The 71543-nt window shown below is 37.2% G+C and overlaps 7 protein-coding genes across 11 annotated transcripts in view; 4 read left to right on the forward strand and 3 right to left on the reverse strand.

The window, feature by feature from the left end:
• The first annotated feature begins 7644 nt into the window (after positions 1–7644).
• On the forward strand, positions 7645–18298 carry LOC114316676 (uncharacterized). Its single transcript, XM_028263360.2, has 4 exons — positions 7645–8233; positions 15774–15914; positions 16250–16564; positions 17707–18298. The coding sequence occupies exons 1-4, from the start codon at positions 7778–7780 to the stop codon at positions 18112–18114; spliced, it is 1320 nt and encodes a 439-aa protein (XP_028119161.1). The 5' UTR covers positions 7645–7777; the 3' UTR covers positions 18115–18298.
• An 898-nt stretch (positions 18299–19196) lies between these two features.
• Positions 19197–25944, reverse strand: LOC114316675 (protein phosphatase 2C 16). The gene is made up of 4 exons (XM_028263359.2): positions 23725–25944; positions 22203–22562; positions 22013–22118; positions 19197–20137 (listed from the first exon to the last, which is right to left on the reverse strand). The coding sequence occupies exons 1-4, from the start codon at positions 24442–24444 to the stop codon at positions 19803–19805; spliced, it is 1521 nt and encodes a 506-aa protein (XP_028119160.1). The 5' UTR covers positions 24445–25944; the 3' UTR covers positions 19197–19802.
• Positions 25945–36505: 10561 nt separating this feature from the next.
• LOC145812801 (uncharacterized) lies at positions 36506–37477 on the reverse strand. Its single transcript, XM_082908029.1, has one exon. It carries the CDS (start codon positions 37475–37477, stop codon positions 36506–36508), a length of 972 nt encoding a protein of 323 aa, XP_082764155.1.
• A 9561-nt stretch (positions 37478–47038) lies between these two features.
• Positions 47039–57319, forward strand: LOC114275565 (U-box domain-containing protein 35). Of its 5 annotated transcripts, none has more exons than XM_028217637.2 (10): positions 47102–47546; positions 48209–48345; positions 48458–48549; positions 48863–48984; positions 49461–49661; positions 50245–50593; positions 51404–51505; positions 51612–52040; positions 55262–56032; positions 56770–57319. In XM_028217637.2, exons 3-10 carry the CDS (start codon positions 48502–48504, stop codon positions 56872–56874), a joined length of 2127 nt encoding a protein of 708 aa, XP_028073438.2. In that variant the 5' UTR covers positions 47102–47546; positions 48209–48345; positions 48458–48501; the 3' UTR covers positions 56875–57319. The 5 variants fall into 5 exon arrangements, with proteins under 5 accessions (XP_028073420.2, XP_028073438.2, XP_082765045.1 ...); XM_082908918.1 differs by having other exon boundaries at positions 47227–47546; positions 48436–48549; XM_028217619.2 differs by lacking the exon at positions 48209–48345 and having other exon boundaries at positions 47039–47546.
• A 581-nt stretch (positions 57320–57900) lies between these two features.
• Positions 57901–58964, forward strand: LOC145813471 (uncharacterized). The gene has a single exon (XM_082908920.1). It carries the CDS (start codon positions 58266–58268, stop codon positions 58899–58901), a length of 636 nt encoding a protein of 211 aa, XP_082765046.1. The 5' UTR covers positions 57901–58265; the 3' UTR covers positions 58902–58964.
• Positions 58965–66529: 7565 nt separating this feature from the next.
• Positions 66530–67461, forward strand: LOC114275385 (mitochondrial import inner membrane translocase subunit TIM23-1). Its single transcript, XM_028217410.2, has one exon. The coding sequence runs from the start codon at positions 66760–66762 to the stop codon at positions 67318–67320; it is 561 nt and encodes a 186-aa protein (XP_028073211.1). The 5' UTR covers positions 66530–66759; the 3' UTR covers positions 67321–67461.
• A 3900-nt stretch (positions 67462–71361) lies between these two features.
• Positions 71362–71543, reverse strand: part of LOC114275545 (dihydrolipoyllysine-residue acetyltransferase component 2 of pyruvate dehydrogenase complex, mitochondrial) — an 8143-nt gene continuing 7961 nt past the window's right edge. Inside the window, exon 19 of the mRNA XM_028217602.2 lies at positions 71362–71543. This exon is cut by the window's right edge and continues 355 nt beyond it. The gene's annotated coding sequence lies outside the window, so the exon portion shown is untranslated.

Genomic DNA, 71543 nt, shown 5'->3' on the forward strand with positions numbered 1-71543 from the left:
TCATCAGTAACCATTATAAGGGAATGATCATTCCATAGGGAAGTGTAAGGAATAACCATTTTATTTAATTTCATCTCATTTCAGTGTACCAAATAAAGCATAAATGAGATTGAAGCGTTTCAAATATGATTAGTGTTCTGATAAATGATTTGGGTCATTTTGATAATTGTGAATTGGATTTCCTTTTTTAAAATGATGATAAAGTAGTGTTCTGTGATCTTTTATTTTTATTTGATTGTTGAAAATTAGAATTATAGTGAGAAAGAAATAGCCTATTGTATTTAAATTATGGCACAATTAAGTAATCAAACAGTCATTGTACAGCCCATTGGTATTTAAACCCAATCTATTTATAGCACTATTAAATGAATTATTTCTTCACTACAGGTCTATGGTGTTTCAACCTCTTCAGCAACCTTGGAGTTCATTTTAATTCAAATCATGGACAACATTCATATTTTTGGTTATGTATATTTAGTTTATATTTTATGAATCGAGGCTTAATTTCTTACTTATTATTTATAATTTTTCTCATAATCAAATGCTTTTGTATTATTTTTTACAGGTGGATGATATGTTGGATGAAACAGTAATATTAGATCTCTATACTAATTTTTTATTTAATCTACATTTCTTAATATAATTTTTCTATATATATGCATAGGTTCAGTTTCTTCAACAATAGAAATGTCAGTGTTGTGATCCATAATGAACGGGACTTCAACATCCTCTGTGTTCATAGAGTAAGCCCACTAATCAAATTTATTTGCTTCTCATGTTTTTTTCTTAATAATTTTTGCTTATTTTTTGAAAGGCAAAGGCAAATAAGAAGCTTAAAGGAAAAGGAAAGGAAAACTACTCAAGAAAGGAAATAAAAAATACACAAGCGGTATGGTTCTTTTCAAGTTTGTTTTCGAGCATGGGGGAATGTGATATTTTGAAGCATGCATAATCTATGTGTAATTTTTTTTATTGTACAGTTTGTGAAGATGAGCACGGTGCTTTTAATCCTTAATATTAGTAATTTTCAATAAATTATGCATCCTTTAAAAAAACAAAAAAAAAAAACTTGAAAACATTATAAAGGATCTTTTACAAAGATATAAAATTTTCCAAATAGAAAAGAGAAGTAACTAAAGTTTAAAAAAGTACACAAATGATGAAATAATGAAATAAATTGAAAGTGTATTTTAATTAAAATTTTGTTTTAATTATGATCAAATCGAACTTTTGCAGGATTGGGCTGAAAAAGCTATGGAGCTCAAGAGGATAAATAAGACTACATTACTCCGATGGAATTGTAATAAGGTATCCTTAATCCATATTGTTTCAATATCTATTTTTCGCATTGTTTCAATATGCTAATGTTATTGTTTTTTTAAATATTAGATTGTTGTGCATGCTCCACACTTGAAAAAGTACACAAAAGTTGATACATGGACATTTCAGAATGTGATGAGAACAAGTTTAAAGGCATCCAAGTATTTTTTGTAAAACAACAAGTTTGAAGACATTATATGACAAATATTTTGGAAAGTATATACTTGATGTTAACTACTTTTGTAGAGCTTCCTACTGATATGTAGTTCAGTGGATTTCTAATATTTTTGTAAAGTCTCTATCAATGTAAAAGATTGGACCTTATGGGTTGTTATTCAGTGTGGACCGTAAAGTGCCTTGAAAATTTACTAAATTTAAGTGCAACGATTTAATTTAGTATCTTTGCATATTTTGGGAGAAGTTGTGACACTCGAATTTTCTTTTCTTTTTTTAATTTAAAATTTGCAATAAAAAGAACTCAAAAATAAAATAAATAAATAAATATAAAATAATAATAATAATAATTAATAAATAAATGCATAGTTTAGGAAATTGGAAATTTATCGATTAAATTGTTAAGGAAGTAAATTGTGAGACACCACACGTTAAATATTTTAGAAAGTGGTAAGTGATGTTTTATAGTTTGATAGTGAGGTTTTTAGATACGAACCTAACCTATAATCATACGAAATTTTTTGAGATCATTGTGGATTACCAAAGAGGGCGACAACTCTTAGAATTATGAGGAGCCAACCCTAATCTTTCTAGAGCCATTGAATTAGATAACGCCAACACTAATCTCTAGATGACCTTTGGTCAATTGGTGAGGTAAGAGTCAAGGGACAGGCCAGGTGGCGCCTTTTGAGAACACGAAATTAACTTAAGCTCCAAGAATTGATGCGTATAAATAGGGCATTATAGTAGAAGCAAGGAAGGCAATCAATGGAAAGAGTAGAAAAAGAAGTAACACGGGAGGTTCAGTAGTATGGGAAGAATAGGGATAGATTTATATTAGAGGTGAGTTTTATTATACCTTGAGTTACTATAATATGTTTTCTACATGTCTTGAGTTACCATAATATATTTTATGAATGTTTCGAGTTACCACAATTTGTTTTATATAATGATTAGGTTTATGCTTAAATTACGTGGATTATTTTATAAACTCTATTTGCTTAAATTAAAACTCATGGATGTGTTTGTTTAAATTTTAGAAATCATTTGACAACGATCTTGTAAACGATTATTCATGTAAGTACCATCACGGGAGTCCCATGCCTTGAGAGACTTAAATAACCATTAGCCCATGTTTGACCACTTTGTGGTCCCTTGTTTGTCATGGATCCATAAACCCCTGTTCTGATTGTCACTCCAGTGACCCTATTCTGTACCGTGGTTATAGTTATTTACATAATATTTATTTCAGTTTCTGCCACTTAAATAGTTTATTTATGCAACTTAAATGTTTAGCTTAAGAAATTATCCATGGCTATTTTTACTCACCGTATAATATTTCTCACTCTGCTATGTGCTTATAGTTGTTACCCCTTTCAAATGACAAGGTTTAGCTGGATCAAGATGGGAAAGGAATCGTTGTGTTGTTTTTTTTTTCTTCTTTTTTTCAAGATTTCTACCTCTTTCTTTTATCGGACTTTTGTAATAAAATAAAAGCCCAAACGACTATGTTTTGTTTCTTTTAAATAAACATTTGGTACACAATTTTTTTTATTTTAATTTATTAAATTTATCCGTTGCACTACGACTATAAAATTATTCGAATTATTTTGTTTTTATCTTGTTGCGACGCTGAGCCTTTGGATACCGGGTTTGGGTTGTGACAGAAGTCACATATGCTTGACATGGATTTTTGTGTAAATTTAGTGTCTATTGTGCTGGATGTCAGAATTTCACTGAAAATGAATAATTGATTGGTAGGTTGAAGGAGGAGGATGTTATAGTATTGTTGCCTCTTAATTTTTATATATTTGACTTTAGTTTCCCCCCTTTTATTTGATCATGGTTATGAATTTTATTTTTTTTATTAATAAAGACCAGTGTACTTTGATGCACTATTTTTGTGGTTTGTTTCTGAATTCATTTCTCTTTTTAGGACCTCTGACATTCCAACACAACTGGTTGTAAAAGTAGTTTGGGTTTGTTGTGTCATCCATGATATTCTGCTATCAACAATAAGATTAGTCTTCAAAATAGCTTGGGTTAGTTTTATTTAATTTATTTTATTTCCTATTGATATTTGATCTTTTATTAGACTGATTTTTTATTAAATTGATATAAACTATTCCTTAAACAGGGTTGATCTTGAAAATATGTTAGAGAATGAGGTGGAAACTCTTGAAGGTATCACCCCTGTTATGTCAAAATGAGGTGGGAAGCCTACATTCATGATAAATTCATTAAGAAATAAAAAATTTGAAATTTATTACTTATTTATTTTAGTTTTCTTTTATGTTTTGTTGTTCCTCTTTCTATGCTCTTCAATTAGGTTAAAGAAAACTAATCATATCTTTATTTGATTGAATTTGAATTTGAATTTGAATTTAAATTTGAATTTTTTTCAAGAAGGGTGTTACTTTTATATTAAGTTGATAATTTATTTTCATATAGAATTGGATTGTCTACGTATTAATCCATATTTAAATAATTGTTCATTACACAATTTTTGTAATTTTTTTGTATTGCAAAGCACGACTGTTGTGCTTTGTTTATTTGTTTTTTTTTTTTTCTATTGTGGAACATTGATTTATGTGCTTAATTTGTTGTTTGTTATTTTTTTTTATTGCATAATATCGGTTGATGTGCTTTATTTATTTATCATTTTCTTTGTATTGTAGAGCATTGGATGGTGTGCTTAATTTGTTATTCGACATTTTCTTTGTATTGCAAAATACTACCTGGTGTTGTTGTTTATTTTTTTCTATTGCAAAGCACTGGTAAATGTATTTCATCTAATTTTTTTTTAATGTTTCTGTGTTATGGGGTTTACACTTTGATGTTTGTTTAAAATCTTTTACTTTTGTTGTGATTGAATTTTGTGTAGCATTTATGTGTTTACTTTTCACTATTTCGTTTACTTATAAATTTTGAAAATCTATGTTTAATTTATTTATTTACCTATAGCATACAATTTATTTATTTTCATTTATTTAATTTTCTGTACGGTAAACTGACCACCAAGCCATAGAAATTGGTAGATTTCATCCATTAGATTAAAATTAATGCAAAACTATAGCCATTATCTCTCTCTTCTTTATTGCAACCAAAACTCACTCTCTAAAAAAAATATGATTTTTCGAGAAATGGGTAAAGCACCAAGTTTACACACAACTAAAGAACTATATGCAAATGTTTCGTCCACTCCGATGAATACATATTGCAAAAGTGATGAGTTTCATGATCCAAGTTGAAAGTGTGTCCAGCAAAAGAGGAAAACCAAAATGAAGAGGTAGGAAAGTACAGAGTCTTATATGACATTTAGCCAAAAAATCACTCCCCACCCCGCCAGCTCTGATCTGAAGCCTCCTCACTCAAACACCAAAGTAAAATATAGAAATTTAATTGGGTATTGTTGTTGGTCAGGGTAATAAAGTGATTATTTTTTGTTGCATATTGCAGGTGGGTTAAAAAAAAACAAAAAAAACTACAATAGTAAATATTTGATGATCTAGTCTTTGTTTGCATTTGTACGAGTATAAAAAAGTAATTGTATCATCACTATTTTCACATTTTCTTGATAAATTCCAATAATTTTCATCATATTACCTTCGCCATTATTACTAATCATGGACACCACCAATTTTTGCCACTTACATTTCTGTTTGACAAATAAAATGCAACTATTTTTGCATTGAGAATTTGAGTTCAAATACTACATTAATCACAATGATATCATTGAAACTTGCTTATTGTTAAAAATAAAATTTTCTAGCAAAATTTATTGTTAAATTTAATTGGACAATTTTTATATATTTATTGTTAAGTTTGCAAGACGGATAGGGAGGTCTAATTTTTTGATTAAATAACATCTCTCTATATTTAAAAAGTTCACTAAAAATAATAAAATACAATTTGAAAATTTAAAAACTGTTTTTGAAAACTCTAAAACCAAATAAATTTTGAATTATAAATTTGTAAAAATTATTTTTAAAATATGCAACCAAACAAAATTTTGAGTTTGACAAACTCTTTTCAAAATCTAATTATAAAATTCATTTGAAAATCCAAAACCAAACAGACCATCTATTTATAGTCAATTACATTTTAACTCTGATGATGTTGCTGATCCAAGGGAGGGCGAGTTTGGTCGACCCGCGCTTCCAATACCTCTCACCGATCTCGGAGCTCGCTGGTGGTGCCTGCAAAAAAATCTAACAGGGAATGGGAGTCCCCCAGCGGACCTTCCGACGATCAAATTAGAAAAAAAGGAGATTGACTGTGTAGAGAGAGAGAAAGAGAAAGAAGAAGAATGGAGAACTTAACCTTTGATGTGTCTTGGAAGCCTCCTTATATCCTTTGTCTATTATTTCCTTGTCCACTCCGACCTATCGTGTTGGCCGAAAGTCTATACTCTAGCTTGCATTGTTCACGGTGAGGCTGCCTGTTCCGACCTGAAGGAGTTATCGCATTTAATGTTGTAGGAGCCTCATTAATGGCTGATATGTAGTGCAATAACTCTGCAGGATCTTTGTCTGCTTACGTGGCTAGTTCCTTGCTTGACAAGTGTTTGGATGCCATTGGTTCCTGGTTCAACGTTGGGTTTTCAAAGGTGTTGGGTTTTAGTACTTGAACCGTGAATTAGGCTCTAAGTGGTGGGCCAAAACCTTTTGTGGGCCCACCGATGTCAAACTCAATAATTTTATAATCAATTATATTTTAATCCCAACCATATTTTCACTGTACTTTCAGGTACGGGTATACACTAGTTGTTTGATAGAACAAGGAATGTACTTTTTTTATTAATTTATATTTTTTTATAAATCATGTTAAGACATCTACAACGTTTATTGATTTATTTTATCAAATTTAAGTAAAATTTCATTTGATATTGCGCGTTTTAATAATTTTTTTTTTATTTTTCATCAAATCATTGGTCAATCGAAAGGATGATCAGGAGGACGTCTAATCAGTCAACCAGTTAGTGAAAATTACAAAGAAGTGGATGTCCGAAGAACAACCGGTCGATCGTCCAATACTCCAACACTAACAACTATCTACAATAATTTGATAAAAAGTTTTAGGCATATTCAATTTGATGAAAACTTTTAGACATTCTCAATTTAATATTAAACTAATGACAATGTTGGAGCAGGATTTTAATTAGTTTTTCATCAAATTTAAATTTGATAAAAGAAAAGGTAAAACATTAGAGATAGTCTTATAAGTTTGACGTTGACAAAATATCCATAAAATTAGGTAAATTATGCTTTGCCTTTTTTATGTTTGACCAGTTTCTCACTTTAGTTATTAAGGTTTATTTTTTCTCAATTTGGCCATTTATATTTCAAATTTTTCTCAATTTAGTCATAAAACTAAATTACCTTCAAAATTAGATAGAAAATGTCATAATAACTGTTACATCACATAAAAAATATATTATTATATTAAGATTTAAGTTTATGTCAAAAATGTGAGTTATATATAATAAAAAAAAATTATACCACGTGATTGTTAATATGTCATTTTTTATTTAATTTTTAATAGAAATTAACTTTATGAGTAAGCTGAGAAAATTTTGAAACATGAAAAATTAAAGTGAGAAAAAAATAAACTTTAATGGTAAAGTTAAATAATGACCAAACATAAAAAGAATAAAATATAATTTATCCTATAAAATTTGATAACTGAACCAACCCGTCTTATATGGTTTGAGTTAATCCAATTTTTTTAATATGTCGAATTTTAAGTTTTAGATGGTCTCCAATATTGAATCAAAAATTTTATAAAATTTAAATAAAAATAATGAGGATAGGACCCATGGTAATTTTCGTAAAATATGGGACCACAGTTGGTAATTAGGCCAAATTGGAAGATATTAAACATTTAAGAACTAAGGCCTCGTTTGGGAACCCTCAATTTTAATCAAAAAAATTATTAAATTAGCCAAAAAGTCAACAACTCATACCACAAAGTTAAAGATTCTTTTTTCTCTCTACTTTTTGCACATTTTTTCGTAAAAATTCAAAAACCATTCCAAATATACTAGTTTTTTTTAGCTCATATTTTAGCCAAATAGTCAAAAAGTTATTAAATTAGCCTGTTCCCAAATGAGGCCTAAATTATAAATAAATAAAATTTAATTGCCAGGTTAGAAATTCACTAAAACTTAGAGGACTAAAATGTAACATAATCATAAAAATGTATTTAGGGTTTCTCACCAGCACCATCTTCAATTCAAACCCCAAAAAACTGCTCACTCCACTGCAAGAGAGAGCGAGACACCATGGCAAAGACGAAGCTGTACAAAGCCGAAGAGTCTTCGGAAGAAGTTAAACCAGAGACAACAATCGAAGAAGATGAAGAAGAAGAAGAAGAGAACAAGAGGGAAAAGAAGAAGAAGAAGATGAAGAAGAAGAAAGAGAACATTCATGTGAAGAAGATCGAAACTTTCAGTGAACATCCCGACAAGATCGCCCCTCTCGTCGGTTACTTTCCTTCTGGATTCGATCCTCTCAAAGAAGAATCATCGACACAGGAGCAACCCAAGGTTAGGGTTTTCAGGCACGAGAATCGGACCAAGAGGTTGCAACTCGTCGTCAGCCCTAATGGGTCGCAAGTCAATTTCGTCGGTACGAACTATTCGGGTGAGGCCACGGCTCCTCAGCTTTGTAATTATGCTCTTGGGGTTCTTGATAAGGAGTCTCAGACACTGAAGATTGTCCCTATTGCCTCCAACAAGGTAATTTTGTTTCTCTCTCTCTCTCTCTCTCTCTCTCTCTCTCTAGGTTCATATAAGAGTGTCTCTAGGTAAGTTCGATGAATAGTTGATGAAAAGATTGGAGTTGTTCATCAAATTAGCGTTTGTCAAACTTTCCCAATTGGTTATTTTCCACATCTCTTATAATGATGTAGTTTCCATTCTGTTGCTCCCTGACATCTGTTGATAACCCTGTGTTCATGAAAAGCTATCAATCACCTAGCCTAGTAATGCCTGATAATAGGAAATACATTTTGCCACAACCCTTAAATGATAATAATAATTCTAAAATCTAATGTTCCGCAATAAAACCAGAGTTATACCAATGATGAACCATAATAATCAAGCCATTTCCAACACGTTAATTGTATGCCTAACAGAATCGTATTTCTTTTTACTCAGATGTTTTTTTGTCATATCCAAGTAATTCTTTAGAATGAGAGGAATAGGAAATCTTTTGACAGTAATGAGAGTTTGATTTTTAGTTTTAAATGATTTGTGCTTTTCTCCTTGTATTTGTGGCTTAGAGATATTTTTTCATTTTCCTTATGTGGTTTTCTCGACTTTTTGGGGCAGTTGTACATTCCTGTAGATATATACGGGAATAAACTTTTGTTTTTTCTATACATCTGGTGTACAATGTTACACCCCATTTTGTGGCACTTATTTTCTAATAAAAATTTTACTTTCCAAAAAAAGAAAAGAAAAAAGAAAAGGCAGGATAGGAGAATGATTGGCAGCTCACACAGGTATATATGGAAAATGAAAACTCAAGGTCAATTAGGTCATGTCATTTCACATCAATCGTTCATCAACAATGGCTACGAAGTATCTGTAAATTATTTTACTATAGTTACATACACAACTCCGACAGTAAAACGGCCAAGAATGATCAGAAAATGCTAAAACTAATAGTCAACAGTGCCAGAAAAAAAATCAGAAAATCATAGACCACTATGAATGGTTTTGATGGTGGGTGGACAAACTGTGCAGCCTTCTGGGAAGCTGCGATAAGCACTGGGCTGGTGTATGAACACCAAAGGTGGAGAGAGAGAGAGCGAGAGAGCAAAGCTACTAAACTTGTCTGTGAGAGGAAAGCATTCTGGGTAGATACACTAGTGTCACATGCTCGACTGAAGACAAAAGGTGACTATTGGCTTCTCCTTTTTGGCCCAACAATTTGGAGATAGCAGCCACCGCCGAAGGCGTCGAATACTCTGAGGCCTAGGGGCCTCAGCAGCTACAACAGTGGTTAGGTGAGCTCCTCAACTACTTGGACATAGTCTGGAATTGTCTTACTGTAGAAATTTCTCTCTAAAAGACCAGTAAAGGCCTTATTAAAAAATGGGATGGGCCATCTTGACAAAGATGAACCCTTAACCTTAGACACCAAGTCACAAGACTCCAGTGATCACACAACAGGGTCACAAATGTTCCATGACCGTGGCGCCAACCCCAAGGCCATGTTTGATTTCACAAAACTAATAGTGAGGTATTAATAATTCAATCAAATTAGTGTGGTATTTACAATCCCACCACTACCCCATTACTAATAATCTTACAAATTTGTTTGATTAATTATCCATTAGATTGATAATCCTAAAACAAAATGTCAAAACAAACATGGGATAATTGGGCCCGCGGATTAATAATCCCAATCCCATACTCTAATCTTTCCAATCAAACATGCCACAAGTTCTTATGTCCTGCACCCGACCTAGGTAGGCTTGATAGCATTAGGGTACCTTGTAAAACCAAGTATAGATCGTAGGAGATGTGCGTTCTGATGTAAAACCCTCGGCTGACCCGAGGAAAGACATGACAAGGAACATGATGAGATGCGCATGCTTAGTCAAAGAATGAGCGCGCTTGACACGTCTTGTGGATTAGTCTTGGGGGTGAGGGACGGAGGCATGAGAGGGACACACATGAGTGGAGAAGTGCTCAATCACATCAAGGGTGACACGCATGTCATCTTCAAGGCAAAGAAGGCAATTCGCTTGGCTCGGCCAAAGGGTGCCTCAAGCATGCCTAATCAAGCAAATTAGAATTTGCTTCTCGAGTGTCCTTCAGCTCCTAGGCATGATGCTATGTTAGCCTTAGTCAGCATAGCTCCACCATAGAGGGGAGCATGTGGAGGTACTTCATGGGTCCACATGTCATCTCGAAAGGCAGATACGTGGATCCAAGCCTTTGGAGATGATGAAACGGTGAATATGTGGCACATAGGAGAACCTACTACATGGACCCACAACCACAACAAATACAAAATGCTTTCCAACAACAACACAAAGCCCTAGGAAGAAACAAACATAAAGCACAAAACATGCTCGCAGTCCATTACCCCATGTTCGTACACCAATTCAAATAAATGTTAGTTTGAAACATGACAAACATATTGGTTTAATTAACTATATGCTAATCATAAAAGGGGGAGCTTAATTGCATTGGTTGTATTCCATAGGCATTTGAACGGGCAAACAACTTCCAATCAAGTTTATGTAAAATAAGAATGACAAAAGGCTTGTCAAAGAAAGAATGAGTAATTAGATTGAAATAGCTGCAAACGAAACAATTTCCTACAATTTTAAAACTAAATTTATTCCAATGTCATTGAGAACAAAAAACACACATTTGAAAATGTTATGCATAAAACGTATACATTTCAATAAAATAGTGAAAGTGTGAAACTCCCCAAATGAAACCCATCACTTATCAGAAAGATGATACTACAGCATTAGCCACCATAAACTACAAAAACAAGGTCCAATACAGCATCACTACAAATAAAACTAATCATAACAACAACACAGCAGCAGCATTAACTACACTCCTAGATTTACATTGAAGAGTCTACAAACATGCCAAAGACGAGCCAAACAAAAAATAAATAAAGAAAGAAAGACATGCCAAACACTCCAGATCCTAGTGTAAGTGTTCTGCAACCACTCATGCAGAACCACAGAATGTTGTGCTGCCATTGCAAACCATTCTAACGATTATTTTGATATAGATTCTTGAATATCACCCAAATTTCTATCAAAATGAAAATGTTGTGTCTATCACTACCCAGTCCATCTAGCAAGTTTGCATGCAACCCATTAGCCAGTATGAATTGGCTATGCCGATAAATAAATGTTTTAGGGTGCTCCTATAAGAAAATGCCATGCAACTATTAAGTTGAGGCAAACAGTAGGCTATAATGAAGGGTGCAATAAAAACCATATATCAAGGCAAGTTGAGTACTCTGATCCATGTATCCAAAGGTAAAGAATTAGGCAAATTGTGTCGCAAGCTCCTCCGATTCTTTTATAGCACCTGTTACATAAAATATAAACTAATTAAAGTAACTTTTGTAAAGATAATCGGTTATACTTATACTACGATGATATGAAGTTTCCAAGTCAATAAAACCTTGAACATAAGAATGAAAGCTCATTTAGACTATAACCTCCACATTATAATATAAGACTCTTGCAAAAAGATGACAAGGGTTATGAGAAGACACAAGTGCCCCATTAGAAAATAAAAGGAAAGGAAAAAAATATATATTTTTAACTTAAAAATAAAGCCAGAATTCACACTAACAACAGCATTGCATTACATAGGGATAGACCCTAATTGTTAATGATGGTAGTTTCATTTATAATGATATCTCTCCAAGGACTACCAGGTAAGCATGTAACACTAACAATTCTATCAAAACAAGAAATCCCAATTCATATCCCTTTCAATTAAAAGGAATGAATCCGGAAAACTTGTAAACAGCTTCCGAAATTCCCAAACCAAACATTCAAAACAAAAACCCATGATTTATGCAACCCCCCCCCCCCCCCCCCTCCTCAAAAAAAAAAAAACCCCTCATCCTTCATTAAAAATCCAAATTTAAAAATAATAATAATAAAAGAAGAAGAAGAAAAAGACTCCAACCAAAACCCACAAAAAGCTGAATCAAAATTACTTGAATCAGATATTCCAATCTTATACACCCAAACAAACAAAAAGATAATCAAGAAACAGAGAGAGAGAGAGAGAGAGAGAGATTGCCTGTGCAAGGTTTAGAAGAAAAGCAAGAGAGAGAAGGAAGGAAGGGCGATGAAGAAAAAGTAGCTCTAGGAGAGAAGTGCTTCTTCAGTCACCCACGAACTGAAAAGACACACCCCCCACCCGAGCAAGATCCTCTCCTTGAATTCTCTCATTGGCTTCCTACTTGGTGGGCCATTGAGTTCACTTTTTGAGTTCAATTTTGATGATCCGAACCGTTCACATTTTAAAATTTATCATATATATTATATTTGTAAAACATCAAGTCGATCGGATATCGAAAATCACGTGAATTAAAAGCTTTATTAAACAATAAAACTATTTATTAATTTTTTTTAATAAATGATTTTTAGTTCTTTCGATATCTGATCAACTTGATTTTTTACAGATATAATATACATGACAAATTCTAAGATGTGAACGGTGCGAATCATTGAAATTGGGTCCAAAAGTAAACCCAATGGCCCACCAAATAAGGAGCCAAGGAGAGGGAGGATGCTTGCTCCCCCAAATAGGGAGGATGAACTAAAAGTTTTATTAAACAATAAAACTATTTATTAAAATTTTTTTATTAAACGATTTTTAGTTCTTTTGATATTAGATCAACTTGATTTTTTACAGATATAATATACATGACAAATCCTAAAATATGACCGGTTTAAATCATCAAAATTGGGCCCAAAAGTGAACCCAATGGCCCACCAAATAAGGAGCCAAGGAGAGGGAGGATGCTTGCTTCCCCCTACCCCCACCAACCACACCACTGCACTAGAGCTCTCTCTTCTGCATGAGCAAGAAAGCTATCAGGTATGGTAAACGCCGTCATCATATGCGTTGTACTTTCCTAGCCCTGTTTGTGTAATCTGAAATAGACTGAGCTGCAATCGTTTTTTGGATTTTCTTAATTTTTTTTTTCTTTAATGGGTGGGACCAGGGCATCAATTGTTTGACAGAAAAAGGAATATGCTCTTTGTTATTGATTTATTTATTTTTTAAATCATGTTAGGACATCTACAACGTTTATTCATTTATTTTATTAAATTTGAGTAAAAATTTTATCTGATATCGCACGTTTTAACGAAAATTTTCGATCTTTTATCAAATTACCGGTTGATCGGGCAAACGATTGGGAGGATGGCTGGCTAGTCAATCGGATAGTGTAAATTGCAAAGAAGTGGATGTCTAGAAGTCGTCCAATACTCACTAACGACTATTTACAGTAATTTGATCAAAAGTTTTAAGCATCTGCAATTTGATGAAAACTTTTAGACATTCTCAATTTGATATCAAACTAATGACAGCGTTGTAGCAGGATTCTAATCAATTTTTCATCAAATTTAAATTTGATAAAAGAAAAGGTGAAACGTTGGAGATAATCTTATAAGTTTAAGATTGACAAAATACCTATAAAATTAGGTAAATTATGCTTTGCCCTTTTTATGTTTGGCCAGTTTCTCACTTTAGTTGTTAAGATTTATTTTTTCTCAATTTGGCCATATATATTTCAAATTTTTCTCAATTTACTCATAAACTAAATTATCTTCAAAATTAGATAGAAAATGTCATAATAACTGTTACATAACATAAAAAATATATTATTAAATTAGGATTTAAGTTTATTTCAAAGATGCGAGTTATATGTAATAAAATATTTTTATATTACGTGACTGTTAATATGTCATTTTTTATTTAATTTTTAATAGAAATTAACTTTATGAGTAAACTGAGAAAAATTTAAAACATAAAAGGTTAAAGTGAGAAAAAAACAAACTTTAAGGGTCAAAGTTAAAAAAGGGCTAAACATAAAAAAGACAAAATGTAATTTGCCCTATAAAATTTGATAACTGAACCAACTCGACTTATATGGTTTGAGTTAATTCAATTTTTTTAATATGTTAAATTTTAAGTCTTAGAGCATCTCCAATGTTGAATAAAAAATTTCATCAAATTTAAGTAAAAATAGTGAGAAGAGGACCCATGGTAATTTTCGTAAAAAATGGGACCACAGTTGGTAATTAGGCCAAATTGGAAGAAATAAACATTCAAGAACTAAACTATAAATAAATAAAATTTAAGTGCCAGATTAGGAATTCACTAAAACTTGAGGACTAAAATGTAAAATAATCATAATGCATGCACCATCTTCACTTCAAACCCCAAAAAACTACTCACTCCACTGCAAAAGATAGAGAGAGAGACACCATGGCAAAGACGAAGCTGTACAAAGCCGAAGAGTCTTCGGAAGAAGATAAACCAGAGACAACAATCGAAGAATACGAAGAAGAAGAAGAAGAAGAGAACAAGAGGAAAAAGAAGAAGAAGATGAAGAAGAAGAAAGAGAACATTCATGTGAAGATGCTCGGGACTTTCATTGAACATCCCGACAAAGATCACCCCTCTACGTCGGTTACTTTCCTTCTGGATTCAATCCTCTCAAAGAAGAATTATCGACATAGGCGCAACCCAAGGTAAGGGTTTTCAGGCACGAGAATCGAACCAAGAGGTTGCAACTCCTTGTCAGCCCTAATGGGTCGCAAGTCAATTTCGTCAGTACGAACTATTTGGGTGAGGCCATGGCTCCTCAGCTTTGTAATTATGCTCTTGGGGTTCTTGATAAGGAGTCCCAGACTTTGAACATTGCCCCTATTGTCTCCAACAAGGTAATTTTGTTTCTGCCTCTCTCTCTCACCAGGTTCATATAAGTGTGTCTCAACGCTTACTCGTTTTCTTTCATCAAATTTAAATTTGATGAAAAAAAGTTCAGTATTGGTGTTTCAATGTTAACATCAAACCAGTGATGTCTTAAACTTTTCATCAAATTGAGAATGTTTGAGAATATCTGGAGCCTTTCATCAAATTATGCCGTTAGCTTTGCAGGAATGCAGGAGCACGTCTGGCCGATTGTCCCCGGATATCCACTTCATTGCAATTTACTGTAGAAAGTCTGTTTCAAAATTCTCCGTTGGAACGCTCAATTAGATGAAGCTCTTATTCAACTTTTTACTCAAATTTGATGAAACTCTAAGATGCGTTCAGGTTATGTTGTTGGTGCTTTCTGCTAAATTTGATGAAAAAGTACCCAAAAAATCATTTTGAGTCATTTCATCAAATGTTCATTAAATCAAGAAACCTGTAATAATAGAAGAGTAAATTATATGTAATGATGACTAATTTTGGCTACTAACATCTTCACTAAAAGACATACTATAGGAGAAAACAAATGTTCAATCAACAAACATGATATCACCCAGCAAAAGGAAAATAAAAAAAATTAAGAAAAGGGGTGGGATAGAGAAGAGAAGAGTAGCTATTAAGAGGAAGGGTAAGGAAAAGATTGATCCTATATCTAAGGAGTAGCCTAGTGACAATAAATTAAAAGGTGAGTACATTATATATTAATTTTATGTGTCCGTGTGTATTGAATTATACGGTTTACAAAGAATTGAGAACATTGTTTTGGCTTGGTATGTTGCTGCAGATATTTAGATTGGAACCAATAGTTGCAGGGTCAGATTCATATGAAAAGGAACCTTCTAAGGAAGAACTCAGGGCAGAAGAGAGGGCAGATAAAATTAGAGAGCTGAAACGCATGTATTCAACAGCGAAGTCAGTAAAGCAGGTATAACCGTCTTTTAGCTTATTGAGAGTGAATATGTTTATGTACAAGTGCTAGGTCATCTCAATTTTCAACAAGAAATATTGCATGGTAGTTTTTGGAAATGAAACTTTCATTGATATATGTGTTTTGTGAAAAGTGTTTTAGATGAACAATTTTATGGCCATCTGAAGCTTTTACTGATTGGAATTCATTGGTGAAGTCTATCAGATGGTAGATCAGTATTGTCATGCATGTGTTCTATCAGTGATGCATGAACACAGTTGATATATTGTGGAGTTTATCTTTTGTTGTTCCATTGGAAAGATTTGCTCGTAAATATATATTTCATGTTGCAGGACAAGAAAAGGCGGACCTTATATCGAAAAGAAAATCCTGAAACTCAGGAGGAGTTGGATAGGAAAATAGAGGGAATCAAGATAAACAAGGAGGCTCTTGAAAGTGTTGGTAGTCACAATGCTCGTAATGTTCCACCCCATGACACTTCTGCTACTACACCCCAGATGGCTTATCCAGTGGACATGATTATTTTCGCAGGGGAGTGGGATTACCTTGGAGATATTCTTGAGCTTTTGCATGTTGGAGCAGAGGTAGCACCTAATGTTTACCCAAGCTTTGTTTACAACAGACTTCGTAAGTTGGAACGTATTAAGGTAAGCAGTTAAGTGGTTTTTAATTTGCCACTGTCTCTGATTAGGTGTGGATTTCAGATTTCACTTCCTTTGGCCTGTTCATAAAATCCATGGCACTGAGTACCATTTCTGTGATCTGGTTTGAATTTCATTTTGGTTTGAGTTTTTTGAATTCACTTTTCTAAAAATTGAAATTTTTTATTTTCTGTGTTTTTTTGTTTTCATTGAATTTTTTCAATATTTCTGCAATTTTTTTAATTTTTGGATACACCTAACATAAATACACTCAAAAAGTATAATATTTGTGTTTTTTTATCCGGACAAACAATAAAGGCATCCATCCATGATTGATTCAAGTTTCTCTCTTATAAATATACAAAATAAAAAGGATCTAAATAATCAGGGAATGCCAGTCTCTTGGAAACCAATTGTTGGGTGTTTGTGTCACTATGTTTGATTTCAATTTTCTAGAAATGAGTATTTTGTTTTTCGTTTTTTTTTTTTTGTTTTGTTTTTAGTGAATATTTTTAAAATTTTAAGAAATTTTTTTACTTTTTTAGATGCACCTTACTTAAATGCATCTAAAAAGAAAAATATTTTTAAAAATCAATAAATACACGAGAATACAAAAAATGTATTGAATTTTTGTTTTTTTGTTATTTTGTTTTTTTTTTTTTTTTGTATTTTTGGTATTTACTGAATTTTTTTAAAAAAAATCACAAATATTATACTTTTTGAGTATGTATTCCAACCCTCCTGGATGGTGGACAAGGTGTAAAATACCAGAAGATATTGGGCCCTGTTTGGTGCAGCTTATAGAGGTTGCTTATAGGTTATTTATTTATTTATTTTTGGAGCTTGTGGCAGAATATTTGGTGCAACTTCTGCTTATAAGGCAGAAATAGCTTAAATAGGCTGAAGAAAAAAATAACCAATTATGTGGAAGGTTGAGGAAGGGGTGTGCTTAGTTTTTGCTTTTTAATTTCAACTGTCAGCTTGAGAAAAGCTGCATCAAATAAGTCAATAGTATTCCATATTGCCGTCACATGTTTCTGTCTACTGTCTCCAAATTCATTTTAATTTGGAAATCAGATCATCTCTGTTTCCTTGTAATGTGTTTTGTTATCAATGTCTATAACCAAATACGTGTCTTTTTTGTTTAGGATGAGGTGGAGAGGACGACGCTTGCTTGTGTGTTCTCATACATCACCCATCTCATAAAGTTCAAGGACAAACATTCATCTGAAGGTTCCTCCTCTGCCAAGCATCATAAAATCCCGAGCATCTTAGTTCAAAAGTTTTCCACCATGTTTGCCAATTCAGATTCAAAATGGCTTACGGATGAGAAGAAAGATCTTCTCATTAGTTATGTCTTGGTTCTTACTCTAATTGCTGATGGTTTCCAGACCTACCCATCAGATATAGCTAAGGATTTGAGAATGACTACCGTGAACGTCAGACAGCATTATCAAAATTTGGGTTGCAAGTTTCTCCGCACGGGAAATTCATCGGTGGCTACACTTCCTGTTCCGCTTCAGTTTCCAAAGCTTGTACAGAAGCGGAGAAGGTAGATCAATGAGTAATTGCATTTTCGGTCATGTGACTGTTTGATTGTATGCAGAAAATTCTGGGTGGAATTTTGGTTTTGTGATTCATACAATTTTTGATAATTTTATTCCAACTTGATACTGAGTGATGATGAGATTTGATATGGTGCTGGTTTGACTAGTATGAGAAATATATCATTTTTTATTAGACCGTTGATGCGATACATTTACACTATGATCTTGTGGTTTTGTTACAAAATATTGATTGCTTGCATTCTCTGAAAAAATAAGCTTGATGCTCTGGTTTGCTAGGAAGATGGAGAATGAGGAATGCACGAAAGAATCTCACAACATCCTCACTAGGGATTGAGCTAGCTCTACCTTTCTTTGTTGCATTTCTTCTTGAACAATTACTAACACTCTTTTTTTGTTATATTTATTTTGGATCTATTACCAAAAGTTCAATGCATTTTATTTTATTTTTTTTGAACAGTTACAAACACTTTTTTCGTTGTTTTGGATCTATTACCAAAAGTTCAATGCTTAATCTCAGCATTTAATGTGTATTTCTAAATAATCTCATTTGTGTTTGGATGCAACAAGATGTTATTTGTAACTAGAGTTACGTCCCGTTTGGCCATCTAAACGGTTTTAATTGTGTGGGCATTTTTAATAAATTAGTGGTTTAATTTTGCTTTTCCCATCTATTTACAAACCTAGTATTAGATCTGACCAAAAAATATTTAACCCAATATTTAATGGGTAGATAAAATTTAAACTTTTTATTTATAAAAAAAATACCTGTGTAGAAACAAATATGTTAGCTCAGATTGTTCTCTCTAAAGTGGAATAGAAATGCGATTGCACCACCTTTAGGCACATATAACTGATGCACTTCCAAAAAAAAAATGATTGGACATATTATCTAATGCTTCCCATTCACAACATGCCATTTAAATAATAATAAAAATTAAAAAAAAATTGAGAAAATATAACATCAATAAATAAATATCAAATATATTCCAAAGTACATCAAAATAGGCATCAATAAATAAGCATCAAATATATTCCATAGTACATCTAATCAAAAATAAGAAGAAAACATATCCGTGCTAACTCAACCCATTTAATTGATGCCAAAACAAGACAATCAGTAAGTATCTGAACATTCTCGATGTTTAGATGTAAAAATTAGCAACAATGCTACAAACACCGAATAAATTACAATCCCTCTCACAAGATAAGCCCGTTCTTGTGAGAGAGTTGGTGATTTATGACACGATATGTCTCAACTTATTAAAAAGTAGCTTCCTTAATCCTTAGGTAAAGCCATAAAGGATGGGTAATGAGTCTCAAATACATTTTTTCCATCCCAGCTTCTTGTGCGGATACTAGAAGCTCCTTGTACAAAAAGAAAAGAAAACAAAAGGACAAGAACTTCTGAATTGAGGGATTATAGAACTCCCTACCTACTTTCTACAGAAGCTCCAATTTACAGAGCCATAACTGGGGACACATCATAGCTAAGAAGTTCAAACAAGAGAACAGTCTTGTCATATAGTTTTCTATATAATATACGTAATCGCTATTGTCATACACATTAGGTCCATGACAAAAATGAACGGACCAAACTATCTAATATTGATACGTGGTTTTATAAGACTTAGAGATCGAACCAACCAATGGAACAATGATGGTAAGAACACTTGACATCATGATTTGCTCTTGAACTTCCTCTGAGCTTTTAGGTCAACAACGATAATGGAAATATTGTCTTTGCTTCCCTTTTGGAGAGCGAGCATCAAAAGGTACTCTGCTGCTGCTTGAGCTGCAGGGTCGATTCCTTGGCCCCGTCCCACAAGAGGAACATCGCCGTTCTTTTTATGCCACAGCAAAATGCGTCTTCTAGCTGCTTCGCATGCTTCATTGTTTGTCATTACGTCCCACAACCCATCACTGGCTAAGATGAGGCATTCGTCTTCTCTTGTTCGGGGGATAAACATGACTTCTGGTTCGGGTATGATCCATGGTTTCAAATATCTGTCACCTGCATGAAGAATGGAAGAACAACAAATCCAACATCAATGCAGGACCCCATGATAGTACATACATTTGTTATCAAAATCTTATGATTTGTGATCCGTGCATACATCGGTTAGAATCTATGAATAAATGTATTTTGGAATAGAATCTATTATGAATTGCACAACACACAATCAATTCACTTTACAGATCATGCAATTCTTATGTGACCATTATTTATCTCTTTTTTTTTTTTACTAGTAAAATGGGCATAACACAACTCCTACGAAAATAAATGCATGATTTGTTGTTATTTCCATGATCCACAGGTTTCTAATCAAAGAGAATTTATATTATGATTTTTTTAATAATTTTATGGTTGGTCAGATTTGAACCCACATCTCTTGCTATGAAGGCAATACCTTCCAAAGTAGATGGAGCAATCATATGTTCTTATATAAGAACTATTTTATGACATGTGCTAAAAATCAATTTATTTCACTATATAATTGTTTAATATCTATAGTTTCTACTAAATCTTAACAGTTCTATATTCGGCTTGACTCATGATTTGCAAAATTTAATTTCCGATACGATTATTGATTCGCCAACTAATATATAGATGATTCTTGGCATTTAGCAAGTACCAACATCTGTGCATCTATTTTTGTTCAGGTTAGATGAAGAAATAATCATAGAAAAAAAGAATATATGTATCCATTCCACATAGATGAAGCTCCAATCAAATGGAAAGAAGAGAATATGTTCACATTCTAGTGTTCTGCAATCATGTGCGGGCCTAGTATTTTTAGCACTGTACCACCAAAATCACTAAGCTATACTCGGAAGTTCCTAGTGGATCCAATTATTGGAATTTAAACTTCAAAAATAATTCAAAAGATCATGACTATGTTATCATCATCTCAACATTTCGCCTCTGTTCACAGGATTCGGACCATTGTTTTGGGATTTCATTTCAATCTGACTGGTTCCAATTATTTTATGACATTCACAAAAGATATTTCAGACCTTGCCGGCAATCTTAACAAAAAAAAAATAATGGGTAAATTGCAAATCAGTGAGATCTTTCCAAAATACTTACAAGTTCATGGAAAAGTTTATAACTTTAATTATTAAAATTGATAAAGTTTACCACTATTTTTAAAAATAAAATAAAATTGAAAACTTCCACTGAATTTCAATTTCCCCAAAAATAAATGGACCAATTGAGTAAGGGGAGGAGAGGCAGTTAGGCTCGAGGTCAGAAGCATAGATTTAAAACAAGCAAGTAATTCAGCAACATAAAGCCTATCTGTCCAATCTATGCATGCAAGTGAGTACAGGGAAGTAAGGCAATGGAGCCGCATATGCACATGTGCATGTGCAGCGGAGCCACATTGAGACTTCTCAATTTTTTGAAAATCAAACTTTTAACTCTAATTGAAAACGAGTTTTCAATAACTCCCTAGAACTTTCAAATATGCCCCTAAATCTTTATATCTCCTCTTTTCTTTTCTTTTCTTTTTATTTTCAATAAATGCCCAACAGTTCGCCACTATAAATATTTAATCTTGCCAAAATCTTCTCTTATAAATTTTATATTATTTCTCTCTTCTCTGTCATATTTTTCTCTACCTCTATTTCTATCTCTCTTTCTTATGTGCATGTGATCGCATTTTAAATTGTGTGATGATCATCATGTTCAGAAACTAAAATATAAAATCAACTGAAAAAACTTCTTTTTTTTTTTTTTGATTGGTTAACTCAAAATATAATTTTGGCATCACACTCATCTTTGGTTGTCCTATCGTCAAATGAAAATTGGATTCGATTGGGTTGTGATTGATCTTGCAAAATATTCAACTCAATAGCAACAAGATTACAATTGAAGGATACATACCAATGGACCTTGACATTGCAAGAACGCCAAGAACACGGTGTCCATTCCACTGTATCACCTTGCCTCCAGATGCTTCAATCCTAGCATATTCATCCTCTCGGTTTGGCTGACAAGAAAAGGTAAACTAAGATTAGTTTTTCCACAAAGAGCTTCAAATCTCAAGGGCAAAAACAATAAAAACATGCCTTACTTTATGATCGATCGACAATGCCATGGGTTCTTTGCCACGATAGAGGACTGCTCTTGAGTCACCACAGTTTGCAACTATGATATGGGATGAACTGATTAATGCCACAACAGCAGTAGACCCAACTGTTTCCGGGGCAACAGGATCAACGCTACCACCAGAGGCATCGGCATTGTCACTAGCAACATCTCTGTTGACTTTTCCTCCAACTTCATCGTCAACCTTCATGAAGCAACGGGTGAAGACTCTCTCCCACTCAGCCTGCTGAGTATCCATCATACTTCCTTCAACTAACTTGGGTTCAAGATCTTTTAACTCCTCGCCTAAAGCGAAATGCATCCGATCACGGCAATAGTTCGCAACCTGAAGAGAAAACACCTCTAATTAATGCAATAATTTTGGGACCGGGGAATCATATACAACATTTTAAATTTAGGATAAACAGGATAGTAGAGTGAATATGTTGGGAGAAGAGGTTCAAGAATAAATTTGAGACATTTTTTTGAGAATAGAATATGGAACTCAAAAACTGATTAAGAGTTGTTCATAATATTAAGGAAAGTTTTCTTATGCATAATGGATCGGTTAGTCTTCAAATAACAACATTTGTCGATTAATCGAGATCTATGTTACCAAATAACGCTAATACCCTAACGAACTATGTTTCAGATTGCACTTTTTGAAACATGCTACACTTTTTTTCCAAAATGGTAAATTTAGTGATCTAAAGCGATCTCAAAAGTTTTTTGAAATATATTTCCTTAAATGTTTCATTAGGAGAAAAAATAAATAAATATAATGAACTAAAATGTAAGGTAAGTTAAGTTTTGATGGGACAAAACATAAAATATAAAGCTCTTGAAGTACCTTAAATTCTTATTAGTGTAATGTAATCTTTTATCTATACAAATCTCCCTCTATAGCATCACATTTTAGAGTATGCGGCATACCACGTTCCCATTCCTGTTTCGCGTACCAGAACGATCCACATTCCAAGTAACATAGATCGGGATACACGTGTCACAACCTGCTTCCATCAAGAGCCAACTATGAACTCAAAGGGAGTTGTATAATTTGAAATAATGGAAGCTTGGGAATCTTTCTTTTTTCCCCCTTTTTATTATCTGAATATTCAAGAGTTAATACCTAACCCAAACAGGAATTTTAGGAAAAATATCTTCAAGATCACTTTCCTTTTTTCTTTTTCTTTTTTTTTTCTTTCTAGAATTCTCTAATACCGTAATCTTTTTCGTTATTAATCTAGATGTGAAGGAAAGGTGATACAGATGATAGGAAATTAATTCCAGCACATAACGTCACCTTTCCAAACTATACTCAATGTTTAAAAGTAGTCTTAATAAAAATAGGTGCATTCAATAATAGCTAGCAAATTATAATAAAAAATGGCGAAGCAAAATACAAAATCATTCAAAATTCATAAAATTGTGTGACACTAATCTCAAAGGATAACCATTAGTTGGACACGACAAAGTCAATTTAAAAAGGATGAGGGGAGCTAATGTACCTGAGAGCCTCCATGACCATCATACACTCCAAAAAAGTGTGTTGTTATATGACTCACACGTTGGCTTAGTCCATTGATCACATCATCTCCGACAAACATTTGGATAGGAATCTTCATAAACCAAGGAACAGCTACAACTGAATCTTCCATCTCTGGTCTTTTTCCACAAATAGAAACATAACCCCAAAGAGGAACGCAGTCTAGTTCAAAGACACTCTTGATGCCACCTCTGCTAATTTGACCCCTTTCGATTTCATGTGGGCTTGTCACTACAGATAAGAGATCAATGGCAGACTTCTGGTCAATACTTGGTAGACTTACAAGTTGATCTGTTTCAATTTTCTCGCTTTCAACTGATATTGGCAAACTGATTTCAGAACTAGCATCCATAGGCAACATTTCCTCAACAACAATTCCATTAGGGTCATTTCCCACCGTAAAAACTCCATCTTCCTCACTCTCCTGAATGAGGGCATCACTAGCAATTGAACTGCTTTCACTTTTGGGCATTGTCTCTGGCAAATCAGAATTTTCTCCAGTTTCATCCGAACTACAAACAGACTCTTCAGGAAGCAATGACTCGGGATCTGATAACAAGCTTGCTGTTTCAGTGACCAGTTTGAGCCGCGTGATTTCGACGTGGTTGGCAATTCCAGAGTTGTCACACACTGGATTACTTAAGCTTAGTGTAAGTGAAACCGCTGGAGACATTTCTTCCATCAACCCCCCTCTCTGTATAGTGCTAACAAACTAACAAGTACCCCCCAACTCCCAGTAGTATGACAAGTTCACGGTTCGTTCTACTAGGCAGATATCAACAAGGATTCACCTACAAAAACATTGTTACGACTTCTCCATCTCCTAACAGTAATCAACTTGGGACAAGACTTGCAGGTTTCCCAAACACCCCCTTCAGGTTTCCCAAACACCCCCTTCGTTGCAGACAACCTCAATGAACCACCATTTTTAGGTCAAGGACTCAAAAATACAAAGTAAATCAAGAGAAAATTAGAGGTGGGAATAACCTAAAGATTAGATGAGCAGAATGCGATGCCTGATTTTGAAAATTATAAAAATAAAAGAAAAGAAACGCAGAGTAAAAGCACTGAAAACAAATTAAAGGTAGGAATAAGGCCAAGACGAGCAAAATGAAAAAGGGTTATCAGACCCTTTTAGGACAAGGACTCAAAAACACAAAGCACGCGAAGAGAAAATTAGAGGTGGGTACAAGCTAAAAAAGATGAGCAGAATGGAATGCCTGACAAACACCAATCAAACATCTATTTTGAAAAAACAAACAAATTAAAAGAAACACAAAGTAAAATCACTGAGAGAAGCAAATTGAAGGTGGGAATTAGGGGAAGATGAGAAAAATGAAAAAGGGTAATCAGATCTGGTGGGGGAACAATGGATCTAAAGTCTAACCTTCCATATACAGAAATTTCAAGCCTGGGAAGAATTGAGTTTCTCCAAGGTACTAGCAATTCCCAAATTCTTCTTTTCTAGAAAAGACCAACCAGAGAATACCTGAATCCCATCCTCCACCACCAACCCTTAAATAAACGCATACATATGAAACAGCCAACACCACCAAACCCCTATCCATGATCTCAAGAAGGAAACAGAAAGAGGGTCATGAGAAAGAACCTAGGAAAAGGGAGACTAATCCCAAGAATCACAAGGAAACCCTAAAAAGGTGGGACCTTTTCAGTTTTCAACTCACATAAATCTTGGGTTTCATGGATCTGAGGCAACCCATCTCAGCCTCTTGAAATATGAGTCACCTTCAACTTTTCTTTTCTTTCTTTCTTTCTTTCTTTCTTCTCCCAACAAACACAAACCCAACAATCAATTACATATATACACATAGAAGAATAAACCCATATGGGATTTGTTACTCTTATATATATATCTTTAAGTCTCTCAAAAACAATTAAAAATTTCACAAATAACTGAAGAAAACAGTTGAAAACTGCTTACCAATTGAAATACCCAAGAGCTGAATCCTCCAAATATGGCCAGTAATGCCTGTTTCCTAGATTTTTTTTCCTTGCTGTGCTTGGTCCCTTGTGGATGTGAGATGTGTGTGTGAGAGAGAGAGAAAGTTGGGAGGGAATGCTTTTACTGTCTGGGTGGACACCTTTCGTGTGACACGTGTAGATTCAATTATCTAACTTCAATCAATACCCTAGGCTCAAAATGCTAAAGCATGGGGTAGTTAGATCACCAGAAGTCTTTCCCATCAGATAAACTTCAAGAAGGGACACGTGTTAGTGTTTTTTTTTTTTAACCATTTATTTTTGGAATTTACATATTTTATGAAATTGTGTTCTTAAAATAATGTTTTCAAAATATCAACGAGCTAATTAATTAGACATAATTCATGTGCTTCACTTTGTTATTCAGTTTTTTAAATCAAATTTTCATATTTTAATTCATCTGAATTTTTTAGATGTATTAAATATACTTAAAAAGTAATTATTTATACATTTTAAAAAAAATCAATAAATAATACAAAATACAAAAAATATATATTTAAAAATTCAATATATTTTGTATTTATTGATTTTTAAAAAATTATTCATATTATTTTTAACTTTTTCAAGTACTTTTAAATTAAATGTACCTAAAACTCAAAATTTATTTTGAAAACTGGATAATTAAAGTAATTCAAATATCTTTGCACTTACATATAGATTTTATTTTCCATATGAAACCACTCCAAAAAACAGTGAATTTATCTTTAAAACTGTTTTAAAGCACAATTTCAACTAATTTATTATACAATTTTTTTTTAAGTATTGTTTAGATAAAACAATTTAGTTACTGTTAAGAAAATTACGTTTTAGTTATTTAAGCAAAAAAAATACATGTTTAGTTGACTTAGTTAGGTGGAAAATAAAATAAAATAAAATTTTAACAAGATTCATCATATTTGACAAGTGTTAAAAAAATAAAACAAACTTTTTTTCTTCGGTGATTTTTTAAAAATATTAATTATTTTATACTATTTAGATCTTTCAAGTCTATAATAAATTTAAAAAAAAAAAAAAAAAACCAATCAGAAAAGTGACCAAAAAAAAAAATTTCAAACCTCGCCTAAACTTTCCAAATATCAACTTTATCTTTAAAAAAATAGGAAATATTTAAAAAAACTAAAATTTAAATTACCAAATTAGCTTTGAATTTGAAAATTAATGTTTAAAACTGGTTAAGTTTCAGAATTTTGTTTGAAAAAAATAAATAAATAAATAAATAAGTTTTGATGAAAGAAACTCACGTGTTACTGCAGTAAAAGGTCATGCACACAAAAGGTCATGCTTTTTGTTGTTGGTCCAAGGTGCCCGTTGTCTAGTCTTATTCAATAATTTAATATATAAATTTTATCAAGTATATTATTTTTATAAAAAAATTATATTGATCAGATATTAATATTTATTTAATCGAATTAAAAATAAATTTTTATAAAAATAATATACTGAACAAGTCATATAAATTAAATAATTTGAATCATCAAGATAAATCCAAAAACAAAGGCTCATTATGAACCAGCAACACCCTTCAGTTTGATATTGAACTGCAGAGAAGTCTCGCCTACATTTAATAGTAAGAGTACATAATTTTTATTTTTTTAAATTCTTTTTCGGTAGGCATAATTGTTTTGTATATAAAAAATGAAAATTAGGTATTTATATGCACGATTTTTTTGGTGTAATTTGTTGGAATTGTTTATAATTTTTATTTTTATTTTTAATTTTGCGAGTTTAGTATTTAGTATAACTTCTGTTTATAGTTTGAGTTAAAATTAGTTTAAACAAATTTATAAAAAAAAATAAAATTGATTATATAAAAATTGAATTATAATTTTTTTGACTTTTGTTTTTTTATTATCAATTATTAACTTGGGAAAAAAAGGGGGAGGGGAAAAAACTCTATGTGTATGAGGTTTGATCGAGGACAACGATTGAGGTTTGTATCAATTTTATTTTGATAATTCAAATAATTCATATTATAAAATTCGTTGAGTATATCATCCATATAAAAAATGAGATTAAACAGGCATGTGTAACCCCATGATCGGATCATAATTGTATAAAAAAAAATATATCAAAATTTTGTTAACCATTTTTATTTTTAAACATAAATGTTGTCTTATTATAGGTTATAGATATCTACTTGACTAATTTTTTTTCATGAACTAACGGGTGACACGTGCGATGCGTGTACAATTTAGATAAGTAAGTATAAAAACAAATAATAAATAAACTAATGTCATAACATGTATGTTGTCTAAATGGTAAAAGTGTTATTTGGATTCAAATCTTATTCACACCAAGTCAATACTCACGTATATAATAATATAGATGATCTAATCGATAACACTATAATAGAAATGATTTGAATCAATAAAATTAATTTTAAAAATACCCCAACAAACTCATAACACGATATTGTTCCAGTTTCCATTTGATTGAATAGCTTTCTCTTTCTTGGCAGTTGGCAACTGAAAAAAAAAAGATGTTCCTCCCTTGTGATCTTGTCTAAAAAGCATTGTAGAACTTTATTGATCTTGCCAACCATTTCTTTCCTTTTTTATTTGTTATGTAAATTATTAGTCAATTAGACTAACTCATTTGGCAATTCTTATATTTAAAAATTAAAATTTTAAAAAATTATTATTCCATAAGTTTCACACATGTTAGAAGGTAGATTTCATTGGATTTCTTTTGAATTTATATATATTTTACTTTTTATTTATTTGTTGTTCCCTTAAATTGTAAATTGTGCATCTCGTTTAAAAAATGTAGAATTACATGGCCAACTCAAAAAAATTGTCAAACTCAAAAAAGAACAAGGGGAAATTACCAATGGTAATTTCAAAAACATATTACAAATTTATGAAAAAATTATAAAATTTATCACTTGATTATAATTATTTTTTAAAACTTTTATTGACATGAAATTTTCCCGAAAGAACAATGTTAAATGCACAAAATATTTGTGTACATAATGTCTAGAAACTCTCACATGATGATGGGACCCACATTCATATGAGAGTTTTTGTGCAGATATGGGATTCACCCTCATGCGAGAGTTTATGTGTATTCTGTGCACAAATTTTTTGTTTAAATAATATTTTTCCCCAAAAAAAATTGTTAAGCGCTTATGGAATAATGCTCTATATACCATTTATTAATTGACATTTTTCAAATATTTTTTTAAATAACAATATAAAAGTGATGAGCTCGACTATTTAGATTAATAATTATTAAATTTTAATGTTACATAAAATTATTCAAGAACTGTTAGTAATTTTGCCAAAATTAATGTGTAATTAGTTTTGTGGAGAGTACATTTGTGAGGTGGAATCTACAACTTAAGACTCATTTGGAAATTGATTATTTTAATTTATTTTTTTTATTTTTTTAATTAAAACAATATGTAAAAAAATAAAAAATAATACGACAATTTTTATTGATTTTTTAATTTTATTTTATGGCTACAAACTGGCATATCCAAGGAAGGACTTAATTTTATTTTTGTCGGTGGGATTGGGGGATTCTATTTACACCAAAAAATTATGAAGTATTCCTAATTTCTAAGTACACCTTATTTAATTATTTAAAATTTTATTTTACTCTTATTACATCCTATTATTTTTCCTAAATTACTCTCATGGTAAACCCAAATAATAAATAATAAACAAACTAGAAAAACTAAATTATTTTAAAAAAATTTCAATATAGAAAATAATTCTCAAATACAGAAAAACAAAAAAACAAAAAAAAAACAAACTTATAAGCACATAAGTATTATAAATATATAAAAAAAAAAAAAACAAACTTTTATATAAGCATTATAAAAAATTTCAATACAAAAAAAAAAATTACATTATAAATTATCTACAAGAATGAAAAAGTAAAAACCAAACTTAGGCTCCGTTTGGCAAGGGCTAAATGGGATTTTTTTGGCTATTTTAGCCACAAAAGACAAAATAGGCTATTTTAGCCACAAAAAACAAAATATCACATCCAACCCATAATCATTACATTATTCTCTCACAAAAAAAGTCAAAAAAACAAAAAAATCAAAAAGTCATTCCGAAACCAAACTTTTTAGCCCAGGCTAAAATAGCAAAAAAAACCAAAAAGTCAAAAATCCAACCCACTTATAAGCACATAAACATCAGACACTAACAAGAAATAATAGTTTTCACATAATATATTATTTAAATGATAAAATAATAACAATTCCAATAATATGTTATTGTTAATTTAACTACTGTACCCTTTAATTTTTGTCAAAAAAATAAGATAGAAATAATTGATGGTGCTCTACAAAAATTGTGAAACCCCTTTATATGACTACTTATCTCCTTTTTGATGGGTTGCTTCAAAAAATTATTTTGATTATTATTCTCTTCCATTATTTGATTTTATTCAAACTTTCTTATGGGGATTTAGGGTTTCAAAATAATAAAAAACAATCTATGTGTTTGGTTTGAGTTTTTTGAATTAAGTTTTTTGAAAACTGAATTTTTTGGTTTTCGTATTTTTTTGTTTTTAGTGAATATTTTTAAAATTTTAAACATTTTTTTTACCTTTTTAAATGCACCTTACTTAGATGTATCTAAAAAGTAAAAAAATTATGAAAAATTATTTTTAAAAATTAATAAATACATAAAAATACAAAAAATGTACTGAATTCTCGTATTTTTTTTTGTATTTTTGGTATTTAGTGAATTTTTAAAAGGTTTTTTTAATTTTTTTTTTACTTTTTAGGTATATTTATGTTTGGTATTTAGTGAATTTATATTTAATTCTCGCCTCTCACCACCTTACGCGTGTAAAGGCTTAGTCCTCCCACCAGTACACGCAGAACTGCCTAACGGTATTGAGGCATGCATGGAGCAGATGTCCCTTCCCTCGTGCCATTGGCCCAGGTGGCACACTTGACCGCAGTACCACGACCGGCCTATCTCCCACGAAGAACTATCACTACAGGCACTCAACCGCGCTATGCCCTACCGGACTGCCCCTTGATTAAGAGGGCGGCGGAGTGATGCTCATGGGCCGGGCTGGTATTGACCGGTTTATCGTGGCATACCGGTCGCGAGGCATGCCGGCTTCCGTCCGTTCTACCCTCATTCGAGGTTATCTGGAATCTGCCCATCTCGGCTCACCGGTCAGAGACGTACTATCCCTCACTTGTCCAAAGTTTAGCCCGAGCTACCCGTAGCTCGGTCTCGCCACTTGGCTGTGTGCACTGCCTCGCAGCTCGGCCAGGCTTAGTTCACGCCCGGTCAGCCGGTCTTTTAGACCAAGCAAAACAGATCCGTCCTATCTTGCTCGGTCGTACCAATGGCGCAAATCTCCCCTCTCAATTGCCCCTTAACCCCATCCGACCTAGTCGTGACTGGGGTTACCATCGTGACCGAGCTAACGGATGAGTTGCGCCATCACCAAGCCGAGCATGATTGGGGGCATATCTATCGCCGAGCTGTCCCGTTTGGTCGGCCATTTCCTCCGCAGTCTCATCAAAGGTCGTACAGCCGTACTGACAGTCGCGTTCCCAGTGCCATGTGGCTTCACGCCACTGGGTCGTACAGCCAGCTGTTCTGCACGCGCAAAATTCAAACGGCGCAGCCGTTTAGGGTTCCTTCCCCCCTCTTTTGTATTCCAACGAAGGGCCTAAAACCCTTCACTTTTCACATTCTCTTCCATACGGACCCTAGCTTCCATATTCTCTGATAACTTCCCCTCACTGCCGCTGCGTCTCACCTGCCTCCGCTTCCATTCTTCGTTTCTCGTGAAGTCACAACCAAGTTCAAGAGACCCTGCTCTTGCAACTGGTATTTGGTAAGTCCTCCCACCCTTTCTCCAAACTCTCGCACTTGAGTTCCTCAACTTTTTCACTTTTTTATGCTTTGTATTCTCCATGTTTACACTCGGGGCTATTAGAGTTGCTTTCCCTTGCTTAGGCCTTGCATACCCTTGGGCAAAAAAGAACAGTAGGAATGGATGGGGCTTTCATGCCCCTCGTTTCTCTTGGGCTTGAACGAGTTCGTCCTATTTCTGGGATGAACAGTTTGAATCTGGGTAGAACCAAGCAAAACGCTCGTTTAGATCCATAAATGACACATCGGCTGAGCAAAAACTGGTTTGTGGCTTCTCGTAGAGGCTGTAGCCGAGCCGAGCTTCCAAATAAACCGGTAATAGAACTGAACCGGACAAACTGAACTTTGGGCCTTGACCGAGTTAGTTCGTCTAGTAGAACCAACCGAGCTATAACTTTGACCGAGCGAGCTTCGGAGAGTTAGAACCGAACTAGGAAATAGAGGCTGTAGCCTAGCCGAGGTAAGGGTCAAACCAGCCAAACACTAGTGACCCTTTCATTGAGCTAATTGCAATAAGAGCCGCGCAATTTTTGCCGTGCTAACCCTTGGGAATTATTTTTAATACTGCAGAACATACTAGGACCGTCCAGGCCAGTCCAACCATCATTGGTGGAGCTCAAGGTCCGAGCGAATACACCATCATTTTTGACCGAGATAGTCCATAATCCAAATAAAACCGAGATAAATAGGGAAGTACCGGTTTATGGTTAGTTCGCCCGCGCGCGATGGCGGAGTTTCGAAGGGAGTACAATATCCCAGATGACGTCATCTTAGAGCTCGCCAAAAAGGAAGACACCCCTTGGGAGATCTAGACCGGTGCCCCTTTACGGTCGCATCAATAGTAGAGGGAGGGCTCCGCTTCCCGGTCCAGCCTTTGATCTGTGAGTTTTTGAGGCAGACAAGGCTTTGCCCGACTCAAGTTTCAAATAACACTTACAAAATAATAAACGGGGTCGCCGAACTGAACCGGAGGCTCGATCTCAATCTCGGTTTGGCTGAAATTTTCCATCAATATAGTCTTAGTAGAAATAAGAGCGGGTTTTGCTAGTACCTCAAAGTGAAGAAGGGCCGAGCAAAATTAATAGAGGGTAACCCGGACAAGGAGACAAACGACGACGACTTCTTGTGGGTGTCCGGCAGCTATGAGGACACCGAGGCACCCATACCGGGATGGTATATTAGAAAGGATTTTGGCAGTGCCGGTGAGTCGCTCAGCTGACCGCGCTATTTTCTTTTTGCTTCACTCACTTTCCATGCCGATCTAACACTTGTCTTCTTTTTGCAGATAAGCACCTAACAGCAGACTACTATCGGGCCAACCAAGAGGCCATCAGAGTCCTGTTGCGCCATCCTGCCGAGGAGAGGGAGACTTCGAAATTGCTCGGCTTCGATCAGACCTACCATTACACCGCGCCGCGTAGGAGCCGGGTTACCGATTTTCTGCGTGCGCCAACCCCAGAACCAGATCCAAACCTACCACCGATCAGGCTTATTCCACTTACCGCCGAGCAAGAAATGGTGAAAATTAGGGCCATCAAGTCCCTGATCACCGGGGAAGAAGACGAGTCCCAAAGACAAGAGGCAACCGTGGGGACGTCCTCCACACCCGCCGTGCAGTAAGAGGGGGCAGTACTGGCGCTTGCCAGCGAACAACCGGCTGGTCGGTCCAAGAAACGGCCGAGGAACGAGCAAATCAGGCCGCATCTGGCGGATGAAAACTCTACCGATCGCGCCTCTACCGAGCTCGGGGACCAGACCGAGCAACCACGGACCAGCAAATCCAAGGGCCCAGCCACCCCCCCAGTCTGGGTGCCCGAGTTCAAATACCAGGGCCGTGCAGTTTCTGCTGAAGACTCTGTGTACGCGGACAAAGACTACTCGTTTGGTTTCAATTTGACCAAGGGGTTGATCTTGCCCGCTGATATGAAAAAACAACACAAGCTTTCCGACCTCAAGGTCCTCCGCTCGGCGGCGAAATCCATAGTGCTAGTAAGTTCTATATTGTTTACGTCAAACTGTTTGCTCGGTTTTTGCGCAGTTTTTCGAACACTAACGATCTCTCACTTGTTTTCAGGTCGCGCAAAAGAACTATTTGGTCCACGACCAGATGATTAAAGTGCGGCAGAGCCTGCGGGATGCCATAGCCGAGAATAAGGCTCAAAAGGACGAGATAGCGAAGCTCAAAGCAGCGCAGGAAGCAGTTGAGGCCGAGCGAGATATCCTGAGCCAAAAGGTTGACCGAGCTAACGAGGACAAACTCCGGGCAGTGACGTCGACGAAGGCTCGGTATCTCGCCGAGCTGAGGAAGCTGCGCGATGCGCACAAAGCCGAGAAGGACAAGGCCGTAAATGATGCAGAAGACCGGGGATACGCGCAGGGCGAGAAGACCTACGAATGGCAGGTCCAAGCGACCAAGGACATCTTTTTCCAGTGTGGCTGGAAAGCTGCCGTGGAGAAAGTTGGTCTTGGTCAGGATTCTGCCATGTTCATCAATCCGCCTGCTGCCTATATCCCGGTCTACATGCAGGCGTACTCCAAGGCCACCCAAAACCGGCTCATCACGGACGCAAGGAAAGAGGTTGAGGAAGAAGCCGCCGTCGCGAAACTAGCCGAACAAAATCCCCCCAAAGCATCTCCTGATGCGGAGGAAGAGGCTGATCGGGATGTTGCCGTGGTAGAAGGCACTGACGATGACGCCGAAGAAATCCTGCTCGAGCACAATGCGGAAAAGGCCGAGCAAACTATGCAAGTCGCCGAACAAACGGTTGACGTAGAGCTGGATTGACCCCTCTTTTTTTCTTTTTTCTTTTTTGTGTGATGTAACCGGGCTATGTTCCCCCCGTCTTGTACTTAAATTTCCTTTATCAATGAAGATTTTTGCCTTTTTGCTCTCTCATCTTCTATTTCTGTTTGGTTTGCATCTGCATGGATTCCTTGATTCAATTGTTGACAGTTCACAACTGCCAGGTCGGCTGTGCCTTACAGCTTGCCGAGCTAAAATCACCTCAACGTTATCTAATCAGAACTAGTAGTTCGGTTCCATGAACTTTCGAATGAACTGACGTTTTAACTCTTCCGAGCAAAATCTGTTCGGCCTTAATTAGTTTGTAAATTTCATGCAATTTTGACGTGACCGGGCAAAATTAGTTCGCCTTTTAAGTTAGGCAAGCCGCCAACATTTTTTTTAGGCCGAGCAAATTCAGCTCGGCTTCTTTTCGATCGGACAAAATTCCAACATTCCGAATTCTGCCGAGCAAACTCCGCTCGTTTTCCATATTGGGCAAGACACCAATATGTCCACTGGGCCAAGCAAAATTAGCTCGGCCCTTACACACCAATGTTTCAGTTGAGTTGGTCATGACGCCAACATTTCAACCGGGCGAGCAAAACCATCTCGGAATGCGAATGGGGTCTTACGCCAATTACGTCGTTTGACAGTGCAAACTGTTTGTGCGGTTTGCATTCACTCCGGCGAGAGGAAATCAGTCTGGTCCCATTCAGGTCGGCCTCTTGCCCCTGGTACTCATAATTGCCTTGCATCCTTGCGAATCCATTGTACAAAGATGTAATTCCAAACAACAAGAGGGCTATTTTTCATTACAAAAGCATTGCTATCCTTTACATTAAGTGCCAAAGGGCTAAAGGTCTTAAAAAGCTAAACAACACAAGCAAATTACATCTTAAAAGTAAAAGACCTTAAGGTTGGTCGTATTCCACGGTCTGGGGACAGCCTTGCCATCTATATCTTCCAAATGGTACGCCCCTTTACCGGCAAGACCAATCACTTTGTATGGTCCTTTCCAATTTGCACCGAGCTTTCCTTCACCAGGGACCACTGTGTTGCCAAGCACCTTTCTTAATACCCAGTCCCCAATCTTGAACATCCTGGGGTGCACAGCCTTGTTGTGCTTTTTGGAGAGTTCTTGTTAATAAGCTGCTATGTGGATCAATGCTCGCTCCCTCCTTTGTTCAGCAAGGTCCAACTCCAATGCCAACGCTTCACTATTCAGATCTGGCTAGAAACCTTCAGAGCGGATGGTTGGCATGCCAATTTCCAAAGGGATGACGGCCTCCATGCCGTAGGCCAAAGCAAAAGGTGTTTCCCCGGTTGACCACTTTGGCGTAGTGCGGTATGCCCAGAGCACATTAGGGAGTTCTTCAGCCCACTTGCCCTTAGCCTTCTCAAGTCGTTTCTTCAGCCTGCCCAGGATGGTCTTGTTTGAGGCCTCTGCTTGACCATTTGATTGAGGATAGGCCGGCGTCGAATTGTAGAACTCGATCTTCAACTCTTCGCAAAATTCGCGAAAGAGTTTACCATCAAATTGAGCGCCGTTATCCGAGATGAGGGCCTTGGGAATGCCGAAACGGGTGATCACGTTTTGCCATACAAACTTCTTCACGTCCTTTTCCCTTATGGTCGTTAGTGGCTCGGCCTCAACCCACTTGGTGAAATAGTCGGTGGCGGCGATGAAGAACTTACGATTTCCTGGTGCAGTTGGGAGTGGCCCAACAATATCTAACCCCCAAAGTGCGAACGGCCAAGGACTTGTGAGGGGGAGCAAATCTCTAGCCGGCTGGTGGATCTGGTGGGCGAACTTCTGACACTTCTCGCACCTGCGAACATATTTTTGCGCATCTGCCTGCATGCGCGGCCACCAATAACCGTGAGAAATTGCTCGGTAAGCCAAGGATCTGCCCCCAGTATGGCTGCCGCAAATGCCCTCATGTATCTCATAGAGAAAAGCATCCACCTTGGTGGGGTGGACATATTTCAAATACGGGCCGGTGAAAGATTTCTTGTACAAGGCCCCGGACGGGGAGAGCCAAAACCGCTCTGACTTTGCCCGGATCTTATGTGTCGCCTTCTTTTCTTCTGGTAGAATTCTATCTTTCAGGAAGGCGATGATAAGATCCATCCAAGAAGGGCCCAAGTCGTGCGCAGAGTACCTCGGCTGATTCTGGTTCCTCAATGCTTGGCCGAGGTAAAAATTCTATTATCAAGGGGTTAGGAAAAGCTGTATGAGCAGAAGCAAGTCCGGCCAATTCATCGGCCGCGCTGTTTTCCTCGCGGTCGATTTGTTCCAACCTTATTGCAGCGAACTTCTTGAACTCTGCGCATACCAGCGCCTGATACTCGGCCATTCTCTCGTCCATTGCCTCATACTCCCCTGAGACCTGATTGACCACCAACTTGGAATCACTAAATACCATGAGGGCTGTGGCTTTCATTCTCAGTGCGCTTCTTAGTCCGGCAAGGAGAGCTTCATACTCAGCCTCGTTGTTGGATGCTGGGAAGCCGAGTGTAATTGCCTGCTCGATGATTAACCCGTCCGGCGAGTTCAGCACGATGCCCAGCCCGGCCCCATGTCTGTTGGACGCCCCATCAACGAAGAGCTTCCTCATTTCGCCAATAAACAGCTTCCAGCAATCAGAGGGGTTCTGGGAGCTTCTTATTTCCAAGTCTCTGATCGATTCATTCTGGTCCCTTTCCTTGTCTTGGTTGGGTTCATCATCGTCGGACTTTGTTAGTCCGGTCATGCTTGTCCCTTTTCCTACTTGCGAACCAACGCTCGTTTCTGTTGCCAGAATCATGGGTTGTGCTAAATCCGCACCAACCAAATTAACCGGGCATACTAGATGCATCCCAGGGGCAAATTCCGCCACAAAGTCGGCAAGTGCTTGAGCCTTGATTGCGGTGCACGGTCGGAACTTGATGTCATATTGTCCTAATTCCACGGCCCATTTCAAAATTCTTCCAGTGAAGTCTGCCTTTTCAAAAAGCACTTCAAGCGGGAACTCGGTTAACACAACTATTGTATGGGCATGAAAATAGTGTGCCAGTTTTCTTGACGCCATCATTAGGGCCAGCACCAATTTTTCCAAGGGAAGATACCTCGTTTCGGCTGGGAGAAGAGTCTTGCTTACATAGAAGATCGGTAGGTGCTAGATGCCTTCAGCACGCACCAATACCGCGCTGACTGCATGTTGAGAGACAGCCAAGTAGAGGTACAACTCTTCGCCTGGCTGAGGTGTGACCAAAATAGGGGCTGAAGAGAGATATGCTTTCAGGTCTACTAGTGCGCAGTCGCACTCATCATCCCAGAAGAACTTGGACTTCAGAGTTTTAAAGAAGGGCCTGCAACGATCATAAGACCGGCTGATAAATCTCTTCAACGCGGCTGCCATCCCGGCAAGATGTTGCGCGTCCTTCGTGGAGTTGGGATGCTCCAGGTCTTGTATGGCCTTGATCTGTGACGGGTCAGCTTCAATCCCTCGATTTGTGACCTGAAAACCCAGAAACTTTCCGGTGCCAACTCCGAAGGCGCACTTTGTGGCATTCAAGCGAAGCTTGTGGAGCTTAAGTATGGCGAACATCTCTGCAAGGTCGGCGAGGTGTTGAGACTTCTCCTTACTCTTCACCACCATGTCGTCGATATAGGCCTCCATTGTTCGGCCCAGAAGAGGAGCGAACATCTTCGTTACCATCCTCTGAAAAGTCGCCCCGGCGTTCTTTAGTCCAAACGGCATGACTTTGTAGCAATATAAGCCTCTGGGGGTTGTGAATGACGTGATCTCTCTGTCCGGTTTATACATGGCTATCTGGTGGTAGCCGCGATATGCGTCCAGGAAGCTAAACCTCTGATGGCCAGCGGTTAAGTCCACCAGCTGGTCAATTCGTGGGAGGGGAAAGCTATCCTTGGGGCAAGCTCGGTTGACAGTCTTGTAGTTAACGCAGACTCGCCACTTGCCGTTCTTCTTCGGAACAACCACCGTGTTGGATATCCACCGAGGGTACTGCACCTCCTCTATGGCCCCAGCTTCCAACAAATTCTTTACTTCTTCTGTGACCACTTCAACATGGTGCAAGGCTGAGCGGCGCGTCCTTTGAATGACTGGTCGTGCATTAGGGAGGACATTCAACTGATGACAAATGAAGCTCGGGTCGATGCCAAGCATGTCGCAAGGTGTCCAGGCAAAGGCCTCCAAATTGGAAACCAAGAAGTTTGCATAATCCATCTGCTCGGCGACAAGGATGATCCCAAGAGGAAGAATTTAGTGGGATCGTTCTCGTCAATGCGCACTTCTACCAAATCTTCAACCGACTTTTCCTCAGCTTTTCTTCCTACATCTTCAAGGACCTCTTTACCCTCGGGCCCTTCAATCATTTGGACGAACCCTTTGGCCGCTCGGCTGCCATTTACTGCAACGAAGCATTGTTTCGCCATCACCTGGTCCCCCCAAACTTCCTCTATTTGTCCGCTTGGTGCCGGAAAGCGCATGACTTGGTGGAAGGTCGAAGCCACTGCTTGCATGGCGTGCAGCCAACCCCTGCCTAAGATCAAGTTGTAAGTTGATGGAACTTTAAGCACCCAGAACTCTACTTGCTTTATGATCGATCCCGCTTTGACCGGAAAAATAATCTTTCTAATTGGCCATTCTGGCTACGAGTTGAAGCCGACCAAAGGGGGCGTTGCGGGGGCCAAGTCCCTGTCTTCCAACTTCATTTGTTTAAACGCGTCATAGTACATAATTTCTACCGAACTTCCCTGGTCGATCAAGGTTCTCTTGATGTCAAAGTCTTTGACGCGAAGAGTGACTACTAAAGCATCATTGTGTGGCATCTGAACTCTTTCCAAGTCCTTTGTTGAGAATGAAAGGATATCCCTTTCTTCAGTCTTTCCCTTCTTCACAGCGGGCTGAACAGAAAGCATTTCCCTCATGTGCTCGGCCTTCTTGATTATCCCTCTCAGCTCGCAAACCCTGGCCGGTTCAATGATACCGTGGATGACGTTGATTACACCTTGCGGGGGCGCTTCTAGGGCGGCCAGGCCGTTTGGCTCAGCTTGGTCCGCTGGCGTGGCCTTGATGCCCCCATCTATGTATTGGTCAAGATGCCTCGCCGCCACCAACTCCTCTAAGTGTTGTTTGAGTGGCAAGCAGTCCTCTGTTCGGTGCCCCCGTTCTTCATGAAAGGTGCAGCGATATTTTGAATTGAAGCCCCTCTGCGCACTCCCCAACTTGGCCGGCCAACGGACGAAGGGTTCACCTCGAATCTCGCTCAGAATGCAATTTTAAATACCGTGGTGATCCCAGTCCGCGCCTTCAATTTTCTTTTGGCATCCTCCGCTGCATCACGGGGAGGGTCAACCCGGTCGTTTCGGCGGCCATTGTTTCTGTCATCGCGGTTTGAACCATGGCGCTGGTCTTTCGGCCGGTTGTTTGGGCGGTTATCCTCCTGCCAAACTGAGTGAACTTTCCCCGTAACCCTTCTGTCCCCCGCGACCGGATTAGCCTTCTCGGTCGCGGAGGCGGCATCATCCTCCACACGAATGTGCTCATTGATCCGCTGCATCAATGTCTCCATGGTTGTGGGTTGATGCATCGTGACTGAATCTCGCAGCCTATGTCCGACTGGGAGACCCCGTTTGTACTGAGTGATCGCCAGATTGGTGGGGCAGTCGAGGATCTCATTGTAAGTTTCCCAGTATTTCGCATTATATGCCTTCAACGAACATCCAGACTCCATCTTGACGCCCAGGAGATGGTCGACCTCCTTCGGCGTTCGTGTGTTGGTTTTGAATCTGGTGACGAAGGCTTCTGCTAGTTGCTGCCACCCCTCAATACTCCCCTCCGGGAGCCTTTCAAACCATTTCAAACCCAGCTCTCCCAAGCGTGCTGGGAATATGAGGCACATCAAGGCGTCATTCCGCCGGTGTCCAGCCATTACTTGCCGGTAATGGCTCACATGCATGTATGGATCCATTTTGCCGTCGTACAAAGTGAACTTTGGCTGGTGGAATCCGGCGGGGAGTGGCGTACTCTCAATCTCTGGAGACAGCGGCGTGGCTGTAAGTCGCGCCAGCTCTTTGTCCACCTGCGCAGGGGCCATCACTTTGGGGGCTGGCATCGCCACTTCCTCACTGTAACGAACTGGAGCGCTTAACCTCTGCAATGCCGGCACTCTCCGAGCCTCCCGACGGCGCGCCCTCTCCTCCAATATGTCCCTCAAGTCCCCGGAACGTGTGGAGAAAGAGGATCCCGACGTCGGCGTCGGGCGTGAGGAGCGGTAGGTGCTATCGCGAGGGAGGGACCTACCCTCTCCTTGGTCGGAACCTCCAACTCCATAGTTCCTGGTGATGGAGAGAGAGTAAGTCCTCCCCTGGCGGCGACTGCTACAACGAGGGGACGGGGTGCGCTCACTGAGGTAGCCCTTTCCAGCAACACCCTTCCCTTTAATCTGGCGTTTCAGCAGCTTCATCTCCGCCGCCATCTTGCGAATGACGGCGTCTTGGTCCTTGAGTTGGTGCTCCAGGCACTGCGCATGGGACTCCCCCCGGCATCGGCGACTCTCAGGACTCTGTGAGCGATCAGTACTCCTTCCGCGTTTGTCTCGCACACTTCGCGAAGGAGTCTCTAGGCCCGCCATGGCTGGAATATTCCGAGGACCTTCTCTCAAGCGGACGTACTCAGGTGTGACGCCATCGACGACGGACAGTGGGGCTTCGCCGTTGTCGGCCATGGAAATGGTCGAAGAAGCTCTAAGAACAAGGGTTGAGTATCAAAAAACTTCCCACAGACGGCGCCAATTGTACGGGGGCGAAATATCCTCTGTTTTCCGTACTCCTTGTACTCTAAGCTTCTCTTGACGACGTCTACCTGGCAACATAGAAACGGTGAGCTGCCCGACGGTGGTGTGCCGGATAGACCCTCCAACGATCAAGTCAGTCCACTTGAGGAAGAGGAAGAAGACTGAGAGAGAGAGAGTATTCTCTTTGGGGAAGTTGTTGCATACCTCTAACGTTCGTCCTCCTCCCTATTTCAAGGCTGGCCATGCTGCCTCAAGATTATGCGCGCACTACCTCTGCTGTCCTTCCCAAGACAGGTGGCAGTGCTCGCCTCTCACCATCTTACGCGTGTAAAGGCTTAGTCCTCCCACTAGTACACGCAGAACTGTCTAACGGCATTGAGGCATGCGTGGAGCAGATGTCCCCTCCCTCGTGCCATTGGCCCAGGTGGCACACCTGACCGTAGTACCACGACCGACCTATCTCCCACGAAGAACTATCACTACAGGCACTCAACCGCGCTATGCCCTACCGGACTGCCCCTTGATTAAGAGGGCGGCGGGGTGATGCTCATGGGCCGGGCTGGTATTGACCGGTTTATCGTGGCATACCGGTCGCGAGGCATGCCGGCCTCCGTCCGTTCTACCCTCATCCGAGGTTATCTGGAATCTGCCCATCTCGGCTCACCGGTCAGAGACGTACCATCCCTCACTTGTCCAAAGTTTAGCCCGAGCTACCCGTAGCCCGGTCTCACCACTTAGCTGTGTGCACTGCCTCGCAGCTCGGCCAGGCTTAGTTCACGCCCGGTCAGCCGGTCTTTTAGACCGAGCAAAACAGATCCGTCCTATCTTGCTCGGCCGTACCAACAGCGCAAATCTCCCCTCTCATTTTTATCATTAAATAAGATTTTATTTTAGATCTAATACTTTATATCTTTTTAGATGAACTTTTTACTAATTTTCTTATATATATATATATATATTGTATATTATTTTAAATAAGCAGAAAATATATAAACATAGTCATCAGTTTAGAAAGTTAACTCAGAGCAGTTCCTCACATTTGTCGACATTTATCATGGCTTACTATATTTTTATAGTATTATGGCCTATTTTAAGAATAAGGTTAAAAGTTAGATTGTTGGTTTTTTTAAATTTTTTATATCATATTATCTTTTTATTTTTTTACATGTTTTTTTAAGAAAATAAAAAAATCAAGTTTTAATTCTCAAAATAAATTTATGTATATCGTATGTTAACAATTATTATATTTTTATAGTATTATGTATATCCTACGTCAAATCATAGAGTAAAATTAAATGGTAATAATTAACTGATCATTGTAAGATTAATAATAACAATGACAGTGTTTTGGCAGTTTGGAAGATTCCTTTAGTTAAAATTATACAAAAAAAGATAAAATAAGTTAAAATAGTTAATAAGATAAAATGTTATTATTAAAATGTTATAACCCAAGGGGTTGTGGCATTGTGGTAAAGCCTTGGGGTTTAAGCCCCAAGGTCACAAGTTCAATTCCTTCCCTTGGGCCAATCTCCTGGGCGAAGCACTGTTGGTTAGGAGGTTGGACCTCAAGGATGCCTAATCAGCTACTTGGTGTGGGTTTAATGCTCCCCCGCTGTGCGAGTCCTGACTTAATCGGAACTTGCCTTGGGAGGTTGGGACAAGCGGGAGGATTTCCCTGTAAAAAAAAAAAAAAAAAAATTTAATTTTTTCTTCTATAAATATTTTATCAAATTATAAAAAAATATAACTATCTTTCTAAACATAAAAAATTTAACATATTAAAATAATAAAAAACTAAAATAATTTATTAAAATAACCAAACTTCTAAAACTAGGTGAATATTTTTAAAGAGCAATGCTATGTAACTCGAAGTTATCTGATCGGTCATTCAGTAAAAAAGCTGATAGTTGCGGTCGATAAGGTGACAAAGGGGTGGGCGCAGGTCGGTTGCGGCCACGAAACCTCCAATCCGCCATCCGTCCACCAGATTGTCGGATTGAAGAAAATCAATCCGCATCCGTCGGCCAATCCGGCGGATGTGGATTGAGCGGATTGGCGGTTTGGCAGATAGATGCCAATCGGTTTGGCGGTTTAAAATTTTATAAATTTTCAACATAATTAAACTTGTGCACTTCCTCAAAAACAAAAAAAAAAAAGTATTACAGTCAATGACTTAAAAAAGTGTTACAATCACTGTATGTCTTATCTAAAGAAAGAAAGTTTAAAATTTTATAATATCACGATCACTGCATGCCTCATCTACATATTACAATCACATCATGATTTATCCACGTGAAGTATTACAATCTGTGATTCTTAAAATATAATAACAATTCAAACCACCAAAACCATGAACAGAGCAGTAGTAGAGATTGTATGTCTCTGTATTGTTACATCTATATATATTTTTGAAAACAAAAACCAACCAGCATATATCATATTTTCTATTTATTATTTTTAGAGTTAGATTTAAAAACCAAAAAATATAGATAAATAATACGTTTATTTTTTTCAATTCAAAAAATATATTCAAGTTGAATTTTTTTTTTCAACAGAATATTTAAACTCTTTTTCAATTGAAAATACAAACATAATATTTAAACAAATTGAAAACACAAAGTCTTATAAATTACTAGGGATGCTCGCGGTTTGGCGGTTCGATTGCGGCCAAAGAAATCTCAAATCCGTTATCCGTCCGCCAAATTGGCGAATTGGAGAAAATCAATCCGCAATCGCTCGCTCGTCATCACGCATCCGTCTAAAATGCGACGGATCGCTTCGGTTCGGACGTTTTTGCGGATCGGTATATCCGCTGCTTACCCCATGACAACCGCGATAGACAAGTGCTTCATCCGGTCATTCGAGTGGTCATCCGACCGATCGACCGGCAAACACAAATTTGACCCATTCTAGACAGCTCAATTCGAAACACCAAAGATTCTCTACTTTAAATTAGGCCAATGCTAACCATGTTAGCAAGACCCTTTCAATTAACCATATGTACAACCTTCAATGTGTGTATATATGCTTGCAAAAGATAAGATATGAACTTTATGGCCTAATACTGAGACAAATAGATGTTATTAAAAAATGTTAGAGATTTTAAAAATTTTACCAAATGTCTTACATGGATGTGGGATCCACAGAACTTTTATGGCTTGATACTGAGACAAATAAATGTTATTAAAAAATGTTAGAGATTTTAAAAATTTTACCAAATGTCTTAGATGGATGTGGGACCCATAGACATTTGATAGAAGCCTAGGTATAATTTTTAGGGTCTCTAACAGTACTCAATGTTATTTTTAAATAAACACCACGAGAAACACTATGGTGCAGGGATGGACTGAGGGGAGGCCGGCAGGGGCGACCGCCCCCCAAAGTTTTGAAAAAACCCCCTAGATATAGTAATAAAGTTACAAATATTTTAAAAGTATATAGGTTCGACGTCCCAAAGTTTTTGCACAAAATTTAAGAACCGTCACTCCCTGAATTTTGTACTTTAAAATTTAAAAATTTATTTATTTTTTTGATAAATACTAAAAATAATAATTTATTTTTTAAGTATGATTACTTTTTTATTTTAAATTTAGTAATGTTAAAATAATTGGGAATTTATTTGTTAATATGTTAAAGTCATTTTTGTCTGATTGGAGCCCAAATTTTTTGGTTGTTTGCTTATAACTAAATTTAAAAAAAAAAAAAAATGATTACTCAAGAGTAGTAGGCGCCTACCTAAATCAATCATCTTATATTCAAAACAAAGAAATTTCTCTTCTATCTCTTATTTCCCAACTAGTGAACCCAAATCATCAGAACTAGTGACCCAAATCATCAGAACCAGCTAGTGACCCAAAGCACAATCTCTCTCTCGTGTGTTGTGAGTCTTCCGGCGTTCAAGATCATGATTTCTCCAACAGTACTCAAATAGTCTCTCTCTCTTTCCATGATCTTCGTCTCTCTTTCTTTCTCTCTCTCTCTCTCAAAGAGTTAGGGTATATTATTTGGAAAAAAAATATTGGACTATAAACTTGGTAATGCTGGTAATGGAACCATTTGTGTAATTCTCAGTCAACTATTTATACTTTTGTATTACATTTCTATTGTCAATTATCGAGTACAACTTTAAATGCTTAAGTAGTTATATAGAGCAAATAATTGTTTTTTTGAAAATTAATATGAATTTACTAGTACATATCAAATTGTATTTTGATAATATTTTGTAATTATATACGATGAATGGAAACATCTAATTATATATTTTTGTGATATTTGGATAGAAATTAATATTATATATAACATACTCATTACAATTTTTTTGATTGCATGTACACTCGCCCCCGACATTAGAATCCTTCGTTCGTCCCTGCTACGGTGGATACATTTTTCAAAATATGTGCATTATATGTATCTTATAATTTTAAAAAAAAAAAAGTTTTAATTTTTTGAGTTATAACTAAAAAAAATAAAAATATCATAACTAAATATAATATGAAATATAACTAAAAAACTAATGAGTCATAATTAAAAAAAAAGTAACATTTTCTAAAGAGGTGTATATTAGAATTCCCCTAATACCACATATCAGAGGTTTCCCATCTTGACATATGGCTAGCATCTCAAGGTCCATACATATTTCATTATTTCTCAGATTTTTCTAAATTAGAAAAACCTAAAAATACAAAATTGTAATAAATGTTTTTTTTGCTAAAAAATATATGAGTATTTTAACAATTGCCATCCATAATAAATATTATTTCAATTATTACCCAAATAAATCGAAATCAAATAGTTAAAAAGACTTGAACAACTAAAAGATTTTATTCCTAATTGAAATCAAACATTATGACCATATATTTTTAACTAAAAAATTTAAAAAGTCACTATAAATTCAATTATTATTTTTTTTCATGTATTCTTATAAAAAGTTAAAAAATTCAACTAAAATAACTTATTTCCAAAACAATCCATATTCCTAATATATAATAGAAGCTCGATGTAAACCTCAAACTTATTCAAACTTAACTTGGCTCAATCATGTCCATCCGAATCACAAAAATATAAAAAGCATCACATAAAAAATATCACGTAATCATTTATACATCTAATAATATTTTTAAAATAGTATATTTGCAATGTTGTCATATAACTACTTCTAAACTGAACATACCGTTAAAAGCCAGATAACTATTTAGAAATTTACACACACATCTAATTATATTAAAATAGTATATTTGCAATGTTGTCATATAACTACTAACTTCTTAACTGAACATACCACCAATGTAAAATTATCGAAACATAGATAATTAACTAACCTAGATAATTACTTGGAAACTTACCTTATGCTATGTTTGGTGGAAGAATTTGGAGAGGAATTTAGAAAAGGAAAGAAAAAAAAGTTTGTGAAACTATGTGAAATATAAATATATTTTTTTCATATTTTACCTACTTTTTCTATTTTTTTTTTTAAATTTCTCCTCAAATCCTTCAACCAAACACATCCTTCAACCAAATACAGTATTAATATATGCCTAAAAAGGGTAAACAGTTTAACACACTTTGCTACTTAAACAACTTGTATTAGGGTTGGTTTGGCAAAGGCTCATTGGGCTTTTTTGGCTCAATGAGCCATAAAAGACAGAATAGGCTCATGAACTACAACAGACAAAACATTCTATCTAACCCCATAATCATTACACTATTCTCTCACAAAAAAATCAAAAAAATCAAAAGCCCTTCCCAAACTATACTTTTAAACCCAAACTCATCTAATAAAAAAAAAAATCAAAAAAACCAAAAAGCCAACCAACTCCCAGACGGAGGCTAGTTTGCTCCAATACATACATACATATATGATATATTCCCGCCCAATTTAGCCCTAGCCAGCTATCAAATCACCAAAATAGCAATGGCGGAATCAAAATCATAGTGAATAACAATGACGACGAAGAAGAAGAAGAGAAAGCTTCTCAATTTTCGATTTGGAGTTGTCAATCGTTCGAATTTTCGAGTTTTCAAGTTCTCAATTTTGGGGGTTTTATGTTGTTGGGAGGCTCTGGTACTCTCTAGTTGTGTACATTGCCTGTGGATCAGGCAGAAAATCTCAGTGCAGTCTTTGGCGGTGGAGTGTCTGTGGAGCGAAGCGTTTGACAATGTCTCAATCGCCATTGACGTGGTCACGGAGTTCTGAGGAAGGTATTGCTACTACAACCGCCATTGCAATTGGTACAGACAAGAACAGCCAATTTGCTGTCAAATGGGCCGTGGATAATCTATTGAAGAAGAACTCTATTGTCATTCTTGTCCATGTCAAGACCCAATCATTGAAATACAGTAGGTACCTTGCTCTTTCATCATCACATTGAATCGAATCTATACAAAAAGAAAGAAAAAAAAAATTAAATCACGGTAATTGATGTGTTTCCCATGAAATCAAGGTGGGTTTTGTGTTTCAATTGGTATAAAAATCGTTTCATACTAAGAATATGCAAAACCCAAATTATGTTCTTATCAGTTGGTACATAATACATAAGGGAAAAGTCATTTAGATAATCTGATATTTTATATTTGATATTGAATCTATAAATTTTGAAAAAAGAATTTCTTTTTTGAAGAAATTAGAGAGTTGACCAAAAAAATCAAGTCGCCTGTCATCACAATCAGTGTAAATATATTCGGTATAAGAATAGTTTCATACTTTTGAGAATATGCAAAACTCAAATTATGTTGTCATCAGTTGGTACATAAAAAGGCCTTAGCATGGAATGCCCAAAAATGATTCACAGAAGGAAAAATTCATTTAGAATAATGTGAAAATATCGAATAAATTTGCAATACAGGTTAGGGATATTTGCTTGTGCCCTTCTTGTGCAATTGGGTATGAATGAATCTTCACTGGTGATTGTACTCCAATTGTGATTATCTGTTGTAGTTATTGGTACTGTTGTCAAATTTTTCATTGTCTTAGGTTAAAACTTGGTGTATTAATGTTGAAGGAGCTCATGGGTTTGAACCCGAGGGCAATGACTTTGTGCATATCTCAATTTGTGGATTAAAACTCAGCGTATTAACCATGAGGAGGGAGGTTATGGATAACCTGAGGACAATCATTTTGTGCATATTTATGCCAAAGGTTATGTCTGCACCCGATCTACTTCTCCTAGACCCTCGTCAAATGGAGATTAAACTGGACATACTTTCTTTTTACTTCCTTTCTTCGCAGATTGTTTTATTTGGTTTTGCAGAGGATGATGCCCCTAGAGGAGGCAATGCACCAACTGGAAATGAAATGCAACAGTTATTCCTTCCTTATCGTGGATTCTGTGCTCGCAAAGGGGTAATTCTATGAACCTAACTCCCTAATACGTCTATTAAATAGGCAACAAACTGCTACCTTTTTTCTCTTTTGAAATTGTTGAAGAGTTGCCAATCAAATTCATTTGGAGCAGGACTACACTATGTATGGCCTCTTAGAAATTAGTTTGATTGCATGTTAAATAGCAGGCTGAAGGTTTGAAAAAAATAAACAAAAGCTTTTAGTATCCTATAGAACAATAGAGGTGGCCAAATTTTCCACTAAAACCTGTAAATTTTAGCATTAATGTCAAACATATCCGCAAGGTTTGATTTCATACCCATGATAATTTCAGGTTCTAGCAAACGAGATGGTCCTCCACGATATTGACATTTCAAATGCGCTAGTTGATTTTATCCAGAACAACTCCATCAGCACTATGATCCTTGGTGCTTCCAGCCGCAGCTCTCTAACAAGGTGTCTGTCTGTCTCTCTCTCTCTCTCTCTCACACACACACACACACACACACACACACCATTTATGGGTACATGTCAATTCTTTTTCAAATGATTTTAGTAAACTAATGTCAACCTGTTGGTCAAATATTGCTGTGGGTAGTTATCATCCCTAACTTTTTGGGAGCAAATAATTCATGATCATCTTTTTGCATGTGTAAATTTTGGATTGCATCAGCATCAACTGCATTTCTTTATTAAGAGGTATAATAAGCTAACATATATCAAGCAACCTTTTCTGTCTACAACATTTGTTTTGTTACTCTGAGAAAACACTATGAATCCTAATGTGCAGTGTGTTGGTTCCTAGGTTGCTAGGTCTATAAACTGCCTGTAGGCTACTGGTACTCTTTAGGACTCATTAAGGAGGTTTGAGTTTTCAAAACTTCCCTTTCCTTTTTCCCTCTTACAGTACTATTTTTGTTGTTGCTACACAGGGCATTTAGAAATGTAGACGTGCCAACTAGTTTGTGCAAAATTGCACCAAACTTTTGTTCGGTGTATGTTATATCGAAAGGGAAAGTTCAGAGCATCAGGTCAGCCAGCCAACCTTCTATACCTGGTGGTGCAGTTAGTTCCAAGCGACCATCTCAAACACCATTTTCAGCAGATACCGCAGTGTCTGAAGATTTATGTCAGTAAGTCATAAAATTACATGTTTACTCTTTTGAAGTGTATGATAGTAACTAGAGAATGACACCAATACTGGCTACTCCAACTGTCCATGCTAATTCATGCAGCAAGGGAACTTTTGAAACAAATAATAAATGATGGTCTTTTGACACAAAATGAGAGTGAGGGGACTGACTTTTATGGCATTGGTTAAATAGCTATAACCGTCAAATGCTCCAATTCTTTCATATGTATCCAACTACTTCAATGATTTGAATCAGCAATAGAGCATAATGAAATTCTCGCTCCCTTTGATTGTCAATTATCATATTTGGTTTGATACTTTTAAATCCTCTGCTTTCTCAGCCTCGAGCCTCGAGACAAAGAAGTATGTCATTCAGACTCTAATGTTATGCCTTTTTAGTTTTCTCGTTTCATTTAGAGTAAGAAATTTAAAGAAAAATAAATAAATAAATAAAATCAAGATTATGGTTTGTAGTACTGAAACAAAAAGTCCACCGGCCAAATTTTAAACTAAAGTTCCTAAGTAATCTTTCCAGATTAGAACACTTAGGTTTCTCATTTTTCGATATTTACCTGCTATTACAGAAGTAATAGCTATAGGAGTTGGAAAAGTGGAGGCTCCAGCACAATGTCATTTGACAGGAACAATGATTTGATGCAGTTAACTTCATGTGACAAGCTCTCGACCTCGAACAGCATTGTGCCTTCACCTCAACATTCAACTAGCAGAATGATTTCTTCACTGCAACATCCAATGTGCAATCTTGATCTTTGGTTTCGCTCCAAAGGGAGTTCATCCAATCAAGATTCCGCTATAGACGTCAGTGATTTTTCAGGACCGCCTAGTTTTCAATCAACTGAAATGTCCTGTGAAAATTTGGACTATTCCCTCACATCAGATGTTTCCAGGACTTCTGGCTCTTCCCAAACTTCGGTAAGTTCAATACAGCAGAAATTCTGGGTACAAGATATAATTATTAATCAATGGGATCATAATTATGGATCATCTATCATGATTATCTGATTATAGCTTAATCAACAAATGGAGCACCGTAATTGAATGATCGTGATAAGTAGCCTGATATTATATTTAATTTGTTATGGGTGTGACTTAAATTTGACCCAAGGATGTCTTGTAGTTGGTACTCGCATTCAAATGCTACTCCTGCCACAGTTTCCAAAACCAAATATAAGACATTTTTCATAATTCTAATGTGTATTTCTTTAAATTAGTTTCAAGGAAAGAAAAATAGGTAGCACAATGGACTGATAAACTCATTGCATATGTATTTAAAACAAAATAGACTGAGGTATGTCCAAGCTAGAAAGTTCTGCAGTACTTTCTAGCTTTTAGTGCCTATTAAAGAACTTTGCTGTCACAGGGTGTCATTTCAGTGGCACCGAGCAAGCATCCATCCAATTCACGAGCAAGAAACATTAACTTAAAGCACCAATGAGGGTACTTCGTTCTCTTCATTTGATTGAAGGGATAAAACCCACAATTTTTCGACCCCAGTGGTCAATATGTTTCAGAGTTTGTAAAATACTAACACATATGTTAATTATGAAATTGCCTATGCTCTATGCTTTATTAGCTTTGTTTTCTTTTGCTGGTTGTCAATGAGAAGGCTGAAATTAAACACATTGTTGTGCACAAAAAAGATGAGGTCATGAGCTGTAGTCTTGCAAAGTTTTGTTATAGCAGACTGACTTGCATGCCTTCATTTGAATGACTATATTACAGAATGAACTAGAGGCTGAAATGAGGAGATTAAGAGATCAATTGAAGCAAATGATGGAGATGTACAATTCAGTTTGCAAAGAAACAATTTCTTCCAAAGAGAAGGTAAAAATCTTGACTTGAACTAGATTGATGTTTCCTATCTTCTACATGGAAGTTATCTCACAATAAGTCTTTCCAAATGTGACTACAAATCACTTGTGTTTCCCAGGCAAAGGAGATTGATGAATGGAAGCCAGAGGAGGAACGCAAGGTTCTGGAAGCAAAGCAAGCCCAAGAGGCTGCGATGGCTTTGGCCGAGATGGAAAAACAAAAAACCAAGGTTGCGATTGAAGCAGCACTGATGGCACAACGACTAGCAAAATATGAGATCCAGATGCGAAAGAATGCAGAGATGAAGGCCATACATGAGATAGGAGAGAGGAAGAAGGCTATGGACGCGTTGACTTGCTCTGAAATTCGGTATAGAAAGTACCCCATTGAAGAGATTGAAGTTGCAACAGACTACTTCTCCAATTCATTGAAGATTGGTGAAGGAGGATATGGACCTGTTTATAAAGCCTTTCTTGACCACACAGCTGTTGCCATTAAGGTTCTAAGGCCGGATATGTCACAAGGGAAAAAACAATTTCAACGAGAGGTATTGTATTCCTTGTTTCTGTTGCCAATTTGTAGATGTATACTCGGATCATGTAGAAAACTGTCCTGAACAAACACCATATATGAAGGTTGCAGCTTTAAATAAGCTAATTATGTCTGTGTGTCCAAGCACCAACTTAAGGATCTAACTTTCTGTAAGAATTTATGTATTATTAATTGATTGATGTATTACAAGATGTATTGTATTACAAATCAGAGTGGGTTATTATATAGGAGAGAGTTTGGGTAGTAGGTGAGGAGTAGGTGAGGGTGAATTGGTGGTAGGTGGAGTGTAGTAGGTGAGTGTGAATGGTAAATTCTAACAGCCCCCCGCAAACTCAAGGAGGATAGGAACTAACCAACTGGAGTTTGGAGAGAGTAACAAAACAAGAAAATATATAAAAATAAGAAAATACATAAAAATAAAAATAAAAAAGATAGGGGACACTGTATGGTCGTGTCAGACCGTTGGTGAAGACTCTGAAAGGTGGTGCCATAACGTGGTAGAGGACACTGGATGGGTGTGCCATAACGGTGTAGAGGACACTGGATGGTGGTGTCATAACGTTGTAGAGGACACTGGATGGCGGTGTCATAACGGTGTAGAGGACACTGGATGCTAACCGGAATCAAATGTCGGGACAGTTTATAGGGTCATGTCGGACCGTTGTAAAAGTGGCACCCTCAAAAGGCGTGCCCAATTTTATCAAAAGGCGTGCCATCAAAAGGCGTGCCCAATTTTATCAAAAGACGTGCCAGACATGATGGCGAGGCACGTGGGCGCCTTGGCTTGTGCGCCCGGTTGTCGGCTGGTGGCAAGAGGCGCGCGATGCGCGTGGCTGCCTCGGCTATAAGACAGAGGCTGAGGCTGAGGCAAAAAAAAACTGCGAGAGAAATTCTGAGAGAGATTGTGGAGAGAGATTCTGTAACACTCTGTTTTCTGAGAGAGAGTTCTGAGAGAGATACTGTGTAACACTCTGGTGCCTAGAAAATGGCTTCATCGTCTTCCCGCGGGCTGCTCACCCTCTTTCCCGACCTCAACGAGTCAACGAGAGAGAGAACTGGTGCGGTGGCACTGGAAACTCAACCAAGCGCCCCGGAGTTTGCTCCGTTGAACTTTCCGATGCGGGCTGTGGAGCAAAGAATGGCAGGGCAGTCAGATGTTGAAGCCAATCAATATACACTGAAGTCATGTGTGGAAACCATGACTGCGGTTACAAATTTGTCGAACCGGCTGCAGAGTAGAACAAATGAGGTGCAGCATTTGAACGGCCAACTGGCTCTGCTCCAGCGCATGTATAAGGATGCGCGAACAGAGATAAGCGTGCTGAAGGCGGAAAACAAGGAGCTGAAGCGGAAGGCCACGGTGATGTTCCGATTTGGAGGGCCGCCATATGCTGCTGTGGAGGAGCAGGGAGTAGTGATCGTGCCCAGTGGAGTGGGAAACACGGAGGCAACACCGTCAAGGGCCGCACAGGACGGAGGCAAGAAGAAGAGACCTGCAGCAGAGTAGAGAAGAAAAATCCCACGGTGGATGTGGGTGTTTGGTTTTGGTTTGTGTGTCTTGTTTTTTTTTTTTTTTTTTTTTTTTTTTTTTTTTTTTTTGTAAAATGGTGATCGGGGTGAGCCCCAACAGGAATAAAATGAGTGTGGTGTGCAGTTCTTCTTCTTCTGCTGTTTTTTTTTTTTTTTGTTTTTTTTTATGGGCAAAGAAAGAATAATGAAAACAAGGTTTCGTGACCCACGGTGTTGTGAAAACCGGCAATGGTTTTTTTTTTTTTTTTTTTTTTTTTTAAATAATAATAATAATAATAATAGAATATAGTATAATAGTGTGGGGGAACAAGCCCACGAGGAAAAGTAAGAACATTGAGATGCAAATCAAAAAAATATATATATATTATAGTATAATAAAAAAATAATAATAATAAATAAATAAATAAAGGAATAAAGTGAAAGGAGATAAGAACATGATGATGGCTTTGGTGGGTGGAGGCTGTGGGTGAATTGCAGAAGTGGACGTGGGTGCTGTAGTGAATATAGTATAATAGGCATATATTAAAATAAAAGAAATATTATAGTATAATAAAAAGGGAGATAATAGATATATATAAAAAAAAAGTGGGAAAGGGAATCAAGAAAGAAGAATGGGACACACACATGGACAGCCACGTCTTGGGACACACACATGGAGTAGTAGCTCCACCCGTAAAAGGCAAGCCGCGGAATGCCAAACTTGGATGCTGATTCAAGGGTCCAACCGAGGAAGCCATCAGATATGAGGCAGGTGACAGTGGGGAGAAACTCCAGAGCTTGTTCGAAGTCGGGTTGCATAAGTTTCGTGGCGTTGGCGAATGGCACGAAGAGGGACATGGAAGGGAGTTCATCGGTGCTCTCAACTTCGGCAGGTAATCCGTTGATGTTCTCCGGGAAAGGAAGGTCGACAATGGAGGCACCCGTGTCTGCAAGGGAAGCGGAGAAGAAAGGACGGTTTGCCATGGTGGTGAACATGGTGACGGTGGTCTGTTTCAGATGATGAAGTTGCATCTTGCAGGCATTGCAACTGACCCACAAGACGTCACTTCCAGTATCAATTCGCACATAAAATTCTCGCCGGAGAAATGGGACTTTCTGAGCGTCGGACGGGTGCTTGAGAGGCCGCTTCAGACCTAGAAATTTATGTCGGAACTCTGCCGGAGTAAGGTCGGAGAACTTTGTGACGCCGTGTACGGCGGAGGGGTCGAGAATCTGGAGGCGCTTGGCTCGGCGGAGGTTAGACTTGAAGACCACAAGTCTGTAATCGTGCTCCTCCTGCGTAGCATAGGACTTGCCGTACTTGGTCTTGAAGAGAGAGAAGTGCCGTGGAGAGGAGAGAGAAAGAGCCAGCATCTTGTTTGTTTGTCGGTTTTCGCCGGAAGAGAGAGAGAATTAGAAAATTTGGATTTGTCCGGCGGACGGCCAAGGCGAGGCTGCCGCCCGCCGGTGAAGCGGAAGCACTAAGGTCTTAACCTTGCTCTGATACCATGTAAGAATTTATGTATTATTAATTGATTGATGTATTACAAGATGTATTGTATTACAAATCAGAGTGGGTTATTATATAGGAGAGAGTTTGGGTAGTAGGTGAGGAGTAGGTGAGGGTGAATTGGTGGTAGGTGGAGTGTAGTAGGTGAGTGTGAATGGTAAATTCTAACACTTTCTATTATTGTTCTCACCATGCAGGTTGAGGTACTAAGCTACATAAGACATCCAAACATGGTTCTTCTTCTGGGTGCCTGCCCTGAGTATGGATGCCTTGTTTATGAACACATGGAAAATGGCAGCTTAGAAGACACGCTCTTCCGGAAAAACAACTCTCCTCCATTGCCATGGAAAACACGTTTCAGAATATCTGCTGAGGTCGCCACTGCTCTTCTTTTTCTTCACCGAACAAAGCCAGAGCCTCTAGTGCATCGAGACCTCAAACCCGCAAACATTCTTTTAAACCGAAACTATGTGAGCAAGATCAGCGACGTTGGTTTAGCCAGGTTGGTCCCACCATCTGTCGCTAATGGTGTCACTCAATATCAAATGACCGCAGCGGCTGGGACATTTTGTTACATCGATCCCGAGTACCAACAAACGGGGTTGTTGGGTGTGAAATCTGATGTATATTCATTGGGTGTTATATTGTTACAAATTATTACAGCAAGGCCTCCGATTGGTCTGTCCTACCATGTTGGCAAGGCAATTGAGAGAGGAACATTTTCGGAGATCCTTGATCCGATGGTGCCAGATTGGCCTTTTGAAGAGGCGTTGTCATTTGCTAAATTGGCTTTTCAATGTTGTGAGCTGAGGAGGAGAGACAGACCAGACCTTGGTTCGATCATATTACCTGAACTTCAGCGATTTAGCAATCTTGGTTTTGATAATGGAGCCGGTAACATAGGCGGGATCACATATGGAGCAACTTTTAATGATCCGTGTTTTCAAGTGAGATCACCATTTAGTGAGGTCAGTTACCATTCTGAAACTTCTATCTCTCAGTTTCTTATGTCTAAGCCTTGTCATTAATTCTATCTATTTGTTAACTGAGAAGTGAAGAAAAGCAGAAATTTATGGCAGTGAGTATAGGATTCTACATTATCTCCCCTTCTCTTGCATCTTCTTGGCAACCAAACGGATATAAGAATGCCTATACAAGAAAGCAACCCTGATACCATTTTTCAAATTTATTATTGTTAAAATTTGTGTTAAATATTAGTAGTACTAGTACTGATAGATGGTTACTTTACCATCTTTCATCTTCAAGTGGTATATTCTTTGTAATATTCATTTAAACCTAAAATCCTTTATTTTCGCCTGAGTTTGGCGGGGATGAAAATGGTGGAAAGTGAAGGAAAGGGCAAAAAAAAATATATTCCGAGTTTGTTTAAAATTTGTTCATAAAATGGTTACTTATGATTAGAATTCTAAAAATTTATCTTTCCTTGCAAACTTTTCATCCTAATCAAATGCATATGAGAAAATATATTTTGTTTTCCATTTCTTTTCTTTCACTTTCCTTTCTGCCTGTTTCACTTTCCACCATTTATTTCACTTTTCTAGGGCACGTAAGATATGAATAACCAACCCAGAACAGAAATATAGCAATGCCTCTGCAATCACAATCAGTTATTCTACCTAGATTAGCGAGAGAGCTATTTGTCAGGCACGGACATTCAATTCTATGTTTTGATATGCTTAACCAGGAAGCGAGGAGAAGAAATTGTATTCAGCAGATTGAAATTCAGGAAAGATCGGTGTTGAAAGAAGATGATTGCAGATCGAGTCCCGAACCAGATAGTGAAGTTTGAAACTAGTCGTGGAAAGGATCAAGACAGGTTTGGGAGGCACTTTGTCTAGTGAAATTGAACACTTCTTCCATCTTCATCTAATTGTCAGTTGAAGAAATTGAGGTTGTATTTGTATTTATGGATTTGCTAGCACTCATTCAAGGAAAAAATTATTAGGTGGTTTCGGGGGCACCACGTGACAATGCTCTCACCAAATGCCATGCCCCTGTTCTCCCAACACCCAACGCCAAATCGTGAGTCTTACTTCCTCTACCAATTGCAATGCTTTTGAGGCACCATCTGACCATGCTCCAAAACCACCAAATAACTTCTCCATTCAAGGTGTAGAATTTTAGAGCTAGATTTCAAGAATGGATGGTGAAGATTGTTATTTGAAATCTTCTCATGAATAATTTCACTTGTATGCAAATATTTAATCAAATTTGTCTCCTCTGTCTTTACATCATCTATTGCTTTTAGAATTACCAATTTGCATTAAAAAATTCCAAAAACCCTAGAAGAATAAAAGAAGAAATAAATGGATGAAAAGAATCTTGTAATTTATTTGGATAGTTTTATATATTAATTTTATTGACATAAACTAGTGGTTCGAAGATGAAGTTTTTTCATCAATTTTCATAACAACATTGAAACACCGAGTTTATATGGATAAAGAGGAGAGAAATTGTGAAATGGTTACAAATATAGAGAATAAATAAATTCTTAAAACTCGTATTTTGTTTTTTTATTAAAATGTGTTAATGTAAATTGTAAATAGTAAATCACCACTACCACCAACTCCACCTACCACCTCCACTACCACCTACCACCTCCACTTCACCCCCTACCACCTACACCTACACCTACTACCACCTTCTCTTCTATATATAGGAGTTGTAATACATAACAATACACATCAATCAATAATACAATTAACATACATCAATTAGATACATTATTCTCTCTGCATTTCTCTCTTTTTTACATTGAATTTAACATGGTATCAGAGCAAGGTTAAGAATTTAGTAATTCCACTTTACCGGCGGGCGGCAGCCTCGCCTTGGCCGTCCGCCGGACAAACCCAAATTTTCTACTCCTCTCTCGCTCTCTTCTTCCTCCTTCTCCTCTCCAGTTGTTCCATTCTCTGCAACACTGCTATTCTCAAACCCAACAACACGACGACCCATCATCATAACTCATCCTTCTCTCTCCATCTCTGCAATTCTCACCAAGAAAGGGAAAGAAGAAGACAAACAAACCCATGTGGAATCCTTACCCACACCCTTCAATTTCAAGGCCTACATGGCCGAAAGGGCCAATTCGGTGAACCTTTCAGTACCCAACAACACACAAAACACATCCCCAGATACTCTCTCTCTCTCTCTCTCTCCCTCTCTCTCTCTATATATATAATGGAAAAACATCAAAACCCAATGATGGCACCATCATCTCCAACACCAACGACCTTCGTCCAAGCAGACACCACCACTTTCAGAGAACTGGTCCAGAAGTTAACCGGCGCAACCGGTGACCCCGCGGACAAACTCCCTGTAACATTCCCCACAAGGCTTTCTTCCAGACCCTACAACCCAATCGACGCCACCGGCATTCGCCGGTCACCTTTCAAGCTCCAGGAGAGGAGGCACACCATGAGGAAGCTCGAGATCAAGCTCGGACTCACCTCTCTCCGTAACTCGTCCTCGCCGACGATTCAGAGCCCAGTCACTCCCCTCGGCTGTGACGCCGTGTTCTCCGCCGTCGCCGGCGGCGGAGGAGTCGATTCGCCGTCTTCGCCGGAGCTCTTCTCGGTGCTCCAACAGGTGAGGAAAACAATGGCGTTGTTCCAAAGCCACGAGCAGAAGAAAGAGGCGACCCACTTGGTTGAACTGGACGAGATGTTTCAGACATTCGATGAGTTGATTCAGAGAGCTTCTGAGCTTGTTTTTGGGACTACCCAGATTGAGAGGAGTGTTGATTTGGGTGACCCAGTTGGTGAAATCGGAAGAGAAGGTGTGATTGAGAAAAGGGTTTTTGGAGAATCGGTCTAACTTTTTTATTTTTTTATTACTATTATTATTATATCACATAATCCATGCACTCCTGTTCCTCTCCACTTTCTTTTCTTTTTTTTATATTTGTTTTTAATCCATCTTTTGCAAAGCCACCGAAAGTTTGCACACCCACCATCATTTTCTTTTATTTTATTTTACCCCATCATCCCCTACTTTTTTGCACATACTCATACTTCTTTTTATTTTTTAAACCAATCTTCTTTCTCGTTTTCATTCCCCCGATAATTTATATATTTTATTAACAACACCAAAAAAAAAAAAAAAAAAACACACCAAAACAAATCACACATTCTCATGTCCTTCCTACCATCCGAGTTTGCACAACCCATTTGTTTTATTCATATCAGGGGATCAACCTCGATCACAATTACAAAAAAAAAAAAAAAAAAAAAAACCACAAAACACAAAACACAAACTAACAACAACCCACACAAACACCCACCCACAGGCGGGATTTTTCTTCTCTACTCTGCAGCCGGTCTCTTCTTCTTGCCTCCGTCCTGGGTGGCCCTTGCCGGTGTTGCCTCCGTGTTTCCCACTCCACTAGGTATGATCACTACTCCCTGCTCCTCCACTGCAGCATATGGCGGACCTCCAAATCGGAACATCACGGTGGCCTTCCGCTTCAGCTCTTTATTTTTCGCCTTTAGCACACTTATCTCTGCTCGCGCATCCTTATACATGCGTTGGAGCAGAACCAGTTGGGCGTTTAACTGCTGCACCTCATTTGTCCTACTCTGCAGCCGGTTTGACAAGTTTGTAACCGCAGTCATGGTCTCCACACATGACTTCAAAGTATACTGATTGGCCTCCACATCCGACTGCACTGCCATTCTTTGCTCCACCGACCGCATCGGAAAGTTCAACGGAGCAAACCCAGCGGTGTTTGGTTGAGGTTCACTGGCCACCGCACCAGTTATCTCTCTTGTTGACTCGTTGAGGTCTGGAAAGAGAGTCAGCAGACCATGGGAAGACGAGGCCATTTTCTGGGCAACAAAGTGTTACAGAATATCTCTCGCAACAGAGTGTTACAGACACTCTCTCTCAGTACAACGAAGAGTTTTTCAGAGTTTTTTAGCGGGTTTTCTGCCTCAGCCTCAGCCTCCGCTTCGATTTATAAAGACCTTGACGAAGAGGCAGACACGCGCATCATGCGCCGCTCGGCGCTCGCCGACAACTTGGCACGCCTTTTGATGGCACGTCTTTTTATGAATTGGGCACGCCTTTTGATGGCACGCCTTTTGACAGATTGGGCACACCTTTCGAGGGCGCGACTTTTGAGGGCTCGATATATATATCCATGTATATCTTTTGGGCAGCCTATATACACACTCATACAGTGTCTTCTACACCGGTCAGCTTTATCAATTCCTTTTCAACCTCAAATAGGTTTCTATCTTCACACCTATTTGAGTTTGAGGGGGGGTTATACACAGTATCATGTTCAAGCCACCTCATGGCGCACTCCCTAAGTCGCCCCCTTGGTGCACCACCACAACTTGCTAACTCGGTCCGACATGACCCCATAAACTGTCTTCTACAACGGTCTGACACGACCACACAGTGTCTGCTACAACGGTCCGACATGACCCCATAAACTGTCTTCTACAACGGTCTGACACGACCACACAGTGTCTGCTACAACGGTCCGACATGACCCCATAAACTGTCTTCTACAACGGTCTGACACGACCACACAGTGTCTGCTACAACGGTCCGACATGACCCCATAAACTGTCTTCTACAACGGTCTGACACGACCACACAGTGTCTGCTACAACGGTCCGACATGACCCCGTAAACTGTCTGCTACAACGGTCCGACATGACCCCGTAAACTGTCCTGCTACAACGGTCCGACATGACCCCGTAAACTGTCTCGACATTGATTCCGGTTAGCTTCTACAACGGTCCGACATGACCCCGTAAACTGTCTGCTACAACGGTCCAACACGACCATACCGTGTCTCTACAACGGTCTGACACAACCATACAGTGTCTCCTATCCCATTTTTAATTTTATTTGTCAGCTTATTTTTCTGTTTTGTTAATCTCTCCAAACTCAAGTTGGCTAGTACCTATCCTCCTTGAGTTTGAGGGGGGCTGTTAATGTAAAATGTAAATTGTAAAATGTAAACTACCACCCACTCCACCTACCACCTCCACTACCACCCACTCCACCTACCACCTCCACTACCACCTTCACCTACTCCCAAATCCTCTCCTATATAAATCCTTGTAATATACACAATCAATCAATACACATCAATCAATAATACATCATTATTTAACAAAATGGATTAGATTTGATGAGAAATATAAGCGCATGAATACAAACTTGAAAAAAATTAGTAATGTCTCTACCATAAAAGTCCATTAGATCTGATCCTTCTAAAAATATCTCCAAGGGTGAGTTACTCCAGTTAAAAGTCAAATCCAGGAGGGTGTGGCAATTTGGTTGTGATTTGGCAATAAGTTTTTTAGTTGATTTTTTGATTTTTTTTTATAATTATTTTAGTTTAGTAAAACCTTGAGATATAAATGTTGAAGTCTCAAGTGCGATCGGACTCTCTCTAGGGAAACCTTCTAGGCTTGGGCATCGTATTTAGTATTAGGAGTGTAGATTTAAATTTCTATCAGTGTGCAAGTCTGCGACTTATCGCTACATGATTAAATGATTTTGCTGTGTAGTACTATTTAATGGTAACCTTTAAGATCTCTGATCCTTAAAGTCTAACCTCAGAGGTCACCCTCTGTGATTAAGTGTTTTTTTTTTTTTTTTTTTTGTGTGTATGTAATTGGAAGAGGAGGTTCATATTTTGGGGCAAATGTACACTTATTTGCATTAAAAATAGATAAATAAACAATTTTTTTTATTAGGCATCATAGTCTAAAAGGATCTAAAATGTTTTTAAAAAATCCAAAATCCAACAAAAGCTCATTAAAGATTTTTTTTTAAAAAAAAAATTAATAATTTTTTGTTTTGCTTTCATTGTACTCTTCAATTTTTCTTAATAAACTTTTAAGTTCCATTTTGTAGCTCGAATTTCGTTTACCCGAGTGGTTTGACTACCCAAAACAACGTCGTTTTGGGCAGTGTTTTTTTTTTTTTTTGTGGTCCTTTTCTCTCTACAAAAGAAGAAGAAGAAGAATGAGGAGGAGGAGGAAAGAAGAGGAAGTTGTGTGAGAGATTCATCCTGATTAAAAAAAAAACACCAAATCATCAACACTAACAACAAACAACACCAAGCTGATAAAAAAAAACAACAAACAACATTAAATCAGAGAGATTCATCCTTTGTTTTTTTGAAGATCAAAAATCAAATCTAAAAATCCAAAAATTAAACTCAAAAATCAAAGAGATTCAACCCAAAAATCAGAAATCAAAATCAACACATCATCATCATCATTATATACAGATCTGTACCCAAGCGGCGCCTATAGTGCTCCTTTCTCTCTCTCTTCTTCTTCTCTGTCCTCTCTTCTCTTTCTTCCTTCTCTATTTCAACAACATAAGAGGGAGGGGGGAATCTCAAAACGACATTGTTTTAGATATTCGAACTATTCGGGCCAACTTTTTCTCAAATTAAGGAGGATTATTGTAAAATTTTTAAGTTTACCTAATAATAACAAAAAAAAAACAATTATCAAACTGCTCTAGGTAGGTCATTAAAGTTTGTCACGTGTTACCTTGGTTCATTAATGGTGGCCTCTGTGACTCATAAAAGTGTGTGAAAAAAAAAAATACATTTTACTTTTGACATTTAAAGCATTAATTTCGAGTCGATTTACTTTTATCATTCACATATTTTGACACATTTTTAATATTTTAATTAGAATATATATTTATTTACTAAATTAATAAATATTAACACATAAAATAAAAAATTTACATTTAATTTTTTTTATTAAAAAATTACTTTTAATTTATTAGATTAGAAAAATTTGAAAAAAAATTAATATTTAGATCTTTTAAAATTAAACCGGTAAAACAATTTGGCAAAACACCCTTTGAATATTTTTGAGTAAATTACAAATATATTTCTTAAACTTTATTTAATGGGGCATTTATACACGAATCCTAAATTATAAACTTATATCCTATTAAGTTTTAATTAAGATTTTTTAGAATTTCAAGTTCTATTAATTTTTAATAGTCGGAATTATCCTTCAAATAATGGTTATTCATTATTTATAATTATCTATAAAATAAATAATGATTTGATATTTATTTTAATTTTCAAAACTTTAAAATATTAACTTTCAAGTTGAAAGAACTAAAAAAAAAAATTATGTGCATAAGCAAATATGTTTTTTTGAAAAAATTGAAAAAATGACTTTTTTTTGTGCAAAACTGAAAATTTTGTATCTATAAATGAGCATGATATTGGAACATTAATGTGAAAAATTGGGAAAAAAAACTTAAAAAATGAAAAATGTTCTCAGTTTTAAAAAGGAAAAAAGCTGATAATATTCACGATTTTATTAGATAGTTGAATCAAATCAATAAATAAAAAGATACAAATATTTAATCTCATGCTCTATTTTTTCATCAGTTAATGAAATAATTATATGAAATATTACTATGCAAAATTGATAATGTTATTAATTTTAAAAATTGAAAAAATTGATAATATTATCAGTTTTACTAAATAAGACTTATTGATTTAAAAACTTTTAAATAAGACCTGAACTACCATAAAATTCCTAAGTAGGACTTTTAAGTAATTAACTTTTATTTATAAAATATAAATTTCCCTTATGTGATTCTAGAAATTACACTTCAAATTTCATAACAATTAACTCATTTTATGCATAAATAATTAAGTCAATTAATAATTTTTAATAATATCAAAATTTTATTTTAATTAATAATTTAAGTAATTTTATTTTCGTGTAAGAAAACAGTTAAAAATTTTATTTTATTTTTATTTATAATTTTTTAAGGAAAAATTAGTCTAGGGTCCCTCTCCCACTTTTCGTAATAAAAGAGATCCACAAAATTATTTTTTGATGTCTAAGGTTCTTAAACATATATCAGAGAAATTTGACTCTGTCTCTCCTCTCTCTCTCTCCCTTTTCTCTGCTCCTCTACCCTCCTCTACGACCTCTTCCTCAACACCTTCTCTTCTGACTCCTCCCTCCGCTCCGCCACCGTCACAGACCTCCGCGCCGCCCGGATCTGCGACCCGGCCTGCCTCTCTGTAAATTTCTAATTGAAGAGCTGAACGCAGAGTTCGCCCGCGACACCTTCGATGGCAACCAAGTCTTAGAGCTCAGATACGAAGCTTACTTGCCAATGGCGATTCGCTGCACCAAATCCATCTGTTCATCGGCTTGTTCCTCTTGGAATCTCCACTCCATCGCCGTTGCTCACCGCCTCGGCCCCGTTCCAGTCGCCCACACCAGTGTCTTCAAAAGTAAAAATTGTTCGACTTGCGGCAGAAGTATGAGCATCATGTACTTTTGGCTACTGTTATATATATATATATATATTCTGTCATTGTTTGCGTGTGGTTTTAACTCTCTTCCAATTTATTGCTTTCCATTCCAAGTTTCTTATGCAACAGGTGGGTTTGGCTGAAAAAGAGAAAATACTATCATCTTCAGATTTGTATTGTGATATGGCATATTCATTGCCACACTTTTCGTTTACAACTCCAGAGACAACCACAGGTTAGTGTGTTTCCCCAGGGACTACGATCATTATTTTTTTCTACATAAAAACCAAGAAATAACCCATTTAGTAACCACTTGATTAGAATGCTATGAAATGTGGTGTGTCACTGTAAGAGTGACTAATGTTAACTGAATTAATTGTTAAGCTGAATTTCTCTAGGTTGAAACCAGAGAAATTCTCTGGTTTTTGAACTGAATTTTCTCTGGATTGGTCTAGAGATATTCTTTGGTTTTGAGTTGGAACCTGAAATGCTTAATTTATATAAATCCCATTGCATTTTTCCCCCCCTGTATTTATCTTTTTGATGTGTACAAAGTTGCCCATGATGTTAAAGCAGAGAAATTTGCCTCCATCTCTGGCATCTCAATCACAAAAATTGGAATTTCTCTGGATTGGAGGGGAATAATTTCTCTGGTTTGGGTTGGAGAAGGAGAATTTCTCTGGGTTAAGTGAATTTCTTTGGATTGAAGATGAGAATTTCTCTGAGTTAGAGAGGGAAATTTCTCTGAGTTGAAGTGAATTTCTCTGGAAAGTCCAGAGAAATGTGAGATTTTCTCTGGGAAAAATTTCTCAGGGCTGAAATTTCTCCGGACTGAAATTTCTCTCGATCAATGTTGAGGGACCTTAGACATTATGAAAATATTAGATATCCTTTATACTATAAAGTTTTAATACCAGAGACCTTAAAAAAAAAAATCTCATTTTTTAAACCAAACAATTTGTGTTTGGTAACGTTGACGTTTTCAGTTTATATTTATAAAAATTTTATAAACTGCTTTTTGCTTATTTTTAGAAAAATATAAACTACAAACGCGTTTAGTAATTATCAAAATGTTTAAAATATAAAAAAAAAGTGAGAAATGACAAGTGGTAGCAAGTGGCGGCGGAAGATAATGTGGAAAGTGGTGACGGGTGGGTGGTGGTGACGGGTGGGTGGTGGTGGTGGTGATTGTAGCGGGTGGTGGGTGGTTGTGGCAGGTGAGTGGCGGATGGCGGTTGGTTATGGATGGGTGATGGTGGCGGGTGGTGGTGGTGGATGGGAGGATGACAGTAGCGGGTAATGAATGGTAGCGAGTGAGTGGTGGTGGCGGGTGGTGGGTGGTGGGTGGTGGTGGTGGCAGGTGGGTGGTAGGTGGTGATGGTGGGTGGGTGACGGTGGCAAATGGGTGGTGGTGGTAGCAGTAGCGGATGGTGGGTGGTGGTGGCAGGTGGGTGGTTGTGGTAGCAGTAGCGGGTGGTGGGTGGTAGTGGCAGGTGGGTGGCGGATGGCGGGTTGTGGTGGTGTGGTGATGGTGGGTGGTGGCGGCGGGTGGGTGACAGGTGGCAGATGGTGGTAGGTGGTGGCAGGTGGTGGGTAGTAGCGGGTGGATGACAGGTGGGTGGTGGGTGGTGGTGGTGGTGAGTGGGTAGTGGGTGGTGGTGGCGGTTGGGTGGCGAGTGGTGGTTGCTGGTGGGTGGTGGTGAGTGGTGGTGGCAGGTGGTGGTGGGGGGTGGTGGCGGAAGACGGTGGTGGAAAATGGTGGCAGGTGGTGGCTAATGTTGGGTGGTAAAAAAAAAAAAAAACTCAAAACAGAAATATATTTTTTGTGTTTTTATTTTTTGGCCAAATTAATAAACTGAGATCACTGATTTATAAATAAAAAATTTTACCAAATAAGTTTTTATTTGAATTTTTTAATTTTTTATAAATATAAATAGAAAATTGAAAACGTAAGTGTTACCAAACGACATATTTGTATTTCAACAATGATTCATCCCCCCTTTTCCCCGCACCCCCTTTGACCCCCTCTCTCTCATTGGTTACAATTTCTTTTTCTTTTTCTTTTTTTTTCTGCTCCTCCAATCATCACCCGCCACGTGACAAAGGGGGGGTGAGGGGGTCCCAAGCATAATTCTTTGTATTTAAAAAAAAGCTGTATATTTATAATTTACCCAATATTTTTGGAGATGCTTTTACTTTCGACACGACGTCGCATTCATTGCAAATATCAAACCGGCACCACCTAACTTAACCCTAAACCCGGTCCGATTTTTCTGCGAATCGCAAACTCGGCGTCGACTTTACTCTCTCTCTCTCTCCCCCGCTCTTCATTCGAGAACGAGACCAAAAGCTCAAAACCCCCCAAAACCCTAACCCTAACCCTAACCCTAAACCATGGCGTACAATACAAACCCTTCGAATCCCAACGAAGACCACAATCGTCGACTCTACAACCCTTACCAAGACCTCCAACTCCCAATCCAAACCCTGTACAAGCTCCCAACCTCGCCGGAGTTTCTCTTCTCCGAAGAATCCCTCTCTCAACGCCGGTCTTGGGGCGAAAACCTAACCTACTACACCGGAATCGGATACCTATCGGGGTCTCTCGCCGGCGCCGGAAAAGGACTCGTAGAGGGAATCAAGGCGTCGGAGAATGGTGATTCGGTGAAGCTGAAGGTGAATCGGATGTTGAACGGGTCGGGTCATGCGGGTCGGAGGTTGGGGAGTCGGGCAGGGGTGATGGGGTTGTTGTATGCGGGGATGGAGAGTGGGATGGTGGCGATTAGGGATAGGGATGATGGGGTGAATTGTGTGGTGGCGGGCTTGGGGACTGGGGCGGTTTATAGGGCGGCCGCGGGGGTGAGGTCGGCGGCGGTGGCGGCGGCGATTGGTGGTGTGGTGGTGGGGATGGCGGTGGCGGGGAAGCAGCTTGTGAAGAGATATGTTCCGATTTGAAAGGGCTTGTTTGGTTTGTTAGCTTTAAACTTATTGAATTTTATGCTTTCTAATAGATCTATTTTTCTTTAGTTTGTTTGGGATGAATAATTTTTTAATTTTATTATATCAGTAGAAAAGTTTATATTTTGCCATGGAAAATTTTAGGTTGCATTTAGTAAAACTTTCTAAATATGATTTGAGAGAAAAGTAGTATTTTGAGTCTGTGAGTTTTGAAATTATAATTTGAGTGTGAAAAATTTGTTTGATAAAAAAGTTTTGAAAAGAGTTTTGAATTGAGTGAAGAATTTTTAATGTGACATATGATATTTGATACAAAAACTTACAATTCATAACTAAACATACAATTCAAAATTCTATTAAAACACATAATTTTTTTTAAAAAAATTTGAAAAATATTTTTTTTGAATATATAAAAATTAACATATGTCAATTGTAAAAATAAAATAAAATTTTTGTATTATTCTGATCAACCGGCCGAACGACCGGTGGGACATCCATTGGGACGACCAGCTAGGCTAAATTTCAAAAAAATAAATTTTGAAAATTGCGTCTTTGTGTGAGTTTTTTGCAGAATTTTCTAAATATTATGAAAATATACTTTGAACATCTTATCCAAATATCATATTAAAATGTGGGGTAGAATCATAGTTCGAAAATCGTTCCAAACACAGCCTTACAATCTCTTGTCAAAGAAATATATATTTTTTAGTAATTAATTATTGTCTCGTTAATTTCTGATGATGAGTAAAAATTGTCTTTTTTGCGTGTACCAAAAAAAAAAAAAAAAAAAAAAAAACTGTCTTTTTTGGGGTGTAGGGAATTCTGTAAATTGTTCTTGAGGTTAATTTTGCTGGTATTAGTTGTGAGTTGCTTTTTTTAATTTTTAATTTTATTTTTAATACCTCTCTTATGTTATTTAATATTTCTTAGGGGTGAAAAAATAATGTAATGAACTGCTAGCTAGGAGTGCGAAAATAGTTCATGACCCATGGGCGGCTTGAAGCCTACCAGTGGCCTGAGGTGGGCTCGGCCTGTTTGGGTTCAGGCCTGAGCCCTTGGGTCTGGGCTATCATTTTGAAGCCTGGGCCAGCCCATGGGCTCGGACGGTTTGGCTCGGCCTGGCCTAGCCCGTGGGCTGCCTGAGGCCCAGTGTTTTTTTTTTTTTTTGTGAAAAATAATAAAATTTTGGTAGAAAAAATTAAAAAAACAAAAAAAATGGTCAGGCCCAGGTCTACTGGGCCATCCTGCCGAAGGCCCAAATACCCTTGGGCTTAAATTTTTGAATAAATTATCAATAGATCCTAATAGTTAGACTTAATTCCTATCAAGTCCTATTGAAAATAAGTTCTGATAAAATTGTTATTAAAAATAATTTTTGTGACAATTTTTTACATACATCGCTAAAAATTGACGATTAGTGGCTTTTTTTTGTCATTTTTATAAATTGTCGTTAAAATTTATAATTAGTGACTTTTTTTATGACAACTTTTTTTTCATAGGTCCTATTAGACAATAAGTTCACTAATTAGGATCTACACGTAAATATACCTTAATTTTTTGGCCCGACTGAGCTCGAATTTTAGCGGGAGCCCGCGAGGCCCGACATTGGCCGGGCCGGGCCGGGCTCAAGTGAGCTAGGCCGGACCGAGCTAAATTTACACCCCTACTGCTACCCTATATTCTTTGATTGAAAATTTTGTAGATTTGACTATTTAGGCATCGTTTGGGAACAGGTTATTTTGTAACTTTTTGACTTTTTAGTTAAAATATAAGGTAAAAAAAATTAGTATTTTTGGAATAATTTTTTTATTTTTTATGAAAAGATATGTAAAAAGTAAAGAAAAAAAAGATTTTTTGACTTTTTAATATATGTTATAAACTTTTTAATTTTTTAAGTAATTTTTGACTTTTAAACTAAAGGAGACTCTTTCTAAACGAGCCCTTAGTGTGATCTTTATTTTTTTAACCAAATAATGGATTAGTAAATCTACTGAAGATGAAATGCAATTTCATGCCTCAATCCCGTGTAACAAAAGCACCCATTGTGTTATTGATTGTCAAATGAATTCTTGGAGTAAATCTTGTCCACCAACTCCACCTCCGGCAGCTGCTCTCCCACCTCCCTGCCACCCCTTCCCCACCTTTTTCCACCAGCCACTCCTCTCTGATCCCCGATACCCCCGTCTCCTTCCCTCCTTCCCCTCCAGCAAACTCTCACTTGGGGATGGGCCGAGAAGGTCGCCAGAGTTGTAGTGGTAGGAGTGGCCAGAGTTGTAGTGGTAGGTGATGGTAGAATTAGGATTTGAGAAATTAGAGATGAGAATAAAATGGAAATTTATGATAGGATAAAATTGATAAGAGTCATTTCAATAAGCTCCTCACCTCTATTTGATTGTTTTCTATCAAAAAAAGCTTTTTAGAAGTTTTTTTTTCCCATCAACTTTTTTTTCTACTTAGTTTTACTTTTGCAGGGAAAGAGGAAGGTGGGTCTTTTTTCAAACTAAACCCTTATACTAAACAATTTCCCAAACTAAAGTCGAATTTTCTAAACTAAGTTGAAGCGTGTTTACAAACATACTTTTAGCATATTTCTGGTTTAGGCGGACAAAATAAACAAAATCATGAAAGCGTGGTTAAAAAATACGACTTTAATTAAGAAATCGTTGTCGCTATTAACGTTTTCAAACTTAAATAATAGCACAATTTGAAAACACACTTTTAACAAAAAACGTGATTACAAATCACGCTTTTAAAGAAACATTTGAGAATATCTTGTTCCTATTTATGCATCATGATATGAAGCCTAAAAGCAAGTAACTTGAACCTGTAGTTCGAGAATCCACTTTCTCTCACTTGGCAAGCGGGATCTCAAACCAGAATCTTGAAGAAAGTGGGGTTCAACTGTTGAATTTAAAGCATCATCTGCATGCATGCTAGCAGAGCCACTCTCTGGAAAGTATATAAACACATCACACTTGGTACCATGATGAATAAATATGAACAAGATATTCCCAAATGTTTCTTTAAAAATGTGATTTGTAATCACGTTTTCTGTTCAAAGCGTGCTTTTAAATCACGCTATTATTTAAGTCTGAAAACACTAATAGTAGCAACGATTTCTTAACAAAAGTTGTGTTTTCTAACCACCCTTTCATGATTTTGTTTATTTTGTCCGTCTAGGTCAGAAACATGCTAAAAGCGTATTTTATAAACACGTTTCAGCTTAGTTTGGAAAATTCGGTCAAACTAGGCCTAGTTTGAAAAATAATTTAGTATAGGGACTTAGTTCGGAAAAAGCCCCGAGGAAGATGGGTTACATAGAGAGGTTGGGAGGTTGTTCTTGTACACCCTCAACTGTTAAATACATTATTTTTGGAGGAGCAAATTCGAACTTTTATTAGGATTCTGTGCGCCGAGTGAGTGTGTCGGAGAGGAAATAATGTGTTAGAATATTGTTTTGATCCTTTTCACAATGGTTGGTTGCTTTGTATTGTTTACATAGTTCTGTAAATTTTATTGCTCATTAAGTACAGAAAGTTTCGTTTCTGAATGGGGTTTGGCCAGTAAAATTTTCTCCCTTTTGTTTTGTTTTGTTTTTTTATTTATTTTTTTATAATCAAACCCAAATATATATATATAAATTTTCTTGTTGATAAATGTACTCTATAAAAAGCACTTGTCCGCAAGACTCCCTTAAATATACTCCATAAAAAGCACTTGTACGCAAGACTCCCTTTTTCGAGCCCCAATATCACCCTCCAGGCTCAATATTAGTCTTGAGAAAGGTTTAACCAAAGAGATGTTTAACCATTTGTGACTTCAAAACACGTGGTTAAGAGCGAGTTTCCCAAACCCATATTAAGTTGATTCTAAGGCACACTACAGACAAATTGAACGTCTCTAAGGCATTTGGGCCAATCCCACATCTCAAACTACCCAAGATCAGAAATTTGACCCAACAGTTGAATCAATGACCCTTAAACTAAATTTATGGTTAATCAGTTATAAGGTCCAATGCATCAACCAATTGAAGTTATATTTGATAAAAATAGCTGTGAAATTAAAAAATTGAAATTTTGTCACCCACTAGTATGCGACTTTGGTCCATATCATGGCATCTACAAACACAGCACACTGAAATTGGCTGGCTCCTTGACAGAAAATTAGAGCGCTTTTCTTTCATAGGCCATTTTCACAAACTACCACTAGAAGACAACACA

Source organism: Camellia sinensis, chromosome 15, assembly GCF_055761805.1.
Source record: "Camellia sinensis isolate YWXY chromosome 15, ASM5576180v1, whole genome shotgun sequence".
NCBI lineage: Eukaryota > Viridiplantae > Streptophyta > Magnoliopsida > Ericales > Theaceae > Camellia > Camellia sinensis.

Coding starts and splice junctions, on each gene's coding strand:
- LOC145812801 (XM_082908029.1), bottom strand. CDS start 37,477: ATGGCGTCAAGAAAACTGGCACACTATTTTCATGCCCATACAATAGTT.
- LOC114275565 (XM_082908919.1), top strand. CDS start 47,366: ATGTCTCAATCGCCATTGACGTGGTCACGGAGTTCTGAGGAAGGTATT. Junction 47,547..48,208: donor GACCCAATCATTGAAATACA/GTAGGTACCTTG, acceptor TTAATGTTGAAG/GAGCTCATGGGTTTGAACCC. Junction 49,662..50,244: donor GTGTCTGAAGATTTATGTCA/GTAAGTCATAAA, acceptor CTGCTATTACAG/AAGTAATAGCTATAGGAGTT.
- LOC114316675 (XM_028263359.2), bottom strand. CDS start 24,444: ATGGAAGAAATGTCTCCAGCGGTTTCACTTACACTAAGCTTAAGTAAT. Junction 22,563..23,724: donor ATGGTCATGGAGGCTCTCAG/GTACATTAGCTC, acceptor TTTTCTCTTCAG/GTTGCGAACTATTGCCGTGA. Junction 22,119..22,202: donor CATTGTCGATCGATCATAAA/GTAAGGCATGTT, acceptor TTTTCTTGTCAG/CCAAACCGAGAGGATGAATA.
- LOC114316676 (XM_028263360.2), top strand. CDS start 7,778: ATGGCAAAGACGAAGCTGTACAAAGCCGAAGAGTCTTCGGAAGAAGTT. Junction 8,234..15,773: donor TCCCTATTGCCTCCAACAAG/GTAATTTTGTTT, acceptor ATGTTGCTGCAG/ATATTTAGATTGGAACCAAT. Junction 15,915..16,249: donor CAGCGAAGTCAGTAAAGCAG/GTATAACCGTCT, acceptor TTCATGTTGCAG/GACAAGAAAAGGCGGACCTT.
- LOC145813471 (XM_082908920.1), top strand. CDS start 58,266: ATGGAAAAACATCAAAACCCAATGATGGCACCATCATCTCCAACACCA.
- LOC114275385 (XM_028217410.2), top strand. CDS start 66,760: ATGGCGTACAATACAAACCCTTCGAATCCCAACGAAGACCACAATCGT.